Raw genomic sequence first — 72089 nt, forward strand, 5'->3', positions numbered from 1 at the left:
AAGGCTAGCAAAGAGATCCACGAAATACAGAAGTAACTCCGTGAGATGAATTAACAGAACACTAAGCAGTTTCTCAGAAAGCTTCTTGCCAGATTTCATCTGAGGATATTTCCTTTTTCACCATAGCCCTCTATGGGCTTCCAAATATCACTTTGCCAATTCCACAAGAACTGCCTTAGAGAAAGGCTTCTTGAAGGGAAAGCTGTAACTCTGTGAGATGATTTCATAGAACACAAAGAAGTTTCTCAGAAATCTTCTTTCTCTTTGTGATCGGGGGATATTCCCTTTAGCCCTATATTCTTCAAAGGGATCCGAAATATCTGTTCTCAGATTCCACAGAAATAAGGCTAGCAAAGAGATCCACGAAATACAGACGTAACTCTGTGAGTGGAAGTCACACATCACAGAACAGTTTCTCAGAAAGCTTCTTTCTGTTTGTTATCGGAGGATATTTCCTTTGGCCCTATAGTCCACAAAGGGATCCGAAATATCTGTTCTCAGATTCCACAAAAATAAGGCTAGCAAAGAGATCCACGAAATACAGACGTAACTCTGTGAGTGGAAGTCACACATGACAGAACAGTTTCTCAGAAAGCTTCTTTCCAGATTTCATCTAAGGATATTTCCATTTTCACCATAGCCCTCTATGGGTTTCCAAATATCACTTTTCCAATTCCACAAGAACTGTCTTAGCGAAAGGTTTCTTAAGGGGAATGCTGTAACTCTGTGAGATGATTTCACAGAACACGAAGAAGTTTCTCAGAAAGCTTCTTTCTCTTTGTTATCGGAGGATATTTCCTTTGTCCATAGAGTCTTCAAAGGGATCCGAAATATCTGTTCTCAGATTCCACAGAAACAAGGCTAGCAAAGAAATCCACGAAATACAGATGTAACCCTGTGAGTGGAAGTCACACATCACAGAGCAGTTTCTCAGAAAGCTTCTTTCCATATTTCATCTGAGGATATTTCCTATTTCACCATAGCCCTCTATGGGCTTCCAAATATCACTTTGCCAATTCCACAAGAACTGTCTTAACGAAAGGCTTCTTGAGGGGAAAGCTGTAACTGTGTGAGATGATTTCACAGAACACAAAGAAGTTTCTTAGAAAGCTTCTTTCTCTTTGTTATGGCAGGACAACTCCTTTGGCCCTATATTCTTCAAAGGGATCCGAAATATCTGTTCTCAGATTCCACAGAAATAAGGCTAGCAAAGAGATATACGAAATACAGAAGTAACTCCGTGATATGAATTAACAGAACACAAAGAAGTTTCTCAGAAAGCTTCTTTCTGTTTGTTATCGGAGGATATTTCCTTTGGCCCTATAGTCCTCAAAGGGATCCGAAATATCTGTTCTCAGATTCCACAGAAATAAGGCTAGCAAAGAGATCCACGAAAAACAGAAGTAACTCCGTGAGATGAATTAACAGAACCCTAAGCAGTTTCTCAGAAATCTTCTTTCCAGATTTCATCTGAGGATATTTCCTTTTTCACCATAGCCCTCTATGGGCTTCCAAATATAACTTTGCCAATTCCACAAGAAATGTCTTAGAGAAAGGCTTCTTGAGGGGAAAGCTGTAACTCTGTGAGATGATTACACAGAACACAAAGAAGTTTCTCAGAAAGCTTCTTTCTCTTTGTTATCGGAAGATATTCCCTTTGGCCCTATAGTCCTCAAAGGGATCCGAAATAGCTGTTCTCAGATTCCACAGAAATAAGGGTAGCAAAGAGATCCACGAAATACAGATGTAACTCCGTGAGATGAATTAACAGAACACTAAGCAGTTTCTCAGAAAGCTTCTTTCCGGATTTCATCTGAGGATATTTCCTTTTTCATCATAGCCCTCTATGGGCTTCCAAATATCACTTTGCCAATACAACAAGAACTGTCTTAGCGAAAGGCTTCTTGAGGGGAAAGCTGTAACTCTGTGAGATGATTTCACCGAACACAAAGAAGTTTCTCAGAAAGCTTCTTTCTCTTTGTTATCGGAGGATATTTCCTTTGGCCCTATAGTCTTCATAGGGATCCGAAATATCTGTTCTCAGATTCCACAGAAATAAGGCTAGCAAAGAGATCCACGAAATACAGATGTAAATCTGTGAGTGGAAGTCACACATCACAGAGCAGTTTCTCAGAAAGCTTCTTTCCAGATTTCATCTGAATATATTTCCTTTTTCACCATAGCCCTCTACGGGCTTCCAAATATCACTTTGCCAATTCCACAAGAACTGTCTTAGCGAAAGACTTGTTCACGGGAAAGCTGTAACTCTGTGAGATGATTTCACAGAACACAAAGAGGTTTCTCAGGAAGCTTCTGTCTCTTTGTTATCGGAGGATATTTCCTTTGGCCCTATAGTCTTCAAAGGGATCCGAAATATCTGTTCTCAGATTCCACTGAAATAAGGCTAGCAAAGAAATCCCCGAAATACAGATGAAACTCTGTGAGATGAATTAACAGAACACTAAGCAGTTTCTCAGAAAGCTTCTTTCCAGATTTCATCTGAGGGTATTTCCTTTTTCACCATAGCCCTCTATGGGCTTGCAAATATCACTTTGCCGATTCCACAAGAACTGTCTTAGCGAAAGGCTTCTTGAGGGGAAAGCTGTAACTCGGTCAGATGATTTCACAGAACACAAAGAAGTTTCTCAGAACGCTTCTTTCTCTTTGTTATCGGAGGATATTTCCTTTGGCCCTATAGTCTTCAAAGGGATCCGAAATATCTGTCTCAGATTCCACAGAAATAAGGCTAGCAAAGAGACCCACGAAATACAGATGTAACCCTGTGAGTGGAAGTCACACATCACAGAGCAGTTTCTCAGAAAGCTTCTTTCTAGATTTCATCTGAGGATATTTCTTTTTTCACCATAGCCCTCTATGGGCTTCCAAATATCACTTTGCCAATTCCACAAGAACTGTCTAAGCGAAAGGCTTCTTGAGGGGAAAGCTTTAAATCTGTGAGATGATTTCACAGAACGCAAAGAAGTTTCTCAGAAAGCTTCTTTCTCTTTGTTAACGGAGGATATATCCTTTGGCCCTATAGTCTTCAAGGGATCCGAAATATCTGTTCTCAGATTCCTCAGAAATAAGGCCAGCAAAGAGATCCACGAAATACAGAAGTAATTCCGTGAGATGAAATAACAGAACACTAAGCAGTTTCTCAGAAAGCTTCTTGCCAGATTTCATCTGAGGATATTTCCTTTTTCACCATAGCCCTCTATGGGCTTCCAAATATCACTTTGCCAATTCCACAAGAACTGTCTTAGAGAAAGGCTTCTTGAAGGGAAAGCTGTAACTCTGTGAGATGATTTCACAGAACACAAAGAAGTTTCTCAGAAATCTTCTTTCTCTTTGTTATCGGGGGATATTCCCTTTAGCCCTATATTCTTCAAAGGGATCCGAAATATCTGTTCTCAGATTCCACAGAAATAAGGCTAGCAAAGAGATCCACGAAATACAGACGTAACTCTGTGAGTGGAAGTCACACATCACAGAGCAGTTTCTCAGAAAGCTTCTTTCCATATTTCATCTGAGGATATTTCCTATTTCACCATAGCCCTCTATGGGCTTCCAAATATCACTTTGCCAATTCCACAAGAACTGTCTTAGCGAAAGGCTTCTTGAGGGGAAAGCTGTAACTCTGTCAGATGATTTCACAGAACACAAAGAAGTGTCTCAGAAATTTTCTTTCTCTTTGTTATGGCAGGATAATTCCTTGGGCCCTGTCTTCTTCAAAGGGATCCGAAATATCTGTTCTCAGATTCCACAGAAATAAGGCTAGCAAAGAGATCCACGAAATACAGAAGTAACTCCGTGAGATGAATTAACAGAACACAAAGCAGTTTCTCAGAAAGCTTCTTTCTGTTTGTTATCGGAGGATATTTCCTTTGGCCCTATAGTCCTCAAAGGGATCCGAAATATCTGTTCTCAGATTCCACAGAAATAAGGCTAGCAAAGAGATCCACGAAATACAGAAGTAACTCCGTGAGATGAATTAACAGAACACAAAGAAGTTTCTCAGAAAGCTTCTTTCTCTTTGTTATCGGAGGATATTTCCTTTGGCCCTATAGTCGTCATAGGGATCCGAAATATCTGTTCTCAGATTCCACAGAAATAAGGTAGCAAAGAGATCCACGAAATACATATGTAACTCTGTGAGTGGAAGTCACACATCACAGAGCAGTTTCTCAGAAAGCTTCTTTCCAGATTTCATCTGAGGATATTTCCTTTTTCACCATACCCCACTATGGGCTTCCAAATATCTCTTTGCCAATTCCACAAGAACTGTCTTAGCGAACGGCTTCTTGAGGGGAAAGTTGTAACTCTGTCAGATGATTTCACAGAACACAAAGAAGTTTCTCAGAAAGCTTCTTTCTCTTTGTTATCGGAGTATATTTCCTTGGGCCCAATAGTCTTCAAAGGGATCCAAAATATCTGTTCTCAGATTACACAGAAATAAGGCTAGCAAAGAGATCCACGAAATACAGATGTAACCCTGTGAGTGGAAGTCACACATCACAGAGAAGTTTCTCAGAAAGCTTCTTTCCAGATTTCATCTGAGGATATTTCCTTTTTCACCATAGCCCTCTATGGGCTTCCAAATATCACTTTGCCAATTCCACAAGAACTGTCTTAGCGAAAGCTTTCTTAAGGGGAATGCTGTAACTCTGTGAGATGATTTCAGAGAACACAAAGAAGTTTCTCAGAAAGCTTCTTTCTCTTTGTTATTGGAGGATATTTCCTTTGGCCCTAGAGTCTTCAAAGGGATCGGAAATATCTGTTCTCAGATTCCACAGAAATAAGGCTAGCAAAGAGATCCACGAAATACAGATGTAACCCTGTGAGTGGAAGTCACACATCACAGAGCAGTTTCTCAGAAACCTTCTTTCCATATTTCATCTGAGGATATTTCCTATTTCACCTTAGACCTCTATGGGCTTCCAAATATCACTTTGCCAATTCCACAAGAACTGTCTTAGCGAAAGGCTTCTTGAGGGGAAAGCTGTAACTGTGTGAGATGATTTCACAGAACACAAAGAAGTTTCTCAGAAAGCTTCTTTCTCTTTGTTATGGCTGGACAACTCCTTTGGCCCCATATTCTTCAAAGGGATCCGAAATATCTGTTCTCAGATTCCACAGAAATAAGGCTAGCAAAGAGATCCACGAAATACAGAAGTAACTCCGTGATATGAATTAACAGAACACAAAGAAGTTTGTCAGAAAGCTTCTTTCTGTTTGTTATCGGAGGATATTTCCTTTGGCCCTATATTCCTCAAAGGGATCCGAAATATCTGTTCTCAGATTCCACAGAAATAAGGCTAGCAAAGAGATCCACGAAAAACAGAAGTAACTCCGTGAGATGAATTAACAGAACCCTAAGCAGTTTCTCAGAAATCTTCTTTCCAGATTTCATCTGAGGATATTTCCTTTTTCACCATAGCCCTCTATGGGCTTCCAAATATAACTTTGCAAATTCCACAAGAAATGTCTTAGAGAAAGGCTTCTTGAGGGGAAAGCTGTAACTCTGTGAGATGATTACACAGAACACAAAGAAGTTTCTCAGAAAGCTTCTTTCTCTTTGTTATCGGAAGATAGTCCCTTTGGCCCTATAGTCTTCAAAGGGATCCGAAATATCTGTTCTCAGATTCCACAGAAATAAGGCTAGCAAAGAGACCCACGAAATACAGATGTAACCCTGTGAGTGGAAGTCACACATCACAGAGCAGTTTCTCAGAAAGCTTCTTTCTAGATTTCATCTGAGGATATTTCTTTTTTCACCATAGCCCTCTATGGGCTTCCAAATATCACTTTGCCAATTCCACAAGAACTGTCTTAGCGAAAGGCTTCTTGAGGGGAAAGCTTTAAATCTGTGAGATGATTTCACAGAACGCAAAGAAGTTTCTCAGAAAGCTTCTTTCTCTTTGTTAACGGAGGATATTTCCTTTGGCCCTATAGTCCTCAAAGGGATCCGAAATATCTGTTCTCAGATTCCTCAGAAATAAGGCCAGCAAAGAGATCCACGAAATACAGAAGTAACTCCGTGAGATGAATTAACAGAACACTAAGCAGTTTCTCAGAAAGCTTCTTGCCAGATTTCATCTGAGGATATTTCCTTTTTCACCATAGCCCTCTATGGGCTTCCAAATATCACTTTGCCAATTCCACAAGAACTGCCTTAGAGAAAGGCTTCTTGAAGGGAAAGCTGTAACTCTGTGAGATGATTTCACAGAACACAAAGAAGTTTCTCAGAAATCTTCTTTCTCTTTGTTATCGGGGGATATTCCCTTTAGCCCTATATTCTTCAAAGGGATCCGAAATATCTGTTCTCAGATTCCACAGAAATAAGGCTAGAAAAGAGATCCACGAAATACAGACGTAACTCTGTGAGTGGAAGTCACACATCACAGAACAGTTTCTCAGAAAGCTTCTTTCCAGATTTCATCTGAGGATATTGCCATTTTCACCATAGCCCTCTATGGGTTTCCAAATATCACTTTGTCAATTCCACAAGAACTGTCTTAGCGAAAGGTTTCTTAAGGGGAATGCTGTAACTCTGTGAGATGATTTCACAGAACACAAAGAAGTTTCTCAGAAAGCTTCTTTCTCTTTGTTATCGGAGGATATTTCCTTTGTCCATAGAGTCTTCAAAGGGATCCGAAATATCTGTTCTCAGATTCCACAGAAATAAGGCTAGCAAAGAAATCCACGAAATACAGATGTAACCGTGTGAGTGGAAGTCACACATCACAGAGCAGTTTCTCAGAAAGCTTCTTTCCATATTTCATCTGAGGATATTTCCTATTTCACAATAGCCCTCTATGGGCTTCCAAATATCACTTTACCAATTCCACAAGAACTGTCTTAGCGAAAGGCTTCTTGAGGGGAAAGCTGTAACTCTGTGAGATGATTTCACAGAACACAAAGAAGTTTCTCAGAAAGTTTCTTTCTCTTTGTTATGGCAGGATAATTCCTTGGGCCCTGTATTCTTCAAAGGGATCCGAAATATCTGTTCTCAGATTCCACAGAAATAAGTCTAGCAAAGAGATCCACGAAATACAGAAGTAACTCCGTGAGATGAATTAACAGAACACAAAGCAGTTTCTCAGAAAGCTTCTTTCTGTTTGTTATCGGAGGATATTTCCTTTGGCCCTATAGTCCTCAAAGGGATCCGAAATATCTGTTCTCAGATTCCACAGAAATAAGGCTAGCAAAGAGATCCACGAAATACAGAAGTAACTCCGTGAGATGAATTAACAGAACACTAAGCAGTTTCTCAGAAAGCTTCTTTCCATATTTCATCTGAGGATATTTCCTTTTACACCATAGCCCTCTATGGGCTTCCAAATATCACTTTGCCAATTCCACAAGAACTGTCTTAGAGAAAGGCTTCTTGAGGGGAAAGCTGTAACTCTGTGAGATGATTACACAGAACCCAAAGAAGTTTCTCAGAAAGCTTCTTTCTCTTTGTTATCGGAAGATATTCCCTTTGGCCCTATAGTCTTCAAAGGGATCCGAAATATCTGTTCTCAGATTCCACAGAAATAAGGCTAGCAAAGAGATCCACGAAATACAGATGTAACTCTGTGAGTGGAAGCCACACATCACAGAGCAGTTTCTCAGAAAGCTTCTTTCCAGATTTGATCTGAGGATATTTCCTTTTTCACCATAGCCCTCTAAGGGCTTCCAAATATCACTTTGCCAATTCCACAAGAACTGTCTTAGCGAAAGACTTGTTCACGGGAAAGCGGTAACTCTGTGAGATGATTTTACAAAACACAAAGAGGTTTCTCAGGAAGCTTCTGTCTCTTTGTTATCGGAGGATATTTCCTTTGGCCCTATAGTCTTCAAAGGGATCCGAAATAGCTGTTTTCAGATTCCAAAGAAATCAGGCTAACAAAGAGATCCACGAAATACAGATGTAACTCTGTGAGATGAATTAACAGAACACAAAGAAGTTTCTCAGAAAGCTTCTTTCTCTTTGTTATCGGAGGATATTTCCTTTGGCCCTATAGTCTTCAAAGGGATCCGAAATATCTGTTCTCAGATTCCACAGAAATAGGGCTACCAAAGAGATCCACGAAATACATATGTAACTCTGTGAGTGGAAGTCACACATCACAGAGCAGTTTCTCTGAAAGCTTCTTTCCAGATTTCATCTGAGGATATTTCCTTTTTCACCATACCCCACTATGGGCTTCCAAATATCTCTTTGCCAATTCCACAAGAACTGTCTTAGCGAACGGCTTCTTGAGGGGAAAGTTGTAACTCTGTGAGATGATTTCACAGAACTCAAAGAAGTTTCTCAGAAAGCTTCTTTCTCTTTGTTATCGGAGTATATTTCCTTGGGCCCTATAGTCTTCAAAGGGATCCGAAATATCTGTTCTCAGATTACACAGAAATAAGGCTAGCAAAGAGATCCACGAAATACAGATGTAACCCTGTGAGTGGAAGTCACACATCACAGAGATGTTTCTCAGAAAGCTTCTTTCCAGATTTCATCTGAGGATATTTCCTTTTTCACCATAGCCCTCTATGGGCTTCCAAATATCACTTTGGCAATTCCACAAGAACTGTCTTAGCGAAAGTCTTTTTGAGGGGAAAGCTGTAACTCTGTCAGAAGATTTCAAAGAACACAAAGAAGTTTCTCAGAAAGCTTCTTTCTCTTTGTTATGGGAGGATATTTCCTTTGGCCCTATAGTCTTCAAAGGGATCCGAAATATCTGTCTAGATTCCACAGAAATAAGGCTAGCAAAGAGATCCACGAAATACAGATGTAACCCTGTGAGTGGAAGTCACACATCACAGAGCAGTTTCTCAGAAAGCTTCTTTCCAGATTTCATCTGAGGGTATTTCCTTTTTCACCATAGCCCTCTATGGGCTTGCAAATATCACTTTGCCGATTCCATAAGAACTGTCTTAGCGAAAGGCTTCTTGAGGGGAGAGCTGTAACTCTGTCAGATGATTTCACAGAACACAAAGAAGTTTCTCAGAAAGCTTCCTTCTCTTTGTTATCGGAGGATATTTCCTTTGGCCCTATAGTCTTCAAAGGGATCCGAAATATCTGTCTCAGATTCCACAGAAATAAGGCTAGCAAAGAGACCCACGAAATACAGATGTAACCCTGTTAGTGGAAGTCACACATCACAGACCAGTTTCTCAGAAAGCTTCTTTCCAGATTTCATCTGAGGATATTTCCTTTTTCACCATAGCCCTCTAAGGGCTTCCAAATATCACTTTGCCAATTCCACAAGAACTGTCTTAGCGAAAGACTTGTTCACGGGAAAGCTGTAACTCTGTGATATGATTTCACAAAACACAAAGAGGTTTCTCAGTAAGCTCCTGTCTCTTTGTTATCGGAGGATATTTCCTTTGGCCCTATAGTCTTCAAAGGGATCCGAAATATCTGTTTTCAGATTCCACAGAAATAAGGCTAACAAAGAGATCCACGAAAAACAGATGTAACTCTGTGAGATGAATTAACAGAACACAAAGAAGTTTCTCAGAAAGCTTCTTTCTCTTTGTTATCGGAGGATATTTCCTTTGGCCCTATAGTCTTCAAAGGGATCCAAAATATATCTTTTCAGATTCCACAAATATAAGGCTAGAAAAGAGATCCACGAAATACAGATGTAAATCTGTGAGTGTAAGTCACACACCACAGAGCAGTTTCTCAGAAAGCTTCTTTGCAGATTTCATATGAGGATATGTCCTTTTTCACCTGAGCCCTCTATGGGTTTCCAAATATCACTTTGCCAATTCCACAAGAACTGTCTTAGCGAAAGGCTTCTTAAGTGGAAAGCTGTAACTCTTGGAGATGATTTCACAGAACACAAAGAAGTTTCTCAGAAAGCTTCTTTCTCTTTGTTATCGGAGGATATTTCCTTTGGCCCTATAGTCTTCAAAGGGATCCGAAATATCTGTTCTCAGATTCCACAGAAATAAGGCTAGCAAAGAGATCCACGAAATACAGATGTAACCCTGTGAGTGGAAATCACACATCACAGAGCAGTTTCTCAGAAAGCTTCTTTCCAGATTTCATCTGAGGATATTTCTTTTTTCACCATACCCCTCTACGGGCTTCCAAATATCACTTTGCCAATTCCACAAGAACTGTCTTAGTGAAAGGCTTCTTCAGGGGAAAGCTGTAACTCTGTGAGATGATTTCACAGAACGCAAAGAAGTTTCTCAGAAAGCTTCTTTCTCTTTGTTATCGGAGGATATTTCCTTTTGCCCTATAGTCTTCAAAGGGATCCGAAATATCTGTTTTCAGATTCCACAGAAATAAGGCTAGCAGAGAGATCCAAGAAATACAGATGTAACTCTGTGAGATGAATTAACAGAACACTAAGCAGTTTCTCAGAAAGCTTCTTTCCAGATTTCATCTGAGGATATTTCCTTTTCCACCATAGCCCTCTAAGGGCTTCCAAATGTCACTTTGCCAATTCCACAAGAACTGTCTTAGCGAAAGGCTTCTTGAGGGGAAAGCTGTAACTCTGTGAGTTGATTTCACAGAACACAAAGTAGTTTCTCAGAAACCTTCTTTCTCTTTGTTATCGGAGGATATTTCATTTGGCCTTATAGTCTTCAAAGGGAACCGAAATATCTGTTCTCAGATTCCACAAAATAAGGCTAGCAAAGAGATCCACGAAATACAGATGTAACTCTGTGAGTGGAAGTCACACATCACAGAGCAGTTTCTCAGAAAGCTTCTTTCCAGATTTCTTCTGAGGATATTTCCTTTTTCACCATAGCCCTCTATGGGCTTCCAAATATCACTTTGCCAATTCCACAAGAACTGTCTTAGCGAAAGGCTTCTTGAGGGGAAAGCTGTAACTCTGTGAGATGATTTCACAGAACACAAAGAAGTTTCTCAGTAAGCTTCTTTCTCTTTGTTATCGGAGGATATTTCCTCTGGCCCTATAGTCTTCAAAGGGATCCGAAATATCTGTTCTCAGATTCCACAGAAATAAGGCTAGCAAAGAGATCCACGAAATACAGATGTAACTCTGTGAGTGGATGTCACACATCACAGAGCAGTTTCTCAGAAAGCTTCTTTCCAGATTTCATCTGAGGATATTTCCATTTTCACCATAGCCCTCTATGGGCTTCCAAATATCACTTTGCGAATTCCACAAGAACTGTCTTAGCGAAAGGCTTCTTGAGGGGAAATTTGTAACTCTGTGAGATGATTTCACGGAACACAAAGAAGTTTCTCAGAAAGCTTCATTCTCTTTGTTATCGGAGGATATTTCCTTTGGCCCTGTAGTCTTCAAAGGGATCCGAAATATCTGTTCTCAGATTCCACAGAAATAAGGCTAGCAAAGAGATCCACGAAATACAGATGTAACCCTGTGAGTGGAAATCACACATCACAGAGCAGTTTCTCAGAAAGCTTCTTTCCAGATTTCATCTGAGGATATTTCTTTTTTCACCATAGCCCTCTACGGGCTTCCAAATATCACTTTGCCAATTCCACAAGAACTGTCTTAGTGAAAGGCTTCTTCAGGGGAAAGCTGTAACTCTGTGAGATGATTTCACAGAACGCAAAGAAGTTTCTCAGAAAGCTTCTTTCTCTTTGTTATCGGAGGATATTTCCTTTTGCCCTATAGTCTTCAAAGGGATCCGAAATATCTGTTTTCAGATTCCACAGAAATAAGGCTAGCAGAGAGATCCAAGAAATACAGATGTAACTCTGTGAGATGAATTAACAGAACACTAAGCAGTTTCTCAGAAAGCTTCTTTCCAGATTTCATCTGAGGATATTTCCTTTTCCACCATAGCCCTCTAAGGGCTTCCAAATGTCACTTTGCCAATTCCACAAGAACTGTCTTAGCGAAAGGCTTCTTGAGGGGAAAGCTGTAACTCTGTGAGTTGATTTCACAGAACACAAAGTAGTTTCTCAGAAACCTTCTTTCTCTTTGTTATCGGAGGATATTTCATTTGGCCTTATAGTCTTCAAAGGGAACCGAAATATCTGTTCTCAGATTCCACAAAATAAGGCTAGCAAAGAGATCCACGAAATACAGATGTAACTCTGTGAGTGGAAGTCACACATCACAGAGCAGTTTCTCAGAAAGCTTCTTTCCAGATTTCTTCTGAGGATATTTCCTTTTTCACCATAGCCCTCTATGGGCTTCCAAATATCACTTTGCCAATTCCACAAGAACTGTCTTAGCGAAAGGCTTCTTGAGGGGAAAGCTGTAACTCTGTGAGATGATTTCACAGAACACAAAGAAGTTTCTCAGTAAGCTTCTTTCTCTTTGTTATCGGAGGATATTTCCTCTGGCCCTATAGTCTTCAAAGGGATCCGAAATATCTGTTCTCAGATTCCACAGAAATAAGGCTAGCCAAGAGATCCACGAAATACAGATGTAACTCTGGGAGTGGATGTCACACATCACAGAGCAGTTTCTCAGAAAGCTTCTTTCCAGATTTCATCTGAGGATATTTCCATTTTCACCATAGCCCTCTATGGGCTTCCAAATATCACTTTGCGAATTCCACAAGAACTGTCTTAGCGAAAGGCTTCTTGAGGGGAAATTTGTAACTCTGTGAGATGATTTCACGGAACACAAAGAAGTTTCTCAGAAAGCTTCATTCTCTTTGTTATCGGAGGATATTTCCTTTGGCCCTGTAGTCTTCAAAGGGATCCGAAATATCTGTTATCAGATTCCACAGAAATAAGGCTAGCAAAGAGATCCACGAAATACAGATGTAACTCTGTGAGATGAATTAACAGAACACTAAGCAGTTTCTCAGAAAGCTTCTTTCCAGATTTCATCTGAGGATATTTCCTTTTTCACCATAGCCCTCTATGGGCTTCCAAATGTCACTTTGCCAATTCCACAAGAACTGTCTTAGCGAAAGGCTTCTTGAGGGGAAAGCTGTAACTCTGTGAAATGATTTCACAGAACACAAAGAAGTTTCTCAGAAAGATTCTTTCTCTCTGTTATCGGAGGATATTTCCTTTGGCCCTATAGTCTTCAAAGGGATCCGAAATATCTGTTCTCAGATTCCACAGAAATAAGGCTAGTAAAGAGTTCCACGAAATACATATGGAACTCTGTGAATGGAAGTCACACATCACAGAGCAGTTTCTCAGAAAGCTTCTTTCCAGATTTCATCTGAGGATATTTCCTTTTTCACCATAGCCCTCTATGGGCTTCCAAATATCACTTTGCCAATTCCACAAGAACTGTCTTATTGAAAGTCTTCTTGAGGGGAAAGATGTAACTCTGTGCGATGATTTCACAGAACACAAAGAAGTTTCTCAGAAAGCTTCTTTCTCTTTGTTATCGGGGGATATTTCCTTTGGCCCTATAGTCTTCAAAGGGATCCGAAATATCTGTTCTCAGATTCCACAGAAATAAGGCTAGCCAAGAGATGCACGAAATACAGATGTAACTCTGTGAGATGAATTAACAGAACACTAAGCAGTTTCTCAGAAACTTCTTTCCAGATTCCATCTGAGGATATTTCCTTTTTCACCATAGCCCTCTATGGGCTTCCAAATATCACTTTGCCAATTCCACAAGAACTGTCTTTGCGAAAGGCTTCTTGAGGGGAAAGCTGTAACTCTGTGAGATGATTTCACAGAACACAAAGAAGTTTCTCAGAAAGCTTCTTTCTCTTTGTTATCGGAGGATATTTCCTTTGGCCCTATAGTCTTCAAAGGGATCCGAAATATCTGTTCTCAGATTCCACAGAAATAAGGCTAGCCAAGAGATGCACGAAATACAGATGTAACTCTGTGAGATGAATTAACAGAACACTAAGCAGTTTCTCAGAAACTTCTTTCCAGATTCCATCTGAGGATATTTCCTTTTTCACCATAGCCCTCTAAGGGCTTCCAAATGTCACTTTGCCAATTCCACAAGAACTGTCTTAGCGAAAGGCTTCTTGAGGGGAAAGCTGTAACTCTGTGAGTTGATTTCACAGAACACAAAGTAGTTTCTCAGAAACCTTCTTTCTCTTTGTTATCGGAGGATATTTCATTTGGCCTTATAGTCTTCAAAGGGAACCGAAATATCTGTTCTCAGATTCCACAAAATAAGGCTAGCAAAGAGATCCACGAAATACAGATGTAACTCTGTGAGTGGAAGTCACACATCACAGAGCAGTTTCTCAGAAAGCTTCTTTCCAGATTTCTTCTGAGGATATTTCCTTTTTCACCATAGCCCTCTATGGGCTTCCAAATATCACTTTGCCAATTCCACAAGAACTGTCTTAGCGAAAGGCTTCTTGAGGGGAAAGCTGTAACTCTGTGAGATGATTTCACAGAACACAAAGAAGTTTCTCAGTAAGCTTCTTTCTCTTTGTTATCGGAGGATATTTCCTCTGGCCCTATAGTCTTCAAAGGGATCCGAAATATCTGTTCTCAGATTCCACAGAAATAAGGCTAGCAAAGAGATCCACGAAATACAGATGTAACTCTGTGAGTGGATGTCACACATCACAGAGCAGTTTCTCAGAAAGCTTCTTTCCAGATTTCATCTGAGGATATTTCCATTTTCACCATAGCCCTCTATGGGCTTCCAAATATCACTTTGCGAATTCCACAAGAACTGTCTTAGCGAAAGGCTTCTTGAGGGGAAATTTGTAACTCTGTGAGATGATTTCACGGAACACAAAGAAGTTTCTCAGAAAGCTTCATTCTCTTTGTTATCGGAGGATATTTCCTTTGGCCCTGTAGTCTTCAAAGGGATCCGAAATATCTGTTCTCAGATTCCACAGAAATAAGGCTAGCAAAGAGATCCACGAAATACAGATGTAACCCTGTGAGTGGAAATCACACATCACAGAGCAGTTTCTCAGAAAGCTTCTTTCCAGATTTCATCTGAGGATATTTCTTTTTTCACCATAGCCCTCTACGGGCTTCCAAATATCACTTTGCCAATTCCACAAGAACTGTCTTAGTGAAAGGCTTCTTCAGGGGAAAGCTGTAACTCTGTGAGATGATTTCACAGAACGCAAAGAAGTTTCTCAGAAAGCTTCTTTCTCTTTGTTATCGGAGGATATTTCCTTTTGCCCTATAGTCTTCAAAGGGATCCGAAATATCTGTTTTCAGATTCCACAGAAATAAGGCTAGCAGAGAGATCCAAGAAATACAGATGTAACTCTGTGAGATGAATTAACAGAACACTAAGCAGTTTCTCAGAAAGCTTCTTTCCAGATTTCATCTGAGGATATTTCCTTTTCCACCATAGCCCTCTAAGGGCTTCCAAATGTCACTTTGCCAATTCCACAAGAACTGTCTTAGCGAAAGGCTTCTTGAGGGGAAAGCTGTAACTCTGTGAGTTGATTTCACAGAACACAAAGTAGTTTCTCAGAAACCTTCTTTCTCTTTGTTATCGGAGGATATTTCATTTGGCCTTATAGTCTTCAAAGGGAACCGAAATATCTGTTCTCAGATTCCACAAAATAAGGCTAGCAAAGAGATCCACGAAATACAGATGTAACTCTGTGAGTGGAAGTCACACATCACAGAGCAGTTTCTCAGAAAGCTTCTTTCCAGATTTCTTCTGAGGATATTTCCTTTTTCACCATAGCCCTCTATGGGCTTCCAAATATCACTTTGCCAATTCCACAAGAACTGTCTTAGCGAAAGGCTTCTTGAGGGGAAAGCTGTAACTCTGTGAGATGATTTCACAGAACACAAAGAAGTTTCTCAGTAAGCTTCTTTCTCTTTGTTATCGGAGGATATTTCCTCTGGCCCTATAGTCTTCAAAGGGATCCGAAATATCTGTTCTCAGATTCCACAGAAATAAGGCTAGCCAAGAGATCCACGAAATACAGATGTAACTCTGGGAGTGGATGTCACACATCACAGAGCAGTTTCTCAGAAAGCTTCTTTCCAGATTTCATCTGAGGATATTTCCATTTTCACCATAGCCCTCTATGGGCTTCCAAATATCACTTTGCGAATTCCACAAGAACTGTCTTAGCGAAAGGCTTCTTGAGGGGAAATTTGTAACTCTGTGAGATGATTTCACGGAACACAAAGAAGTTTCTCAGAAAGCTTCATTCTCTTTGTTATCGGAGGATATTTCCTTTGGCCCTGTAGTCTTCAAAGGGATCCGAAATATCTGTTATCAGATTCCACAGAAATAAGGCTAGCAAAGAGATCCACGAAATACAGATGTAACTCTGTGAGATGAATTAACAGAACACTAAGCAGTTTCTCAGAAAGCTTCTTTCCAGATTTCATCTGAGGATATTTCCTTTTTCACCATAGCCCTCTATGGGCTTCCAAATGTCACTTTGCCAATTCCACAAGAACTGTCTTAGCGAAAGGCTTCTTGAGGGGAAAGCTGTAACTCTGTGAAATGATTTCACAGAACACAAAGAAGTTTCTCAGAAAGATTCTTTCTCTCTGTTATCGGAGGATATTTCCTTTGGCCCTATAGTCTTCAAAGGGATCCGAAATATCTGTTCTCAGATTCCACAGAAATAAGGCTAGTAAAGAGTTCCACGAAATACATATGGAACTCTGTGAATGGAAGTCACACATCACAGAGCAGTTTCTCAGAAAGCTTCTTTCCAGATTTCATCTGAGGATATTTCCTTTTTCACCATAGCCCTCTATGGGCTTCCAAATATCACTTTGCCAATTCCACAAGAACTGTCTTATTGAAAGTCTTCTTGAGGGGAAAGATGTAACTCTGTGCGATGATTTCACAGAACACAAAGAAGTTTCTCAGAAAGCTTCTTTCTCTTTGTTATCGGGGGATATTTCCTTTGGCCCTATAGTCTTCAAAGGGATCCGAAATATCTGTTCTCAGATTCCACAGAAATAAGGCTAGCCAAGAGATGCACGAAATACAGATGTAACTCTGTGAGATGAATTAACAGAACACTAAGCAGTTTCTCAGAAACTTCTTTCCAGATTCCATCTGAGGATATTTCCTTTTTCACCATAGCCCTCTATGGGCTTCCAAATATCACTTTGCCAATTCCACAAGAACTGTCTTTGCGAAAGGCTTCTTGAGGGGAAAGCTGTAACTCTGTGAGATGATTTCACAGAACACAAAGAAGTTTCTCAGAAAGCTTCTTTCTCTTTGTTATCGGAGGATATTTCCTTTGGCCCTATAGTCTTCAAAGGGATCCGAAATATCTGTTCTCAGATTCCACAGAAATAAGGCTAGCCAAGAGATCCACGAAATACAGATGTAACTCTGGGAGTGGAAGTCACACATCACAGAGAAGTTTCTCAGAAAGTTTCTTTCCAGATTTCATCTGAGGATATTTCCTTTTTCACCATAGCCCTCTATGGACTTCCAAATATCACTTTCCCAATTCCACAAAAACTGTCTTAGCGAAAGTTTTCTTGAGGGGAAAGCTGTAACTCTGTGAGATGATTTCACAGAACACAAAGAAGTTTCTCAGAAAGCTTCTTTCTCTCTGTTATCGGAGGATATTTCCTCTGGCCCTATCGTCTTCAAAGGGAACCGAAATATCTGTTTTCAGATTCCACAGAAATAAGGCTAGCAAAGAGATCCACGAAATACAGATGTAACTCTGTGAGATGAATTAACAGAACACTAAGCAGTTTCTCAGAAACTTCTTTTCAGATTTCATCTGAAGATATTTCCTTTTTCACCATAGCCCTCTATGGGCTTCCAAATATCACTTTGCCAATTCCACTAGAACTGTCTTAGCGAAAGGCTTCTTGAGGGGAAAGCTGTAACTCTGTGAGATGATTTCACAGAACACAAAGAAGTTTCTCAGAAAGCTTCTTCCTCTTTGTTAACAGAGGATAATTACTTTGGCCCCATAGTCTTCAAAGGGATCCCAAATATCTGTTCTCAGATTCCACAGAAATAAGGCTAGCAAAGAGATCCACGAAATACAGTTGTAGCTCTGTGAGTGGAAGTCACACATCACAGAGCAGTTTCTCAAAAAGCTTCTTTCCAGATTTCATCTGCGGATACTTCCTTTTTCACCATACCTTTCTATGGGCTTCCAAATATCACTTTGCCAATTCCACAAGAACTGTCTTAGCGAAAGGCTTCTTGAGGGGAAAGCAGTAACTCTGTGAGATTATTTCACAGAACACAAAGAAGTTTCTCAGTAAGCTTCTTTCTCTTTGTTATCGGAGGATATTTCCTTTGGCCCTATAGTCTTCAAAGGGATCCGTAATATCTGTTCTCAGATTCCACAGAAATAAGGCTAGCAAAGAGATCCACGAAATACAGATGTAACTCTGTGAGTGGAAGTCACACATCACAGAGCAGTTTCTCAGAAAGCTTCTTTCCAGATTTCATCTGAGGATATTTCCTTTTTCACCATAGCCCTCTATGGGCTTCCAAATATCACTTTGGCAATTCCACAAGAACTGTCTTAGCGAAAGGCTTCTTGAGGGGAAAGCTGTAACTCTGTGAGATGATTTCACAGAACACAAAGTAGTTTCTCAGAAAGCTTCTTTCTCTTTGTTATCGGAGGATATTTCCTCTGGCCCTATAGTCTTCAAAGGGATCCGAAATATCTGTTCTCAGATTCCACAGAAATAAGGCTAGCAGAGAGATCCACGAAATACATTTGTATCTGTGTGAGATGAATTAACAGAACACTAAGCAGTTTCTCAGAAAGCTTCTTTCCAGATTTCATCTGAGGATATTTCCTTTTTCACCATAGCCCTCTATGGGCTTCCGAATATCACTTTGCCAATTCCACAAGAACTGTCTTAGCGAAAGGCTTCTTGAGGGGAAAGCTGTAACTCTGTGAGATGATTTCACAGAACACAAAGAAGTTTCTCAGTAAGCTTCTTTCTCTTTGTTATCGGAGGATATTTCCTTTTGCCCTATAGTCTTCAAAGGGATCCGACATATCTGTTTTCAGATTCCACAGAAATAAGGCTAGCAGAGAGATCCAAGAAATACAGATGTAACTCTGTGAGATGAATTAACAGAACACAAAGAAGTTTCTCAGAAAGCTTCTTTCTCTTTGTTATCGGAGGATATTTCCTTTGGCCCTATAGTCTTCAAAGGGATCCAAAATATATCTTTTCAGATTCCACAAAAATAAGGCTAGAAAAGAGATCCACGAAATACAGATGTAAATCTGTGAGTGTAAGTCACACACCACAGAGCAGTTTCTCAGAAAGCTTCTTTGCAGATTTCATATGAGGATATGTCCTTTTTCACCTGAGCCCTCCATGGGTTTCCAAATATCACTTTGCCAATTCCACAAGAACTGTCTTAGCGAAAGGCTTCTTAAGTGGAAAGCTGTAACTCTTGGAGATGATTTCACAGAACACAAAGAAGTTTCTCAGAAAGCTTCTTTCTCTTTGTTATCGGAGGATATTTCCTTTGGCCCTATAGTCTTCAAAGGGATCCGAAATATCTGTTCTCAGATTCCACAGAAATAAGGCTAGCAAAGAGTTCCACGAAATACAGATGTAACCCTGTGAGTGGAAATCACACATCACAGAGCAGTTTCTCAGAAAGCTTCTTTCCAGATTTCATCTGAGGATATTTCTTTTTTCACCATAGCCCTCTACGGGCTTCCAAATATCACTTTGCCAATTCCACAAGAACTGTCTTAGTGAAAGGCTTCTTCAGGGGAAAGCTGTAACTCTGTGAGATGATTTCACAGAACGCAAAGAAGTTTCTCAGAAAGCTTCTTTCTCTTTGTTATCGGAGGATATTTCCTTTTGCCCTATAGTCTTCAAAGGGATCCGAAATATCTGTTTTCAGATTCCACAGAAATAAGGCTAGCAGAGAGATCCAAGAAATACAGATGTAACTCTGTGAGATGAATTAACAGAACACTAAGCAGTTTCTCAGAAAGCTTCTTTCCAGATTTCATCTGAGGATATTTCCTTTTCCACCATAGCCCTCTAAGGGCTTCCAAATGTCACTTTGCCAATTCCACAAGAACTGTCTTAGCGAAAGGCTTCTTGAGGGGAAAGCTGTAACTCTGTGAGTTGATTTCACAGAACACAAAGTAGTTTCTCAGAAACCTTCTTTCTCTTTGTTATCGGAGGATATTTCATTTGGCCTTATAGTCTTCAAAGGGAACCGAAATATCTGTTCTCAGATTCCACAAAATAAGGCTAGCAAAGAGATCCACGAAATACAGATGTAACTCTGTGAGTGGAAGTCACACATCACAGAGCAGTTTCTCAGAAAGCTTCTTTCCAGATTTCTTCTGAGGATATTTCCTTTTTCACCATAGCCCTCTATGGGCTTCCAAATATCACTTTGCGAATTCCACAAGAACTGTCTTAGCGAAAGGCTTCTTGAGGGGAAATTTGTAACTCTGTGAGATGATTTCACGGAACACAAAGAAGTTTCTCAGAAAGCTTCATTCTCTTTGTTATCGGAGGATATTTCCTTTGGCCCTGTAGTCTTCAAAGGGATCCGAAATATCTGTTATCAGATTCCACAGAAATAAGGCTAGCAAAGAGATCCACGAAATACAGATGTAACTCTGTGAGATGAATTAACAGAACACTAAGCAGTTTCTCAGAAAGCTTCTTTCCAGATTTCATCTGAGGATATTTCCTTTTTCACCATAGCCCTCTATGGGCTTCCAAATGTCACTTTGCCAATTCCACAAGACCTGTCTTAGCGAAAGGCTTCTTGAGGGGAAAGCTGTAACTCTGTGAAATGATTTCACAGAACACAAAGAAGTTTCTCAGAAAGATTCTTTCTCTCTGTTATCGGAGGATATTTCCTTTGGCCCTATAGTCTTGAAAGGGATCCGAAATATCTGTTCTCAGATTCCACAGAAATAAGGCTAGTAAAGAGTTCCACGAAATACATATGGAACTCTGTGAATGGAAGTCACACATCACAGAGCAGTTTCTCAGAAAGCTTCTTTCCAGATTTCATCTGAGGATATTTCCTTTTTCACCATAGCCCTCTATGGGCTTCCAAATATCACTTTGCCAATTCCACAAGAACTGTCTTATTGAAAGTCTTCTTGAGGGGAAAGATGTAACTCTGTGCGATGATTTCACAGAACACAAAGAAGTTTCTCAGAAAGCTTCTTTCTCTTTGTTATCGGGGGATATTTCCTTTGGCCCTATAGTCTTCAAAGGGATCCGAAATATCTGTTCTCAGATTCCACAGAAATAAGGCTAGCCAAGAGATGCACGAAATACAGATGTAACTCTGTGAGATGAATTAACAGAACACTAAGCAGTTTCTCAGAAACTTCTTTCCAGATTCCATCTGAGGATATTTCCTTTTTCACCATAGCCCTCTATGGGCTTCCAAATATCACTTTGCCAATTCCACAAGAACTGTCTTTGCGAAAGGCTTCTTGAGGGGAAAGCTGTAACTCTGTGAGATGATTTCACAGAACACAAAGAAGTTTCTCAGAAAGCTTCTTTCTCTTTGTTATCGGAGGATATTTCCTTTGGCCCTATAGTCTTCAAAGGGATCCGAAATATCTGTTCTCAGATTCCACAGAAATAAGGCTAGCCAAGAGATCCACGAAATACAGATGTAACTCTGGGAGTGGAAGTCACACATCACAGAGAAGTTTCTCAGAAAGTTTCTTTCCAGATTTCATCTGAGGATATTTCCTTTTTCACCATAGCCCTCTATGGACTTCCAAATATCACTTTCCCAATTCCACAAAAACTGTCTTAGCGAAAGTTTTCTTGAGGGGAAAGCTGTAACTCTGTGAGATGATTTCACAGAACACAAAGAAGTTTCTCAGAAAGCTTCTTTCTCTCTGTTATCGGAGGATATTTCCTCTGGCCCTATCGTCTTCAAAGGGAACCGAAATATCTGTTTTCAGATTCCACAGAAATAAGGCTAGCAAAGAGATCCACGAAATACAGATGTAACTCTGTGAGATGAATTAACAGAACACTAAGCAGTTTCTCAGAAACTTCTTTTCAGATTTCATCTGAAGATATTTCCTTTTTCACCATAGCCCTCTATGGGCTTCCAAATATCACTTTGCCAATTCCACTAGAACTGTCTTAGCGAAAGGCTTCTTGAGGGGAAAGCTGTAACTCTGTGAGATGATTTCACAGAACACAAAGAAGTTTCTCAGAAAGCTTCTTCCTCTTTGTTAACAGAGGATAATTACTTTGGCCCCATAGTCTTCAAAGGGATCCCAAATATCTGTTCTCAGATTCCACAGAAATAAGGCTAGCAAAGAGATCCACGAAATACAGTTGTAGCTCTGTGAGTGGAAGTCACACATCACAGAGCAGTTTCTCAAAAAGCTTCTTTCCAGATTTCATCTGCGGATACTTCCTTTTTCACCATACCTTTCTATGGGCTTCCAAATATCACTTTGCCAATTCCACAAGAACTGTCTTAGCGAAAGGCTTCTTGAGGGGAAAGCAGTAACTCTGTGAGATTATTTCACAGAACACAAAGAAGTTTCTCAGTAAGCTTCTTTCTCTTTGTTATCGGAGGATATTTCCTTTGGCCCTATAGTCTTCAAAGGGATCCGTAATATCTGTTCTCAGATTCCACAGAAATAAGGCTAGCAAAGAGATCCACGAAATACAGATGTAACTCTGTGAGTGGAAGTCACACATCACAGAGCAGTTTCTCAGAAAGCTTCTTTCCAGATTTCATCTGAGGATATTTCCTTTTTCACCATAGCCCTCTATGGGCTTCCAAATATCACTTTGTCAATTCCACAAGAACTGTCTTAGCGAAAGGCTTCTTGAGGGGAAAGCTGTAACTCTGTGAGATGATTTCACAGAACACAAAGTAGTTTCTCAGAAAGCTTCTTTCTCTTTGTTATCGGAGGATATTTCCTCTGGCCCTATAGTCTTCAAAGGGATCCGAAATATCTGTTCTCAGATTCCACAGAAATAAGGCTAGCAGAGAGATCCACGAAATACATTTGTATCTGTGTGAGATGAATTAACAGAACACTAAGCAGTTTCTCAGAAAGCTTCTTTCCAGATTTCATCTGAGGATATTTCCTTTTTCACCATAGCCCTCTATGGGCTTCCGAATATCACTTTGCCAATTCCACAAGAACTGTCTTAGCGAAAGGCTTCTTGAGGGGAAAGCTGTAACTCTGTGAGATGATTTCACAGAACACAAAGAAGTTTCTCAGTAAGCTTCTTTCTCTTTGTTATCGGAGGATATTTCCTTTTGCCCTATAGTCTTCAAAGGGATCCGACATATCTGTTTTCAGATTCCACAGAAATAAGGCTAGCAGAGAGATCCAAGAAATACAGATGTAACTCTGTGAGATGAATTAACAGAACACAAAGAAGTTTCTCAGAAAGCTTCTTTCTCTTTGTTATCGGAGGATATTTCCTTTGGCCCTATAGTCTTCAAAGGGATCCAAAATATATCTTTTCAGATTCCACAAAAATAAGGCTAGAAAAGAGATCCACGAAATACAGATGTAAATCTGTGAGTGTAAGTCACACACCACAGAGCAGTTTCTCAGAAAGCTTCTTTGCAGATTTCATATGAGGATATGTCCTTTTTCACCTGAGCCCTCTATGGGTTTCCAAATATCACTTTGCCAATTCCACAAGAACTGTCTTAGCGAAAGGCTTCTTAAGTGGAAAGCTGTAACTCTTGGAGATGATTTCACAGAACACAAAGAAGTTTCTCAGAAAGCTTCTTTCTCTTTGTTATCGGAGGATATTTCCTTTGGCCCTATAGTCTTCAAAGGGATCCGAAATATCTGTTCTCAGATTCCACAGAAATAAGGCTAGCAAAGAGATCCACGAAATACAGATGTAACCCTGTGAGTGGAAATCACACATCACAGAGCAGTTTCTCAGAAAGCTTCTTTCCAGATTTCATCTGAGGATATTTCTTTTTTCACCATACCCCTCTACGGGCTTCCAAATATCACTTTGCCAATTCCACAAGAACTGTCTTAGTGAAAGGCTTCTTCAGGGGAAAGCTGTAACTCTGTGAGATGATTTCACAGAACGCAAAGAAGTTTCTCAGAAAGCTTCTTTCTCTTTGTTATCGGAGGATATTTCCTTTTGCCCTATAGTCTTCAAAGGGATCCGAAATATCTGTTTTCAGATTCCACAGAAATAAGGCTAGCAGAGAGATCCAAGAAATACAGATGTAACTCTGTGAGATGAATTAACAGAACACTAAGCAGTTTCTCAGAAAGCTTCTTTCCAGATTTCATCTGAGGATATTTCCTTTTCCACCATAGCCCTCTAAGGGCTTCCAAATGTCACTTTGCCAATTCCACAAGAACTGTCTTAGCGAAAGGCTTCTTGAGGGGAAAGCTGTAACTCTGTGAGTTGATTTCACAGAACACAAAGTAGTTTCTCAGAAACCTTCTTTCTCTTTGTTATCGGAGGATATTTCATTTGGCCTTATAGTCTTCAAAGGGAACCGAAATATCTGTTCTCAGATTCCACAAAATAAGGCTAGCAAAGAGATCCACGAAATACAGATGTAACTCTGTGAGTGGAAGTCACACATCACAGAGCAGTTTCTCAGAAAGCTTCTTTCCAGATTTCTTCTGAGGATATTTCCTTTTTCACCATAGCCCTCTATGGGCTTCCAAATATCACTTTGCGAATTCCACAAGAACTGTCTTAGCGAAAGGCTTCTTGAGGGGAAATTTGTAACTCTGTGAGATGATTTCACGGAACACAAAGAAGTTTCTCAGAAAGCTTCATTCTCTTTGTTATCGGAGGATATTTCCTTTGGCCCTGTAGTCTTCAAAGGGATCCGAAATATCTGTTATCAGATTCCACAGAAATAAGGCTAGCAAAGAGATCCACGAAATACAGATGTAACTCTGTGAGATGAATTAACAGAACACTAAGCAGTTTCTCAGAAAGCTTCTTTCCAGATTTCATCTGAGGATATTTCCTTTTTCACCATAGCCCTCTATGGGCTTCCAAATGTCACTTTGCCAATTCCACAAGAACTGTCTTAGCGAAAGGCTTCTTGAGGGGAAAGCTGTAACTCTGTGAAATGATTTCACAGAACACAAAGAAGTTTCTCAGAAAGATTCTTTCTCTCTGTTATCGGAGGATATTTCCTTTGGCCCTATAGTCTTCAAAGGGATCCGAAATATCTGTTCTCAGATTCCACAGAAATAAGGCTAGTAAAGAGTTCCACGAAATACATATGGAACTCTGTGAATGGAAGTCACACATCACAGAGCAGTTTCTCAGAAAGCTTCTTTCCAGATTTCATCTGAGGATATTTCCTTTTTCACCATAGCCCTCTATGGGCTTCCAAATATCACTTTGCCAATTCCACAAGAACTGTCTTATTGAAAGTCTTCTTGAGGGGAAAGATGTAACTCTGTGCGATGATTTCACAGAACACAAAGAAGTTTCTCAGAAAGCTTCTTTCTCTTTGTTATCGGGGGATATTTCCTTTGGCCCTATAGTCTTCAAAGGGATCCGAAATATCTGTTCTCAGATTCCACAGAAATAAGGCTAGCCAAGAGATGCACGAAATACAGATGTAACTCTGTGAGATGAATTAACAGAACACTAAGCAGTTTCTCAGAAACTTCTTTCCAGATTCCATCTGAGGATATTTCCTTTTTCACCATAGCCCTCTATGGGCTTCCAAATATCACTTTGCCAATTCCACAAGAACTGTCTTTGCGAAAGGCTTCTTGAGGGGAAAGCTGTAACTCTGTGAGATGATTTCACAGAACACAAAGAAGTTTCTCAGAAAGCTTCTTTCTCTTTGTTATCGGAGGATATTTCCTTTGGCCCTATAGTCTTCAAAGGGATCCGAAATATCTGTTCTCAGATTCCACAGAAATAAGGCTAGCCAAGAGATCCACGAAATACAGATGTAACTCTGGGAGTGGAAGTCACACATCACAGAGAAGTTTCTCAGAAAGTTTCTTTCCAGATTTCATCTGAGGATATTTCCTTTTTCACCATAGCCCTCTATGGACTTCCAAATATCACTTTCCCAATTCCACAAAAACTGTCTTAGCGAAAGTTTTCTTGAGGGGAAAGCTGTAACTCTGTGAGATGATTTCACAGAACACAAAGAAGTTTCTCAGAAAGCTTCTTTCTCTCTGTTATCGGAGGATATTTCCTCTGGCCCTATCGTCTTCAAAGGGAACCGAAATATCTGTTTTCAGATTCCACAGAAATAAGGCTAGCAAAGAGATCCACGAAATACAGATGTAACTCTGTGAGATGAATTAACAGAACACTAAGCAGTTTCTCAGAAACTTCTTTTCAGATTTCATCTGAAGATATTTCCTTTTTCACCATAGCCCTCTATGGGCTTCCAAATATCACTTTGCCAATTCCACTAGAACTGTCTTAGCGAAAGGCTTCTTGAGGGGAAAGCTGTAACTCTGTGAGATGATTTCACAGAACACAAAGAAGTTTCTCAGAAAGCTTCTTCCTCTTTGTTAACAGAGGATAATTACTTTGGCCCCATAGTCTTCAAAGGGATCCCAAATATCTGTTCTCAGATTCCACAGAAATAAGGCTAGCAAAGAGATCCACGAAATACAGTTGTAGCTCTGTGAGTGGAAGTCACACATCACAGAGCAGTTTCTCAAAAAGCTTCTTTCCAGATTTCATCTGCGGATACTTCCTTTTTCACCATACCTTTCTATGGGCTTCCAAATATCACTTTGCCAATTCCACAAGAACTGTCTTAGCGAAAGGCTTCTTGAGGGGAAAGCAGTAACTCTGTGAGATTATTTCACAGAACACAAAGAAGTTTCTCAGTAAGCTTCTTTCTCTTTGTTATCGGAGGATATTTCCTTTGGCCCTATAGTCTTCAAAGGGATCCGTAATATCTGTTCTCAGATTCCACAGAAATAAGGCTAGCAAAGAGATCCACGAAATACAGATGTAACTCTGTGAGTGGAAGTCACACATCACAGAGCAGTTTCTCAGAAAGCTTCTTTCCAGATTTCATCTGAGGATATTTCCTTTTTCACCATAGCCCTCTATGGGCTTCCAAATATCACTTTGTCAATTCCACAAGAACTGTCTTAGCGAAAGGCTTCTTGAGGGGAAAGCTGTAACTCTGTGAGATGATTTCACAGAACACAAAGTAGTTTCTCAGAAAGCTTCTTTCTCTTTGTTATCGGAGGATATTTCCTCTGGCCCTATAGTCTTCAAAGGGATCCGAAATATCTGTTCTCAGATTCCACAGAAATAAGGCTAGCAGAGAGATCCACGAAATACATTTGTATCTGTGTGAGATGAATTAACAGAACACTAAGCAGTTTCTCAGAAAGCTTCTTTCCAGATTTCATCTGAGGATATTTCCTTTTTCACCATAGCCCTCTATGGGCTTCCGAATATCACTTTGCCAATTCCACAAGAACTGTCTTAGCGAAAGGCTTCTTGAGGGGAAAGCTGTAACTCTGTGAGATGATTTCACAGAACACAAAGAAGTTTCTCAGTAAGCTTCTTTCTCTTTGTTATCGGAGGATATTTCCTTTTGCCCTATAGTCTTCAAAGGGATCCGACATATCTGTTTTCAGATTCCACAGAAATAAGGCTAGCAGAGAGATCCAAGAAATACAGATGTAACTCTGTGAGATGAATTAACAGAACACTAAGCAGTTTCTCAGAAAGCTTCTTTCCAGATTTCATCTGAGGATATTTCCTTTTTCACCATAGCCCTCTAAGGGCTTCCAAATGTCACTTTGCCAATTCCACAAGAACTGTCTTAGCGAAAGGCTTCTTGAGGGGAAAGCTGTAACTCTGTGAGTTGATTTCACAGAACACAAAGTAGTTTCTCAGAAACCTTCTTTCTCTTTGTTATCGGAGGATATTTCATTTGGCCTTATAGTCTTCAAAGGGAACCGAAATATCTGTTCTCAGATTCCACAAAATAAGGCTAGCAAAGAGATCCACGAAATACAGATGTAACTCTGTGAGTGGAAGTCACACATCACAGAGCAGTTTCTCAGAAAGCTTCTCTCCAGATTTCTTCTGAGGATATTTCCTTTTTCACCATAGCCCTCTATGGGCTTCCAAATATCACTTTGCCAATTCCACAAGAACTGTCTTAGCGAAAGGCTTCTTGAGGCGAAAGCTGTAACTCTGTGAGATGATTTCACAGAACACAAAGAAGTTTCTCAGTAAGCTTCTTTCTCTTTGTTATCGGAGTTTATTTCCTCTGGCCCTATAGTCTTCAAAGGGATCCGAAATATCTGTTCTCAGATTCCACAGAAATAAGGCTAGCAAAGAGATCCACGAAATACAGATGTAACTCTGTGAGATGAATTAACAGAACACTAAGCAGTTTCTCAGAAAGCTTCTTTCCAGATTTCATCTGAGGATATTTCCTTTTTCACCATATCCCTCTATGGGCTTCCAAATGTCACTTTGCCAATTCCACAAGAACTGTCTTAGCGAAAGGCTTCTTGAGGGGAAAGCTGTAACTCTGTGAAATGATTTCACAGAACACAAAGAAGTTTCTCAGAAAGATTCTTTCTCTCTGTTATCGGAGGATATTTCCTTTGGCCCTATAGTCTTCAAAGGGATCCGAAATATCTGTTCTCAGATTCCACAGAAATAAGGCTAGTAAAGAGTTCCACGAAATACATATGGAACTCTGTGAATGGAAGTCACACATCACAGAGCAGTTTCTCAGAAAGCTTCTTTCCAGATTTCATCTGAGGATATTTCCTTTTTCACCATAGCCCTCTATGGGCTTCCAAATATCACTTTGCCAATTCCACAAGAACTGTCTTATTGAAAGGCTTCTTGAGGGGAAAGATGTAACTCTGTGCGATGATTTCACAGAACACAAAGAAGTTTCTCAGAAAGCTTCTTTCTCTTTGTTATCGGGGGATATTTCCTTTGGCCCTATAGTCTTCAAAGGGATCCGAAATATCTGTTCTCAGATTCCACAGAAATAAGGCTAGCCAAGAGATGCACGAAATACAGACGTAACTCTGTGAGATGAATTAACAGAACACTAAGCAGTTTCTCAGAAACTTCTTTCCAGATTCCATCTGAGGATATTTCCTTTTTCACCATAGCCCTCTATGGGCTTCCAAATATCACTTTGCCAATTCCACAAGAACTGTCTTTGCGAAAGGCTTCTTGAGGGGAAAGCTGTAACTCTGTGAGATGATTTCACAGAACACAAAGAAGTTTCTCAGAAAGCTTCTTTCTCTTTGTTATCGGAGGATATTTCCTTTGGCCCTATAGTCTTCAAAGGGATCCGAAATATCTGTTCTCAGATTCCACAGAAATAAGGCTAGCCAAGAGATCCACGAAATACAGATGTAACTCTGGGAGTGGAAGTCACACATCACAGAGAAGTTTCTCAGAAAGTTTCTTTCCAGATTTCATCTGAGGATATTTCCTTTTTCACCATAGCCCTCTATGGACTTCCAAATATCACTTTCCCAATTCCACAAAAACTGTCTTAGCGAAAGTTTTCTTGAGGGGAAAGCTGTAACTCTGTGAGATGATTTCACAGAACACAAAGAAGTTTCTCAGAAAGCTTCTTTCTCTGTGTTATCGGAGGATATTTCCTCTGGCCCTATCGTCTTCAAAGGGAACCGAAATATCTGTTCTCAGATTCCACAGAAATAAGGCTAGCAAAGAGATCCACGAAATACAGATGTAACTCTGTGAGATGAATTAACAGAACACTAAGCAGTTTCTCAGAAACTTCTTTTCAGATTTCATCTGAAGATATTTCCTTTTTCACCATAGCCCTCTATGGGCTTCCAAATATCACTTTGCCAATTCCACTAGAACTGTCTTAGCGAAAGGCTTCTTGAGGGGAAAGCTGTAACTCTGTGAGATGATTCCACAGAACACAAAGAAGTTTCTCAGAAAGCTTCTTCCTCTTTGTTAACAGAGGATAATTACTTTGGCCCCATAGTCTTCAAAGGGATCCCAAATATCTGTTCTCAGATTCCACAGAAATAAGGCTAGCAAAGAGATCCACGAAATACAGTTGTAGCTCTGTGAGTGGAAGTCACACATCACAGAGCAGTTTCTCAAAAAGCTTCTTTCCAGATTTCATCTGCGGATACTTCCTTTTTCACCATACCTTTCTGTGGGCTTCCAAATATCACTTTGCCAATTCCACAAGAACTGTCTTAGCGAAAGGCTTCTTGAGGGGAAAGCAGTAACTCTGTGACATGATTTCACAGAACACAAAGAAGTTTCTCAGTAAGCTTCTTTCTCTTTGTTATCGGAGGATATTTCCTTGGCCCTATAGTCTTCAAAGGGATCCGAAATATCTGTTCTCAGATTCCACAGAAATAACGCCAGCAAAGAGATCCACGAAATACAGATGTAACTCTGTGAGTGGAAGTCACACATCACAGAGAAGTTTCTCAGAAACTTCTTTCCAGATTTCATCTGAGGATATTTCCTTTTTCACCATAGCCCTCTATGGGCTTCCAAATATCACTTTGCCAATTCCACAAGAACTGTCTTAACGAAAGGCTTCTTGAGGGGAAAGCTGTAACTCTGTGAGAGGATTTCACAGAACATAAAGAAGATTCGCAGAAGGCTTCTTTCTCTTTGTTATAGGAGGATACTTCCTTTGGCCCTATAGTATTCAAAGAAATCCGAAATATCTGTTCTCAGATTCCACAGAAATAAGGCTAGCAAAGAGATCCACGAAATACAGATGTAACTCTGTGAGTGGAAGTCACACATCACAGAGCAGTTTCTCAGAAAGCTTTTTTCCAGATTTCATCTGAAGATATTTACTTTTTCACCATAGCCCTCTATGGGCTTCCAAATATCACTTTGCCAATTCCACAAGAACTGTCTTAGCGAACGGCTTCTTGAGGGGAAAGCTGTAACTCTGTGAGATGATTTCACGGAACACAAAGAAGTTTCTCAGAAAGCTTCTTTCTCTTTGTTATCGGAGGATATTTCCTTTGGCCCTATAGTCTTCAAAGGGATCCGAAATATCTGTTCTCAGATTCCACAGAAATAAGGCTAGCAAAGAGATCCACGAAATACAGATGTAAACCTGTGAGATGAATTAAGAGAACACTAAGCAGTTTCTCAGAAAGCTTCTTTCCAGATTTCATCTGAGGATATTTACTTTTTCACCATAGCCCTCTATGGGCTTCCAAATGTCACTTTGCCAATTCCACAAGAACTGTCTTAGCGAATGGCTTCTTGAGGGGAAAGCTGTAACTCTGTGAGATGATTTCACGGAACACAAAGAAGTTTCTCAGAAAGCTTCTTTCTCTTTGTTATCGGAGGATATTTCCTTTGGCCCTGTAGTCTTCAAAGGGATCCGAAATATCTGTTCTCAGATTCCACAGAAATAAGGCTAGCAAAGAGATCCACGAAATACAGATGTAACTCTGTGAGATGAATTAACAGAACACTAAGCAGTTTCTCAGAAAGCTTCTTTCCAGATTTCATCTGAGGATATTTCCTTTTTCACCATAGCCCTCTATGGGCTTCCAAATATCACTTTGCCAATTCCACAAGAACTGTCTTAGCGAAAGGCTTCTTGAGGGGAAAGCTGTAACTCTGTGAGATGATATCACAGAACACAAAGAAGTTTCTCAGTAAGCTTCTTTCTCTTTGTTATCGGAGGATATTTCCTTTGGCCCTATAGTCTTCAAAGGGATCCGAAATATCTGTTCTCAGATTCCACAGAAATAAGGCTAGCAAAGAGATCCACGAAATACAGATGTAACTCTGTGAGATGAATTAACACAACACTAAGCAGTTTCTCAGAAAGCTTCTTTCCTGATTTCATCTGAGGATATTTCCTTTTTCACCATAGCCCTCTAGGGGCTTCCACATGTCACTTTGCCAATTCCAAAAGAACTGTCTTAGCGAAAGGCTTCTTGAGGGGAAAGCTGTAACTCTGTGAGGTGATTTCACAGAACACAAAGTAGTTTCTCAGAAAGCTTCTTTCTCTTTGTTATCGGAGGATATTTCCTTTGGCCCTATAGTCTTCAAAGGGATCCGAAATATCTGTTCTCAGATTCCACAGAAATAAGGCTAGAAAAGAGATCCACGAAATACAGATGTAACTCTGTGAGATGAATTAAGAGAACACTAAGCAGTTTCTCAGAAAGCTTCTTTCCAGATTTCATCTGAGGATATTTCCTTTTTCACCATAGAACTCTATGGGCTTGCAAATGTCACTTTGCCAATTCCACAAGAACTGTCTTACAGAAAGGCTTCTTGAGGGGAAAGCTGTAACTCTGTGAGATGATTTCACAGAACACAAAGAAGTTTCTCAGAAAGCTTCTTGTCTCTGTTATCGGAGGATTTTTCCTTTGTCCCTATAGTCTTCAAAGGGATCCGAAATATCTGTTCTCAGATTCCACAGAAATAAGGCTAGCAAAGAGATCCACGATATACAGATGTAACTCTGTGAGTGGAAGTCACACATCACAGAGCAGTTTCTCAGAAAGCTTCTTTCCAGATTTCATCTGAGGATATTTCCTTTTTCACCATAGCCCTCTATGGGCTTCCAAATATCACTTTGCCAATTCCACAAGAACTGTCTTAGCGAAAGGCTTCTTGAGGGGAAAGGTGTAACTCTGTGAGATGATTTCACAGAACACAAAGAGGTTTCTCAGAAAGCTTCTTTCTCTTTGTAATCGGAGGATATTTCCACTGGCCCTATAGTCTTCAAAGGGATCCGAAATATCTGTTCCCAGATTCCACAGAAATAAGGCTAGCAAAGAGTTCCACGAAATACAGATGTAACTCTGTGAGTGTAAGTCACACATCACAGAGCAGTTTCTCGGAAAGCTTCTTTCCAGATTTCATCTGAGGATATTTCCTTTTTCACCATAGCCCTCTATGGGCTTCCGAATATCACTTTGCCAATTCCACAAGAACTGTATTAGCGAAAGGCGTCTTGAGGGGAAAGCTGTAACTCTGTGAGATGATTTCACAGAACAAAAAGAAGTTTCTCAGTAAGCTTCTTTCTCTTTGTTATCGGAGGGTATTTCCTTTGGCCCTATAGTCTTCAAAGGGATCCGAAATATCTGTTCTCAGATTCCACAGAAATAAGGCAAGCAGAGAGATCCGCGAAATACAGATGTAACTCTGTGAGATGAATTAACAGAACACTAAGCAGTTTCTCAGAAAGCTTCTTTCCAGATTTCATCTGAGGATATTTCCTTTTTCACCATAGCCCTCTAAGGGCTTCCAAATGTCACTTTGCCAATTCCACAAGAACTGTCTTAGCGAAAGGCTTCTTGAGGGGAAAGCTGTAACTCTGTGAGGTGATTTCACAGAACACAAAGTAGTTTCTCAGAAAGCTTCTTTCTCTTTGTTATCGGAGGATATTTCCTTTGGCCCTATAGTCTTCAAAGGGATCCGAAATATGTGTTCTCAGATTCCACAGAAATAAGGCTAGTAGAGAGATCCACGAAATACAGATGTAACTCTGTGAGTGGAAGTCCCACATCACAGAGCAGTTTCTCAGAAAGCTTCTTTCCAGATTTCATCTGAGGATATTTCCTTTTTCACCATAGCCCTCTATGGGCTTCCAAATATCACTTTGGCAATTCCACAAGAACTGTCTTAGCGAAAGGCTTCTTGAGGGAAAAGCTGTAACTCTGTGAGATGATTTCACGGAACACAAAGAAGTTTCTCAGAAAGCTTCTTTCTCTTTGTTATCGGAGGATATTTCCTTTGGCCCTGTAGTCTTCAAAGGGATCCGAAATATCTGTTCTCAGATTCCACAGAAATAAGACTAGCAAAGAGATTCACGAAATACAGATATAAATCTGTGAGATGAATTAACAGAACACTAAGCAGTCTCTCAAAAAGCTTCTTTCCAGATTTCGTCTGAGGATATATCCTTCTTCACCATAGCCCTCTATGGGCTTCCAACTATCACTTTGACAATTCCACAAGAACTGTCTAAGCGAAAGGCTTCTTGCGGGGAAAGCTGTAACTCTGTGAGCTGATTTCACAGAACACAAAGAATTTTCTCAGTAAGCTTCTTTCTCTTTGTTATCGGAGGATATTTCCTTTTGCCCTATAGTCTTCAAAGGTATCCGAAATATCTGTTTTCAGATTCCACAGAAATACGGCTAGCAGAGAGATCCAAGAAATACAGATGTAACTCTGTGAGATGAATTAACAGAACACTAAGCAGTTTCTCAGAAAGCTTCTTTCCAGATTTCATCTGAGGATATTTCCTTTTTCACCATAGCCCTCTAAGGGCTTCCAAATGTCACTTTGCCAATTCCACAAGAACTGTCTTAGCGAAAGGCTTCTTGAGGGGAAAGCTGTAACTCTGTGAGTTGATTTCACAGAACACAAAGTAGTTTCTCAGAAACCTTCTTTCTCTTTGTTATCGGAGGATATTTCATTTGGCCTTATAGTCTTCAAACGGAACCGAAATATCTGTTCTCAGATTCCACAAAATAAGGCTAGCAAAGAGATCCACGAAATACAGATGTAACTCTGTGAGTGGAAGTCACACATCACAGAGCAGTTTCTCAGAAAGCTTCTTTCCAGATTTCTTCTGAGGATATTTCCTTTTTCACCATAGCCCTCTATGGGCTTCCAAATATCACTTTGCCAATTCCACAAGAACTGTCTTAGCGAAAGGCTTCTTGAGGGGAAAGCTGTAACTCTGTGAGATGATTTCACAGAACACAAAGAAGTTTCTCAGTAAGCTTCTTTCTCTTTGTTATCGGAAGATATTTCCTCTGGCCCTATAGTCTTCAAAGGGATCCGAAATATCTGTTCTCAGATTCCACAGAAATAAGGCTAGCAAAGAGATCCACGAAATACAGATGTAACTCTGTGAGTGGATGTCACACATCACAGAGCAGTTTCTCAGAAAGCTTCTTTCCAGATTTCATCTGAGGATATTTCCATTTTCACCATAGCCCTCTATGGGCTTCCAAATATCACTTTGCGAATTCCACAAGAACTGTCTTAGCGAAAGGCTTCTTGAGGGGAAATTTGTAACTCTGTGAGATGATTTCACGGAACACAAAGAAGTTTCTCAGAAAGCTTCATTCTCTTTGTTATCGGAGGATATTTCCTTTGGCCCTGTAGTCTTCAAAGGGATCCGAAATATCTGTTATCAGATTCCACAGAAATAAGGCTAGCAAAGAGATCCACGAAATACAGATGTAACTCTGTGAGATGAATTAACAGAACACTAAGCAGTTTCTCAGAAAGCTTCTTTCCAGATTTCATCTGAGGATATTTCCTTTTTCACCATAGCCCTCTATGGGCTTCCAAATGTCACTTTGCCAATTCCACAAGAACTGTCTTAGCGAAAGGCTTCTTGAGGGGAAAGCTGTAACTCTGTGAAATGATTTCACAGAACACAAAGAAGTTTCTCAGAAAGATTCTTTCTCTCTGTTATCGGAGGATATTTCCTTTGGCCCTATAGTCTTCAAAGGGATCCGAAATATCTGTTCTCAGATTCCACAGAAATAAGGCTAGTAAAGAGTTCCACGAAATACATATGGAACTCTGTGAATGGAAGTCACACATCACAGAGCAGTTTCTCAGAAAGCTTCTTTCCAGATTTCATCTGAGGATATTTCCTTTTTCACCATAGCCCTCTATGGGCTTCCAAATATCACTTTGCCAATTCCACAAGAACTGTCTTATTGAAAGGCTTCTTGAGGGGAAAGATGTAACTCTGTGCGATGATTTCACAGAACACAAAGAAGTTTCTCAGAAAGCTTCTTTCTCTTTGTTATCGGGGGATATTTCCTTTGGCCCTATAGTCTTCAAAGGGATCCGAAATATCTGTTCTCAGATTCCACAGAAATAAGGCTAGCCAAGAGATGCACGAAATACAGATGTAACTCTGTGAGATGAATTAACAGAACACTAAGCAGTTTCTCAGAAACTTCTTTCCAGATTCCATCTGAGGATATTTACTTTTTCACCATAGCCCTCTATGGGCTTCCAAATATCACTTGGCCAATTCCACAAGAACTGTCTTTGCGAAAGGCTTCTTGAGGGGAAAGCTGTAACTCTGTGAGATGATTTCACAGAACACAAAGAAGTTTCTCAGAAAGCTTCTTTCTCTTTGTTATCGGAGGATATTTCCTTTGGCCCTATAGTCTTCAAAGGGATCCGAAATATCTGTTCTCAGATTCCACAGAAATTAGGCTAGCCAAGAGATCCACGAAATACAGATGTAACTCTGGGAGTGGAAGTCACACATCACAGAGAAGTTTCTCAGAAAGTTTCTTTCCAGATTTCATCTGAGGATATTTCCTTTTTCACCATAGCCCTCTATGGACTTCCAAATATCACTTTCCCAATTCCACAAAAACTGTCTTAGCGAAAGTTTTCTTGAGGGGAAAGCTGTAACTCTGTGAGATGATTTCACAGAACACAAAGAAGTTTCTCAGAAAGCTTCTTTCTCTCTGTTATCGGAGGATATTTCCTCTGGCCCTATCGTCTTCAAAGGGAACCGAAATATCTGTTTTCAGATTCCACAGAAATAAGGCTAGCAAAGAGATCCACGAAATACAGATGTAACTCTGTGAGATGAATTAACAGAACACTAAGCAGTTTCTCAGAAACTTCTTTTCAGATTTCATCTGAAGATATTTCCTTTTTCACCATAGCCCTCTATGGGCTTCCAAATATCACTTTGCCAATTCCACTAGAACTGTCTTAGCGAAAGGCTTCTTGAGGGGAAAGCTGTAACTCTGTGAGATGATTTCACAGAACACAAAGAAGTTTCTCAGAAAGCTTCTTCCTCTTTGTTAACAGAGGATAATTACTTTGGCCCCATAGTCTTCAAAGGGATCCCAAATATCTGTTCTCAGATTCCACAGAAATAAGGCTAGCAAAGAGATCCACGAAATACAGTTGTAGCTCTGTGAGTGGAAGTCACACATCACAGAGCAGTTTCTCAAAAAGCTTCTTTCCAGATTTCATCTGCGGATATTTCCTTTTTCACCATACCTTTCTATGGGCTTCCAAATATCACTTTGCCAATTCCACAAGAACTGTCTTAGCGAAAGGCTTCTTGAGGGGAAAGCAGTAACTCTGTGAGATGATTTCACAGAACACAAAGAAGTTTCTCAGTAAGCTTCTTTCTCTTTGTTATCGGAGGATATTTCCTTGGCCCTATAGTCTTCAAAGGGATCCGAAATATCTGTTCTCAGATTCCACAGAAATAACGCCAGCAAAGAGATCCACGAAATACAGATGTAACTCTGTGAGTGGAAGTCACACATCACAGAGAAGTTTCTCAGAAACTTCTTTCCAGATTTCATCTGAGGATATTTCCTTTTTCACCATAGCCCTCTATGGGCTTCCAAATATCACTTTGCCAATTCCACAAGAACTGTCTTAACGAAAGGCTTCTTGAGGGGAAAGCTGTAACTCTGTGAGAGGATTTCACAGAACATAAAGAAGATTCGCAGAAGGCTTCTTTCTCTTTGTTATAGGAGGATACTTCCTTTGGCCCTATAGTCTTCAAAGAAATCCGAAATATCTGTTCTCAGATTCCACAATAATAAGGCTAGCAAAGAGATCCACGAAATACAGATGTAACTCTGTGAGTGGAAGTCACACATCACAGAGCAGTTTCTCAGAAAGCTTTTTTCCAGATTTCATCTGAAGATATTTACTTTTTCACCATAGCCCTCTATGGGCTTCCAAATATCACTTTGCCAATTCCACAAGAACTGTCTTAGCGAATGGCTTCTTGAGGGGAAAGCTGTAACTCTGTGAGATGATTTCACGGAACACAAAGAAGTTTCTCAGAAAGCTTCTTTCTCTTTGTTATCGGAGGATATTTCCTTTGGCCCTATAGTCTTCAAAGGGATCCGAAATATCTGTTCTCAGATTCCACAGAAATAAGGCTAGCAAAGAGATCCACGAAATACAGATGTAACTCTGTGAGTGTAAGTCACACAACACAGAGCAGATTCTCAGAACGCTTCTTTCAAGATTTCTTCTGAGGATATTTCCTTTCTCACCATAGCCCTCTAAGGGCTTCCAAATATCACTTTGCCAATTCCACAAGAACTGTCTTAGCGAAAGGCTTCTTGAGGGGAAAGCTGTAACTCTGTGAGGTGATTTCACAGAACACAAAGTAGTTTCTCAGAAAGCTTCTTTCTCTTTGTTATCGGAGGATATTTCCTTTGGCCCTATAGTCTTCAAAGGGATCCGAAATATCTGTTCTCAGATTCCACAGAAATAAGGCTAGCAAAGAGATCCACGAAATACAGATGTAACTCTGTGAGATGAATTAAGAGAACACTAAGCAGTTTCTCAGAAAGCTTCTTTCCAGATTTCATCTGAGGATATTTACTTTTTCACCATAGCCCTCTATGGGCTTCCAAATGTCACTTTGCCAATTCCACAAGAACTGTCTTAGCGAATGGCTTCTTGAGGGGAAAGCTGTAACTCTGTGAGATGATTTCACGGAACACAAAGAAGTTTCTCAGAAAGCTTCTTTCTCTTTGTTATCGGAGGATATTTCCTTTGGCCCTGTAGTCTTCAAAGGGATCCGAAATATCTGTTCTCAGATTCCACAGAAATAAGGCTAGCAAAGAGATCCACGAAATACAGATGTAACTCTGTGAGATGAATTAACAGAACACTAAGCAGTTTCTCAGAAAGCTTCTTTCCAGATTTCATCTGAGGATATTTCCTTTTTCACCATAGCCCTCTATGGGCTTCCAAATATCACTTTGCCAATTCCACAAGAACTGTCTTAGCGAAAGGCTTCTTGAGGGGAAAGCTGTAACTCTGTGAGATGATTTCACAGAACACAAAGAAGTTTCTCAGTAAGCTTCTTTCTCTTTGTTATCGGAGGATATTTCCTTTGGCCCTATAGTCTTCAAAGGGATCCGAAATATCTGTTCTCAGATTCCACAGAAATAAGGCTAGCAAAGAGATCCACGAAATACAGATGTAACTCTGTGAGATGAATTAACACAACACTAAGCAGTTTCTCAGAAAGCTTCTTTCCTGATTTCATCTGAGGATATTTCCTTTTTCACCATAGCCCTCTAGGGGCTTCCACATGTCACTTTGCCAATTCCACAAGAACTGTCTTAGCGAAAGGCTTCTTGAGGGGAAAGCTGTAACTCTGTGAGGTGATTTCACAGAACACAAAGTAGTTTCTCAGAAAGCTTCTTTCTCTTTGTTATCGGAGGATATTTCCTTTGGCCCTATAGTCTTCAAAGGGATCCGAAATATCTGTTCTCAGATTCCACAGAAATAAGGCTACCAAAGAGATCCACGAAATACAGATGTAACTCTGTGAGATGAATTAAGAGAACACTAAGCAGTTTCTCAAAAAGCTTCTTTCCAGATTTCATCTGAGGATATTTCCTTTTTCACCATAGAACTCTATGGGCTTGCAAATGTCACTTTGCCAATTCCACAAGAACTGTCTTACCGAAAGGCTTCTTGAGGGGAAAGCTGTAACTCTGTGAGATGATTTCACAGAACACAAAGAAGTTTCTCAGAAAGCTTCTTGTCTCTGTTATCGGAGGATTTTTCCTTTGTCCCTATAGTCTTCAAAGGGATCCGAAATATCTGTTCTCAGATTCCACAGAAATAAGGCTAGCAAAGAGATCCACGATATACAGATGTAACTCTGTGAGTGGAAGTCACACATCACAGAGCAGTTTCTCAGAAAGCTTCTTTCCAGATTTCATCTGAGGATATTTCCTTTTTCACCATAGCCCTCTATGGGCTTCCAAATATCACTTTGCCAATTCCACAAGAACTGTCTTAGCGAAAGGCTTCTTGAGGGGAAAGGTGTAACTCTGTGAGATGATTTCACAGAACACAAAGAGGTTTCTCAGAAAGCTTCTTTCTCTTTGTAATCGGAGGATATTTCCACTGGCCCTATAGTCTTCAAAGGGATCCGAAATATCTGTTCCCAGATTCCACAGAAATAAGGCTAGCAAAGAGTTCCACGAAATACAGATGTAACTCTGTGAGTGTAAGTCACACATCACAGAGCAGTTTCTCGGAAAGCTTCTTTCCAGATTTCATCTGAGGATATTTCCTTTTTCACCATAGCCCTCTATGGGCTTCCGAATATCACTTTGCCAATTCCACAAGAACTGTATTAGCGAAAGGCGTCTTGTGGGGAAAGCTGTAACTCTGTGAGATGATTTCACAGAACAAAAAGAAGTTTCTCAGTAAGCTTCTTTCTCTTTGTTATCGGAGGGTATTTCCTTTGGCCCTATAGTCTTCAAAGGGATCCGAAATATCTGTTCTCAGATTCCACAGAAATAAGGCAAGCAGAGAGATCCGCGAAATACAGATGTAACTCTGTGAGATGAATTAACAGAACACTAAGCAGTTTCTCAGAAAGCTTCTTTCCAGATTTCATCTGAGGATATTTCCTTTTTCACCATAGCCCTCTAAGGGCTTCAAAATGTCACTTTGCCAATTCCACAAGAACTGTCTTAGCGAAAGGCTTCTTGAGGGGAAAGCTGTAACTCTGTGAGGTGATTTCACAGAACACAAAGTATTTTCTCAGAAAGCTTCTTTCTCTTTGTTATCGGAGGATATTTCCTTTGGCCCTATAGTCTTCAAAGGGATCCGAAATATGTGTTCTCAGATTCCACAGAAATAAGGCTAGAAAAGATTTCCACTAAATACAGATGTAACTTTGTGAGTGGAAGTCCCACATCACAGAGCAGTTTCTCAGAAATCTTCTTCACAGATTTCATCTGAGGATATTTCCTTTTTCACCATAGCCCTCTATGGGCTTCCAAATATCACTTTGGCAATTCCACAAGAACTGTCTTAGCGAAAGGCTTCTTGAGGGAAAAGCTGTAACTCTGTGAGATGATTTCACGGAACACAAAGAAGTTTCTCAGAAAGCTTCTTTCTCTTTGTTATCGGAGGATATTTCCTTTGGCCCTGTAGTCTTCAAAGGGATCCGAAATATCTGTTCTCAGATTCCACAGAAATAAGGCTAGCAAAGAGATTCACGAAATACAGATGTAACTCTGTGAGATGAATTAACAGAACATTAAGCAGTTTCTCAGAAAGCTTCTATCCAGATTTAATCTGAGGATATTTCCTTTTTCACCATAGCCCTCTATGGGCTTCCAAATGTCACTTTGCCAATTCCACAAGAACTGTCTTAGCAAAAGGCTGCTTGAGGGGATAGCTGTAACTCTGTGAGATGATTTCACAGAACACAAAGAAGTTTCTCAGAAAGCTTCTTGTCTCTGTTATCGGAGGATATTTCCTTTGGCCCTGTAGTTTTCGTAGGGAACCGAAATATCTGTTCTCAGATTCCACAGAAATAAGGCTAGCAAAGAGATCCACGAAATACAGATGTAACTCTGTGAGATGAATTAACAGAACACGAAGCAGTTTCTCAGAAAACTTCTTTCCAGATTTCATCTGAGGATATTTCTTTTTTCACCAACGCCCTTTAAGGGCTTCCAAATATCACTTTGCCAATTCCACAAGAACTGTCTTAGCGAAAGGCTTCTTGAGGGGAAAGCTGTAACTCTGTGAGAAGACTTCACAGAACACAAAGAAGTTTATCAGAAAGCTTCTTGTCTCTGTTATCGGAGGAGATTTCTTTTGGCCCTATAGTCTTCAAAGGGAACAGAAATATCTCTTCTCAGATTCCACAGAAATAAGGCTAGCAAAGAGATCCACGAAATACAGATGTAATTCTGTGAGATGAATTAACAGAACACTAAGCAGTTTCTCAGAAAGCATCTTTCCAGATTTAATCTGAGGATATTTCCTTTTTCACCGTAGCCATCTAAGGGCTTCAAAATGTCACTTTGCCAATTCCACAAGAACTGTCTTAGCGAAAGGCTTCTTGAGGGGAAAGCTGTATCTCTGTGAGAAGACTTCACAGAACACAAAGAAGTTTATCAGAAAGCTTCTTGTCTCTGTTATCGGAGGAGATTTCTTTTGGCCCTATAGTCTTCAAAGGGAACCGAAATATCTGTTCTCAGATTCCACAGAAATAAGGCTAGCAAAGAGATCCAAGAAATACAGATGTAACACTGAGAGATGAATTAACAGAACACTAAGCAGTTTCTCAGAAGGTTCTTTCCAGATTTCATCTGAGGACATTTCCTTTTTCACCATAGCCCTCTATGGGCTTCCAAATATCACTTTGCCAATTCCACAAGAACTGTCTTAGCGAAAGGCTTCTTGAGGGGAAAGCTGTAACTCTGTGAGATCATTTCACAGAACACAAAGAAGTTTCTCAGAAAGCTTCTTTCTCTTTGTTATCGGGGGATATTTCCTTTGGCCCTATAGTCTTCAAAGGGATCCGAAATATCTGTTCTCAGATTCCACAGAAATAAGGCTAGCAAAGAGATCCACGAAATACAGATGTAACTCTGTGAGTGGAAGTCACACATCACAGAGCAGTTTCTCAGAAAGCTTTTTTCCAGATTTCATCTGAAGATATTTACTTTTTCACCATAGCCCTCTATGGGCTTCCAAATATCACTTTGCCAATTCCACAAGAACTGTCTTAGCGAATGGCTTCTGGAGGGGAAAGCTGTAACTCTGTGAGATGATTTCACGGAACACAAAGAAGTTTCTCAGAAAGCTTCTTTCTCTTTGTTATCGGAGGATATTTCCTTTGGCCCTATAGTCTTCAAAGGGATCCGAAATATCTGTTCTCAGATTCCACAGAAATAAGGCTAGCAAAGAGATCCACGAAATACAGATGTAACTCTGTGAGTGGAAGTCACACATCACAGAGCAGATTCTCAGAACGCTTCTTTCAAGATTTCTTCTGAGGATATTTCCTTTCTCACCATAGCCCTCTAAGGGCTTCCAAATATCACTTTGCCAATTCCACAAGAACTGTCTTAGCGAAAGGCTTCTTGAGGGGAAAGCTGTAACTCTGTGAGGTGATTTCACAGAACACAAAGTAGTTTCTCAGAAAGCTTCTTTCTCTTTGTTATCGGAGGATATTTCCTTTGGCCCTATAGTCTTCAAAGGGATCCGAAATATCTGTTCTCAGATTCCACAGAAATAAGGCTAGCAAAGAGATCCACGAAATACAGATGTAACTCTGTGAGATGAATTAAGAGAACACTAAGCAGTTTCTCAGAAAGCTTCTTTCCAGATTTCATCTGAGGATATTTACTTTTTCACCATAGCCCTCTATGGGCTTCCAAATGTCACTTTGCCAATTCCACAAGAACTGTCTTAGCGAATGGCTTCTTGAGGGGAAAGCTGTAACTCTGTGAGATGATTTCATGGAACACAAAGAAGTTTCTCAGAAAGCTTCTTTCTCTTTGTTATCGGAGGATATTTCCTTTGGCCCTGTAGTCTTCAAAGGGATCCGAAATATCTGTTCTCAGATTCCACAGAAATAAGGCTAGCAAAGAGATCCACGAAATACGTATGTAACTCTGTGAGATGAATTAACAGAACACTAAGCAGTTTCTCAGAAAGCTTCTTTCCAGATTTCATCTGAGGATATTTCCTTTTTCACCATAGCCCTCTATGGGCTTCCAAATATCACTTTGCCAATTCCACAAGAACTGTCTTAGCGAAAGGCTTCTTGAGGGGAAAGCTGTAACTCTGTGAGATGATTTCACAGAACACAAAGAAGTTTCTCAGTAAGCTTCTTTCTCTTTGTTATCGGAGGATATTTCCTTTGGCCCTATAGTCTTCAAAGGGATCCGAAATATCTGTTCTCAGATTCCACAGAAATAAGGCTAGCAAAGAGATCCACGAAATACAGATGTAACTCTGTGAGATGAATTAACACAACACTAAGCAGTTTCTCAGAAAGCTTCTTTCCTGATTTCATCTGAGGATATTTCCTTTTTCACCATAGCCCTCTAGGGGCTTCCACATGTCACTTTGCCAATTCCACAAGAACTGTCTTAGCGAAAGGCTTCTTGAGGGGAAAGCTGTAACTCTGTGAGGTGATTTCACAGAACACAAAGTAGTTTCTCAGAAAGCTTCTTTCTCTTTGTTATCGGAGGATATTTCCTTTGGCCCTATAGTCTTCAAAGGGATCCGAAATATCTGTTCTCAGATTCCACAGAAATAAGGCTACCAAAGAGATCCACGAAATACAGATGTAACTCTGTGAGATGAATTAAGAGAACACTAAGCAGTTTCTCAGAAAGCTTCTTTCCAGATTTCATCTGAGGATATTTCCTTTTTCACCATAGAACTCTATGGGCTTGCAAATGTCACTTTGCCAATTCCACAAGAACTGTCTTACCGAAAGGCTTCTTGAGGGGAAAGCTGTAACTCTGTGAGATGATTTCACAGAACACAAAGAAGTTTCTCAAAAAGCTTCTTGTCTCTGTTATCGGAGGATTTTTCCTTTGTCCCTATAGTCTTCAAAGGGATCCGAAATATCTGTTCTCAGATTCCACAGAAATAAGGCTAGCAAAGAGATCCACGATATACAGATGTAACTCTGTGAGTGGAAGTCACACATCACAGAGCAGTTTCTCAGAAAGCTTCTTTCCAGATTTCATCTGAGGATATTTCCTTTTTCACCATAGCCCTCTATGGGCTTCCAAATATCACTTTGCCAATTCCACAAGAACTGTCTTAGCGAAAGGCTTCTTGAGGGGAAAGGTGTAACTCTGTGAGATGATTTCACAGAACACAAAGAGGTTTCTCAGAAAGCTTCTTTCTCTTTGTAATCGGAGGATATTTCCACTGGCCCTATAGTCTTCAATGGGATCCGAAATATCTGTTCCCATATTCCACAGAAATAAGGCTAGCAAAGAGTTCCACGAAAAACAGATGTAACTCTGTGAGTGTAAGTCACACATCACAGAGCAGTTTCTCGGAAAGCTTCTTTCCAGATTTCATCTGAGGATATTTCCTTTTTCACCATAGCCCTCTATGGGCTTCCGAATATCACTTTGCCAATTCCACAAGAACTGTATTAGCGAAAGGCGTCTTGTGGGGAAAGCTGTAACTCTGTGAGATGATTTCACAGAACAAAAAGAAGTTTCTCAGTAAGCTTCTTTCTCTTTGTTATCGGAGGGTATTTCCTTTGGCCCTATAGTCTTCAAAGGGATCCGAAATATCTGTTCTCAGATTCCACAGAAATAAGGCAAGCAGAGAGATCCGCGAAATACAGATGTAACTCTGTGAGATGAATTAACAGAACACTAAGCAGTTTCTCAGAAAGCTTCTTTCCAGATTTCATCTGAGGATATTTCCTTTTTCACCATAGCCCTCTAAGGGCTTCAAAATGTCACTTTGCCAATTCCACAAGAACTGTCTTAGCGAAAGGCTTCTTGAGGCGAAAGCTGTAACTCTGTGAGGTGATTTCACAGAACACAAAGTAGTTTCTCAGAAAGCTTCTTTCTCTTTGTTATCGGAGGATATTTCCTTTGGCCCTATAGTCTTCAAAGGGATCCGAAATATGTGTTCTCAGATTCCACAGAAATAAGGCTAGAAAAGATTTCCACTAAATACAGATGTAACTTTGTGAGTGGAAGTCCCACATCACAGAGCAGTTTCTCAGAAATCTTCTTCACAGATTTCATCTGAGGATATTTCCTTTTTCACCATAGCCCTCTATGGGCTTCCAAATATCACTTTGGCAATTCCACAAGAACTGTCTTAGCGAAAGGCTTCTTGAGGGAAAAGCTGTAACTCTGTGAGATGATTTCACGGAACACAAAGAAGTTTCTCAGAAAGCTTCTTTCTCTTTGTTATCGGAGGATATTTCCTTTGGCCCTGTAGTCTTCAAAGGGATCCGAAATATCTGTTCTCTAATTCCACAGAAATAAGGCTAGCAAGAGATTCACGAAATACAGATATAAATCTGTGAGATGAATTAACAGAACACTAAGCAGTCTCTCAAAAAGCTTCTTTCCAGATTTCGTCTGAGGATATATCCTTCTTCACCATAGCCCTCTATGGGCTTCCAACTATCACTTTGACAATTCCACAAGAACTGTCTAAGCGAAAGGCTTCTTGCGGGGAAAGCTGTAACTCTGTGAGCTGATTTCACAGAACACAAAGAAGTTTCTCAGTAAGCTTCTTTCTCTTTGTTATCGGAGGATATTTCCTCTGGCCCTATAGTCTTCAAAGGGATCCGAAATATCTGTTCTCAGATTCCACAGAAATAAGGCTAGCAAAGAGATTCACGAAATACAGATGTAACTCTGTGAGATGAATTAACAGAACATTAAGCAGTTTCTCAGAAAGCTTCTATCCAGATTTAATCTGAGGATATTTCCTTTTTCACCATAGCCCTCTATGGGCTTCCAAATGTCACTTTGCCAATTCCAAAAGAACTGTCTTAGCAAAAGGCTGCTTGAGGGGATAGCTGTAACTCTGTGAGATGATTTCACAGAACACAAAGAAGTTTCTCAGAAAGCTTCTTGTCTCTGTTATCGGAGGATATTTTCTTTGGCCCTGTAGTTTTCGTAGGGAACCGAAATATCTGTTCTCAGATTCCACAGAAATAAGGCTAGCAAAGAGATCCACGAAATACAGATGTAACTCTGTGAGATGAATTAACAGAACACTAAGCAGTTTCTCAGAAGGTTCTTTCCAGATTTCATCTGAGGACATTTCCTTTTTCACCATAGCCCTCTATGGGCTTCCAAATATCACTTTGCCAATTCCACAAGAACTGTCTTAGCGAAAGGCTTCTTGAGGGGAAAGCTTAACTCTGTGAGATGATTTCACAGAACACAAAGAAGTTTCTCAGTAAGCTTCTTTCTCTTTGTTATCGGAGGATATTTCCTTTGGCCCTATAGTCTTCAAAGGGATCCGAAATATCTGTTCTCAGATTCCACAGAAATAAGGCTAGCAAAGAGATCCACGAAATACAGATGTAACTCTGTGAGATGAATTAACAGAACACTAAGAAGTTTCTCAGAAAGCTTCTTTCCAGATTTCATCTGAGGATATTTCCTTTTTCACCGTAGCCCTCTATGGGCTTCCAAATAACACTTTGCCATTTCCACAAGAACTGTCTTAGCGAAAGGCTTCTTGAGGGGAAACCTGTAACTCTGTGATATGATTTCACAGAACACAAAGAAGTTTCTCAGAAAGCTTCTTTCTCTTTGTTATTGGAGGATATTTCCTTTGGCCCTATAGTCTTCAAAGGGATCCGTAATACATGTTCTCAGATTCCACAGAAATAAGGCTAGCAAAGAGATCCACGAAATACAGATGTAACTCTGTGAGATGAATTAACAGAACACTAAGCAGTTTCTCAGAATGCTTCTTTCCAGATTTCATCTGAGGATATTTCCTTTTTCACCATAGCCCTCTAAGGGCTTCCAAATGTCACTTTGCCAATTCCACAAGAACTGTCTTAGCGAAAGGCTTCTTGAGGGGAAAGCTGTAACTCTGTGAGGTGATTTCACAGAACACAAAGTAGTTTCTCAGAAAGCTTCTTTCTCTTTGTTATCGGAGGATATTTCCTTTGGCCCTATAGTCTTCAAAGGGATCCGAAATATCTGTTCTCAGATTCCACAGAAATAAGGCTAGCAACGAGATCCACGAAATACAGATGTAACTCTGTGAGATGAATTAACAGAACACTAAGCAGTTTCTCAGAAAGTTTCTTTCCAGATTTCATCTGCGGATATTTCCTTTTTCACCAAAGCCCTCTATGGGCTTCCAAATGTCACTTTGCCAATTCCACAAGAACTGTCTTAGCGAAAGGCTTCTTGAGGGGAAAGCTGTAACTCTGTCAGACAACTTCACAGAACACAAAGAAGTTTATCAGAAAGCTTCTTGTCTCTGTATCGGAGGATATTTCCTTTGGCCCTATAGTCTTCAAAGGGAACCGAAATATCTGTTCTCAGATTCCACAGAAATAAGTCTAGCAAAGAGATCCACGAAATACAGATGTAACTCTGTGAGTGGAAGTCACACATCACAGGGCAGTTTCTCAGAAAGCTTCTTTCCAGATTTCATCTGAGGATATTTCCTTTTTCACCATAGCCCTCTATGGGCTTCCCAATATCACTTTGCCAGTTCCACAAGAACTGTCTTAGCGAAAGGCTTCTTGAGGGGAAAGCTGTAACTCTGTGAGATGATTTCACAGAACACAAAGAAGTTTCTCAGTAAGCTTCTTTCTCTTTGTTATCGGAGGATATTTCCTTTGGCCCTATAGTCTTCAAAGAATCGGAAATATCTGTTCTCAGATTCCACAGAAATAAGGCTAGCAAAGAGATCCACGAAATACAGATGTAACTCTGTGAGATGAATTAACAGAACACTAAGCAGTTTCTCAGAAAGCTTCTTTCCAGATTTCATCTGAGGATATTTCCTTTTTCACCATAGCCCTCTATGGGCTTCCAAATATCACTTTGCCATTTCCACAAGAACTGTCTTAGCGAAAGGCTTCTTGAGGGGAAAGCTGTAACTCTGTGAGATGATTTCACAGAACACAAAGAAGTTTCTCAGAAAGCTTCTTTCTCTTGGTTATTGGAGGATATTTCCTTTGGCCCTATAGTCTTCAAAGGGATCCGAAATACATGTTCTCAGATTCCACAGAAATAAGGCTAGCAAAGAGATCCACGAAATACAGATGTAACTCTGTGAGATGAATTAACAGAACACTAAGCAGTTTCTCAGAAAGCTTCTTTCCAGATTTCATCTGAGGATATTTCCTTTTTCACCATAGCCCTCTATGGGCTTCCAAATATCACTTTGCCATTTCCACAAGAACTGTCTTAGCGAAAGGCTTCTTGAGGGGAAAGCTGTAACTCTGTGAGATGATTTCACAGAACACAAAGAAGTTTCTCAGAAAGCTTCTTTCTCTTGGTTATTGGAGGATATTTCCTTTGGCCCTATAGTCTTCAAAGGGATCCGAAATACATGTTCTCAGATTCCACAGAAATAAGGCTAGCAAAGAGATCCACGAAATACAGATGTAACTCTGTGAGATGAATTAACAGAACACTAAGCAGTTTCTCAGAAAGCTTCTTTCCATATTTCATCTGAGGATATTTCCTTTTTCACCATAGCCCTCTATGGGCTTCCAATTGTCACTTTGCCAATTCCACAAGAACTGTCTTAACGAAAGGCTTCTTGAGGGGAAAGCTGTAACTCTGTGAGATGATTTCACAGAACACAAAGAAGCTCCTCAGAAAGCTTCTTGTCTCTGTTATCGGAAGATATTTCCTTTGGCCCTATAGTCTTCAAACTCAACCGAAATATCTGTTCTCAGATTCCACAGAAATAAGGCTAGCAAAGAGATCCACGAAATACAGATGTAACTCTGTGAGATGAATTAAAAGAACACTAAGCAGTTTCTTAGAAAAATTCTTTCCTGATTTCATCTGAGGATATTTCCTTTTTCACCATAGCCCTCTATGGGCTTCCAAATATCACTTTGCGAATTTCACAAGAACTGTCTTAGAGAAAGGCTTCTTGAGGGGAAAGCTGTAACTCTGTGAGATAATTTCACAGAACACAAAGAAGTTTTTCAGAAAGCTACTTTCTCTTTGTTATCGGGGGATATTTCCTTTGGCCCTATAGTCTTCAAAGGGATCCGAAATATCTGTTCTCAGTTTCCACAGAAATAAGGCTAGCAAAGAGATCCACGAAATACAGATGTAACTCTGGGAGTGGAAGTCACACATCACAGAGCAGTTTCTCAGAAAGCTTCTTTCCAGATTTCAGCTGAGGATATTCCTTTTTTCACCGTAGCCCCCTATGGGCTTCCAAATATCACTTTGCCAATTCCACAAGAACTGTCTTAGCGAAAGGTTTCTTGAGGGGAAAGCTGTAACTCTGTGAGTTGATTTCACAGAACACAAAGAAGATTCTCAGAAAGCTTCTTCCTCTTTGTTATCGGAGTATATTCCCTCTGGCCCTATAGTCTTCAAAGGGATCCGAAATATCTGTTCTCAGATTCCACAGAAATAAGGCTAGCAAAGAGATCCACGAAATACAGATGTAACTCTGTGAGATGAATTAACAGAACACTAAGCAGTTTCTCAGAAAGCTTGTTTTCAGATTTCATCTGAGGGTATTTCTTTCTTCACCATAGCCCCTTATGGGCTTCCAAATATCACTTTGCCAATTCCACAAGAACTGTCTTAGCGAAAGGCTTCTAGAGGGAAAGTTGTAACTCTGTGAGATGGTTTCACAGGACACAAAGAAGTTTCTCAGAAAGCTTCTTTCTCTTTGTTATCGGGGGATATTTCCTTTGGCCCTATAGTCTTCAAAGGGATCCGAAATATCCGTTCTCAGTTTCCACAGAAATAAGGCTAGCAAAGAGATCCACGAAATACAGATGTAACACTCTGAGTGGAAGTCACACATCACAGAGCAGTTTCTCAGAAAGCTTCTTTCCAGATTTCATCTGAGAATATTTCCTTTTTCAACATAGTCCTCTATGGGCTTCCAAATATCACTTTGCCAATTCCACAAGAAGTGTCTTAGCGAAAGGCTTCTTGAGGGGAAAGCTGTAACACTGTGAGATGATTTCATAGAACACAAAGTAGTTTCTCAGAAAGCTTCTTTCTCTTTGTTATCGGAGGATATTTCCTCTGGCCCTACAGCCTTCAAAGGGATCCGAAATATCTGTTCACAGATTCCACAGAAAAAAGGCTAGCAAAGAGTTCCACGAAATACAGATGTAACTCTGTGAGTGGAAATCACACATCACAGAGCAGTTTCTCAGAAAGCTTCTTTCCAGATTTCATCTGAGGATATTTACTTTTTCACCATAGCCGTCTATGGGCTTCCAAATATCACGTTGCCAATTCCACAAGAACTGTCTTAGCGAAAGGCTTCTTGAGGGGAAAGCTGTAACTCTGTGAGATTATTTCACAGAACACAAAGAAGTTTCTCAGTAAACTTCTTTCTCTTTGTTATCGGAGGATATTTCCCTTGGCCCTATAGTCTTCAAAGGGATCGGAAATATCTGTTCTCAGATTCCACAGAAATAAGGCTAGTAGAGAGATCCACGAAATACAGATGTAACTCTGTGAGATGAATTAACAGAACACTAAGCAGTTTCTCAGAAAGCTTCTTTCCAGATTTCATCTGAGGATATTTCCTTTTTCACCATAGCCCTCTATGGGCTTCCAAATATCACTTTGCCAATTCCACAAGAACTGTCTTACCGAAAGGCTTCTTGAGGGGAAAGCTGTAACTCTGTGAGATGATTTCACAGATCACAAAGAAGTTTCTCAGAAAGTTTCTTGTCTCTGTTATCGGAGGATATTTCCTTTGGCCCTATAGTCTTCAAAGGGAACCGAAATATATCTTCTCAGATTCCTCCGAAATAAGGCTAGCAAAGAGATCCACGAAATACAGATGTAACTCTGTGAGATGAATTAACAGAACACTAAGCAGTTTCTCAAAAAGCTTCTTTCCTGATTTCATCTGAGGATATTTCCTTTTTCACCATAGCCCTCTAAGGGCTTCAAATGTCACTTTGTCTATTCCACAAGAACTGTCTTAGCGAAAGGCTTATGGAGGGGAAAGCTGTAACTCTGTGAGGTGATTTCACAGAACACAAAGTAGTTTCTCAGAAAGCTTCTTTCTCTTTGTTATCGGAGGATATTTCCTTTGGCCCTATAGTCTTCAAAGGGATCCGAAATCTCTGTTCTCAGATTCCACAGAAATAATGCTAGCAATGAGATCCTCGAAACACAGATGTAACTCTGTGAGATGAATTAACAGGACACTGAGCAGTTTCTCAGAAAGCTTCTTTCCAGATTTCATCTGAGGATATTTCCTTTTTCACCATAGCCCTCTACGGGCTTCCAAATATCACTTTGACAATTCCACAAGAACTGTCTTAGCGAAAGCCTTCTTGAGGGGAAAGCTGTAACTCTGTTAGATGATTTCACAGAACACAAAGAAGTTTCTCAGAAAGCTTCTTTCTCTTTGTATCGGAGGATATTTCCTTTGTCCCTATAGTCTTCAAAGGGATCCGAAATATCTGTTCTCAGATTCCACAGAAATAAGTCTAGCAAAGAGATCCTCGAAATTCAGAGGTAACTCTGTTAGATGAATTAACGGAACACTACGCAGTTTCTCAGAAAGCTTCTTTCCAGATTTCATCTGATGATATTGCGAAAGGCTTCTTGAGGGGATAGCTGTAACTCTGTGAGATGATTTCACAGAACACAAAGAAGTTTCTCAGAAAGCTTCTTTCTCTTTGTTATCGGAGGTTATTTCCTTTGGCCCTATAGTCTTCAAAGGGATCCGAAATATCTGTTCTCAGATTCCACAGAAATAAGGATAGCAAAGAGATCCACGAAATACAGATGTAACTCTGTGAGATGAATTAACAGAACACTAAGCAGTTTCTCAGAAAGCTTCTTTCCAGATTTCATCTGAGGATATTTCCTTTTTCAACATAGCCTTCTATGGGCTTCCAAATATCACTTTGACAATTCCACAAGAACTGTCTTACCGAAAGGCTTCTTCAGGGGAATGCTGTAATTCTGTGAGATGATTTCACAGAACACAAAGAAGTTTCTCAGAAAGCTACTTTCTCTTTGTTATCGGGTGATATTTCCTTTGGCCCTATAGTCTTCAAAGGGATCCGAAATATCTGTTCTCAGATTCCACAGAAATAAGGCTAGCAAAGAGATCCACGAAATACAGATGTAACTCTGGGAGTGGAAGTCACACATCACAGAGAAGTTTCTCAGAAAGCTTCTTTCCAGATTTCATCTGAGGATATTTCCTTTTTCACCATAGCCCTCTATGGGCTTCCAAATATCACTTTGCCAATTCCACAAGAACTGTCTTAGCGAAAGGCTTCTTGAGGGGAAAGCTGTAACTCTGTGAGATGATTTCACAGAACACAAAGAAGTTTCTCAGAAATCTTCTTCCTCTTTGTTATCGGAGAATATTTCCTCTGGCCCTATAGTCTTCAAAGGGATCCATAATATCTGTTCTCAGATTCCACAGAAATAAGGCTAGCAAAGAGATCCACGAAATACAGATGTAACTCTGTGAGTGGAAGTCACACATCACAGAGTAGTTTCTCAGAATGCTTCTTTCCAGATTTCATCTGAGGATATTTCCTTTTTCACCATAGCCCTCTCAGGCCTTCCAAATGTCACTTTGCCAATTCCACAGGAACTGTCTTAGCGAAAGGCTTCTTGAGGGGAAAGCTGTAACTCTATGAGGTGATTTCACAGAACACAAAGTAGTTTCTCAGAAAGCTTCTTTCTCTTTGTTATCGGAGGATATTTTCTTTGGCCCTATAGTCTTCAAAGGGATCCGAAATATCTGTTCTCTGATTCCACAGAAATAAGGGTAGCAAAGAGATCCACGAAACACAGATGTAACTCTGTGAGATGAATTAACAGAACACTAAGCAGTTTCTCAGAAAGCTTCTTTCCAGATTTCATCTGAGGATATTTCCTTTTTCACCATAGCCCTCTATGGGCTTCCAAATGTCACTTTGCCAATTCCACAAGAACTGTCTTAGCGAAAGGCTTCTTGATGGGAAAGCTGTAATTCTGTGAGGTGATTTCACAGAACACAAAGTAGTTTCTCGGAAAGTCTTTCTCTTTGTTATCGGAGGATATTTCCTTTGGCCCTATAGTCTTCAAAGGGATCCGAAATATCTGTTCTCAGATTCCACAGAAATAAGGCTAGCAAAGAGATCCACGAAATACAGATGTAACTCTGTGAGTGGAAGTGACACATCACAGAGCAGTTTCTCAGAAAGCTTCTTTCCAGATTTCTTCTGAGGATATTTCCTTTTTCACCATAGCCCTCTATGGGCTTCCAAATATCACTTTGCCAATTCCACAAGAACTGTCTTAGAGAAAGGCTTCTTGAGGGGAAAGCTGTAACTCTGTGAGATGATTTCACAGAACACAAAGAAGTTTCTCAGAAAGCTTCTTTCTCTTTGTTATCGGAGGATATTTCCTCTGGCCCTATAGCCTTCAACGGGATCCGAAATATCTGTCCTCAGATTCCACAGAAATAAGGCTAGCAAAGAGTTCCACGAAATACAGATGTAACTCTGTGAGTGGAAGTCACACATCACAGAGCAGTTTCTCAGAAAGCTTCTTTCCAGATTTCTTCTGAGGATATTTCCTTTTTCACCATAGCCCTCTATGGGCTTCCAAATATCACTTTGCCAATTCCACAAGAACTGTCTTAGCGAAAGGCTTCTTGAGGGGAAAGCTGTAACTCTGTGAGATGATTTCACAGAACACTAAGAAGTTTCTCAGAAAGCTTCTTTCTCTTTGTTATCGGAGGATATTTCCTCTGGCCCTATAGCTTTCAAAGGGATCCGAAATATCTGTTCTCAGATTCCACAGAAATAAGGCTAGCAAAGAGTTCCACGAAATACAGATGTAACTCTGTGAGTGGAAGTCACACATCACAGAGCAGTTTCTCAGAAAGCTTCTTTCCAGATTTCATCTGAGGATATTTCCTTTTTCACCATAGCCCTCTATGGGCTTCCAAATATCACTTTGCGAATTTCACAAGAACTGTTTTAGCGAAAGGCTTCTTCAGGGGAAAGCTGTAACTCAGTGAGATGATTTCACAGAACACAAGGAAGTTTCTCAGAAAGCTTCTTTCTCTTTGTTATCGGAGGTTATTTCCTTTGGCCCTATAGTCTTCAAAGGGATCCGAAATATCTGTTCTCAGATTCCACAGAAATAAGGCTAGCAAAGAGATCCACGAAATACAGATGTAACTCTGTGAGATGAATTAACAGAACACTAAGCAGTTTCTCAGAAAGCTTCTTTCCAGATTTCATCTGAGGATATTTCCTTTTTCACCATAGCCCTCTATGGGCTTCCAAATATCACTTTGACAATTCCACAAGAACTGTCATACCGAAAGGCTTCTTGAGGGGAAAGCTGTAACTCTGTGAGATGATTTCACAGAACATAAAGAAGTTTCTCAGTAATCTTCTTCCTCTTTGTTATCGGAGAATATTTCCTCTGGCCCTATAGTCTTCAAAGGGATCCAAAATATCTGTTCTCAGATTCCACAGAAATAAGGCTAGCAAAGAGATCCACGAAATACAGATGTAACTCTGTGAGTGGAAGTCACACATCACAGAGCAGTTTCTCAGAAAGCTACTTTCCAGATTTCATCTGAGGATATTTCCTTTTTCACCATAGCCCTCTCAGGGCTTCCAAATGTCACTTTGCCAATTCCACAAGAACTGTCTTAGCGAAAGGCTTCTTGAGGGGAAAGCTGTAACTCTGTGAGGTGATTTCACAGAACACAAAGTAGTTTCTCAGAAAGCTTCTTTCTCTTTGTTATCGGAGGATATTTTCTTTGGCCCTATAGTCTTCCAAGGGATCCGAAATATCTGTTCTCAGATTCCACAGAAATAAGGCTAGCAAAGAGATCCACCAAACACAGATGTAACTCTTTGAGATGAATTAACAGAACACTAAGCAGTTTCTCAGAAAGCTTCTTTCCAGATTTCATCTGAGGATATTTCCTTTTTCACCATAGCCCTCTATGGGCTTCCAAATGTCACTTTGCCAATTCCACAAGAACAGTCTTAGCGAAAGGCTTCTTGAGGGGAAAGCTGTAACTCTGTGAGATGATTTCACAGAACACAAAGAAGTTTCTCAGAAAGCTTCTTTCTCTTTGTTATCGGAGGATATTTCCTTTGGCCCTATAGTCTTCAAAGGGATCCGAAATATCTGTTCCCAGATTCCACAGAAATAAGGCTAGCAAAGAGTTCCACGAAATACAGATATAACTCTGTGAGTGGAAGTCCCACATCACAGAGCAGCTTCTCAGATAGCTTCTTTCCAGATTTCATCGGAGGATATTTCCTTTTTCACCATATCCCACTATGGCCTTCCAAATATCACTTTTCCAATTCCACAAGAACTGTCTTAGCGAAAGGCTTCTTGAGGGGAAAGCTGTAACTCTGTGAGATGATTTCACGTAACACAAAGAAGTTTCTCAGAAAGCTTCTTTCTCTTTGTTATCGGAGGATATTTCCTTTGGCCCTATAGTCTTCAAAGGGATCAGAAATATCTGTTCTCAGATTCCACAGAAATAAGGCTAGCAAAGAGATCCACGAAATACAGATGTAACTCTGTGAGTGGAAGTGACACATCACAGAGCAGTTTCTCAGAAAGCTTCTTTCCAGATTTCTTCTGAGGATATTTCCTTTTTCACCGTAGCCCACTATGGGCTTCCAAATATCACTTTGACAATTCCACAAGAACTGTCTTAGTGAAAGGCTTCTTGAGGTGAAAGCTGTAACTCTGAGATGATTTCACAGAACACAAAGAAGTTTCTCAGAAAGCTTCTTTCTCTTTGTAATCGGAGGATATTTCCTTTGTCCCTATAGTCTTCAAAGGGATCCGAAATATCTGTTCTCAGATTCCACAGAAATAAGGCTAGCAAAGAGATCCTCGAAATTCAGAGGTAACTCTGTTAGATGAATTAACAGAACACTAAGCAGTTTCTCAGAAAGTTTCTTTCCAGATTTCATCTGATGATATTGCGAAAGGATTCTTGAGGGGATAGCTGTAACTCTGTGAGATGATTTCACAGAACACAAAGAAGTTTCTCAGAAAGCTTCTTTCTCTTTGTTATCGGAGGTTATTTCCTTTGGCCCTATAGTCTTCAAAGGGATCCGAAATATCTGTTCTCAGATTCCACAGAAATAAGGCTAGCAAAGAGATCTACGAAATACAGATGTAACTCTGTGAGATGAATTAACAGAACACTAAGCAGTCTCTCAGAAAGCTTCTTTCCAGATTTCTTCTGAGGATATTTCCTTTTTCACCATAGCCCTCTATGGGCTTCCAAATATCACTTTGACAATTCCACAAGAACTGTCTTACCGAAAGGCTTCTTGAGGGGAAAGCTGTAACTCTGTGAGATGATTTCACAGAACACAAAGAAGTTTCTCAGAAAGTTTCTTGTCTCAGTTATCGGAGGATATTTCCTTTGGCCCTATAGTCTTCAAAGGGAACCGAAATATCTCTTCTCAGATTCCTCCGAAATAAGGCTAGCAAAGAGATCCACGAAATACAGATGTAACTCTGTGAGATGAATTAACAGAACACTAAGCAGTTTCTCAAAAAGCTTCTTTCCTGATTTCATCTGAGGATATTTCCTTTTTCACCATAGCCCTCTATGGGCTTCCAAATATCACTTTGCGAATTTCACATGAACTGTCTTAGCGAAAGGCTTCTTGAGGGGAAAGCTGTAACTCAGTGAGATGATTTCACAGAACACAAAGAAGTTTCTCAGAAAGCTACTTTCTCTTTGTTATCGGGTGATATTTCCTTTGGCCCTATAGTCTTCAAAGGGATCCGAAATATCTGTTCTCAGATTCCACAGAAATAAGGCTAGCAAAGAGATCCACGAAATACAGATGTAACTCTGGGAGTGGAAGTCACACATCACAGAGCAGTTTCTCAGAATGCTTCTTTCCAGATTTCATCTGAGGATATTTCCTTTTTCACCATAGCCCTCTATGGGCTTCCAAATATCACTTTGCCAATTCCACAAGAACTGTCTTAGCGAAAGGCTTCTTGAGGGGAAAGCTGTAACTCTGTGAGATGATTTCACAGAACACAAAGAAGTTTCTCAGTTATCTTCTTCCTCTTTGTTATCGGAGAATATTTCCTCTGGCCCTATAGCCTTCAAAGGGATCCAAAATATCTGTTCTCAGATTCCACAGAAATAAGGCTAGCAAAGAGATCCACGAAATACAGATGTAACTCTGTGAGTGGAAGTCACACATCACAGAGCAGTTTCTCAGAAAGCTTGTTTCCAGATTTCATCTGAGGATATTTCCTTTTTCACCATAGCCCTCTCAGGGCTTCCAAATGTCACTTTGCCAATTCCACAAGAACTGTCTTAGCGAAAGGCTTCTTGAGGGGAAAGCTGTAACTCTGTGAGGTGATTTCACAGAACACAAAGTACTTTCTCAGAAAGCTTCTTTCTCTTTGTTATCGGAGGATATTTTCTTTGGCCCTATAGTCTTCAAAGGGATCCGAAATATCTGTTCTCTGATTCCACAGAAATAAGGCTAGCAAAGAGATCCAGGAAACAAAGATGTAACTCTATGAGATGAATTAACAGAACACTAAGCAGTTTCTAAGAAAGCTTCTTTCCAGATTTCATCTGAGGATATTTCCTTTTTCACCATGGCCCTCTATGGGCTTCCAAATGTCACTTTGCCATTTCCACAAGAACTGTCTTAGCGAAAGGCTTCTTGAGGGAAAAGCTGTAGCTCTGTGAGATGATTTCACAGAACACAAAGAAGTTTCTCAGAAAGCTTCTTTCTCTTTGTTATCGGAGGTTATTTCCTTTGGCCCTATAGTCTTCAAAGGGATCCGAAATATCTGTTCTCAGATTCCACAGAAATAAGGCTAGCAGAGAGATCCACGAAATACAGATGTAACTCTGTGAGATGAATTAACAGAACACTAAGCAGTTTCTCAGAAAGCTTCTTTCCTGATTTCATCTGAGGATATTTCCTTTTTCACCATAGCCCTCTAAGGGCTTCCAAATATCACTTTGCCAATTCCACAAGAACTGTCTTAGCGAAAGGATTCTTGAGGGGAAAGCTGTAACTCTGTGAGGTGATTTCACAGAACACAAAGTAGTTTCTCAGAAAGCTTCTTTCTATTTGTTATCAGAGGATACTTCCTTTGGCCCTATGGTCTTCAAAGGGATCCGAAATATCTGTTCTCAGATTCCACAGAAATAAGGCTAGCAAAGAGATCCACGAAATACAGATGTAACTCTGTGAGAAGAATTAACAGAACACTAAGCAGTTTCTCAGAAAGCTTCTTTCCAGATTTCATCTGAGGATATTTCCTTTTTCACCATAGCCCTCTATGGGCTTCCAAATATCACTTTGCCAATTCCACAAGAACTGTCTTAACGAAAGGCTTCTTGAGGGGAAAGCTGTAACTCTGTGAGATGATTTCACAGAACACAAAGAAGTTTCTCAGAAAGCTTCTTCCTCTTTGTTATCGGAGGATATTTACTCTGGCCCTATAGTCTTCAAAAGGATCCGAAATATCTGTTCTCAGATTCCACAGAAATAAGGCTAGCAAAGAGATCCACGAAATACAGATGTAACTCTGTGAGATGAATTAACAGAACACTTAGCAGTTTCTCAGAAATCTTCTTTCCAGATTTCATCTGAGGATATTTCCTTTTTCACCATAGCCCTCTAAGGGCTTCCAAACGTCACTTTGCCAATTCCACAAGAACTGTCTTAGCGAAAGGCTTCTTGAGGGGAAAGCTGTAACTCTGTGAGATGATTTCACAGAACACAAAGAAGTTTCTCAGAAAGCTTCTTTCTCTTTGTTATCGGAGGATATTTCCTTTGGCCCTATAGTCTTCAAAGGGATCCGAAATATCTGTTCTCAGATTCCACAGAAATAAGGCTAGCAAAGAGATCCACGAAATACAGATGTAACTCTATGAGATGAATTAACAGAACACTAAGCAGTTTTTCAGAAAGCTTCTTTCCAGATTTCATCTGAGGATATTTCCTTTTTCACCATAGCCCTCTATGGGCTTCCAAATATCACTTTGACAATTCCACAAGAACTGTCTTACCGAAAGGCTTCTTGAGGGGAAAGCTGTAACTCTGTGAAATGATTTCAAAGAACACAAAGAAGTTTCTCAGAAAGTTTCTTGTCTCAGTTATCGGAGGATATTTCCTTTGGCCCTATAGTCTTCAAAGGGAACCGAAATATCTCTTCTCAGATTCCTCCGAAATAAGGCTAGCAAAGAGATCCACGAAATACAGATGTAACTCTGAGAGATGAATTAACAGAACACTAAGCAGTTTCTCAAAAAGCTTCTTTCCTGATTTCATCTGAGGATATTTCCTTTTTCACCATAGCCCTCTATGGGCTTCCAAATATCACTTTGCGAATTTCACATGAACTGTCTTAGCGAAAGGCTTCTTGAGGGGATAGCTGTAACTCAGTGAGATGATTTCACAGTACACAAAGAAGTTTCTCAGAAAGCTACTTTCTCTTTGTTATCGGGTGATATTTCCTTTGGCCCTATAGTCTTCAAAGGGATCCGAAATATCTGTTCTCAGATTCCACAGAAATAAGGCTAGCAAAGAGATCCACGAAATACAGATGTAACTCTTGGAGTGGAAGTCACACATCACAGAGCAGTTTCTCAGAATGCTTCTTTCCAGATTTCATCTGAGGATATTTCCTTTTTCACCATAGCCCTCTATGGGCTTCCAAATATCACTTTGCCAGTTCCACAAGAACTGTCTTAGCGAAAGGCTTCTTGAGGGGAAAGCTGTAACTCTGTGAGATGATTTCACAGAACACAAAGAAGTTTCTCAGATATCTTCTTCCTCTTTGTTATCGGAGAGTATTTCCTCTGGCCCTATAGCCTTCAAAGGGATCCAAAATATCTGTTCTCAGATTCCACAGAAATAAGGCTAGCAAAGAGATCCACGAAATACAGATGTAACTCTGTGAGTGGAAGTCACACATCACAGAGCAGTTTCTCAGAAGGCTTGTTTCCAGATTTCATCTGAGGATATTTCCTTTTTCACCATAGCCCTCTCAGGGCTTCCAAATGTCACTTTGCCAATTCCACAAGAACTGTCTTAGCGAAAGGCTTCTTGAGGGGAAAGCTGTAACTCTGTGAGGTGATTTCACAGAACACAAAGTACTTTCTCAGAAAGCTTCTTTCTCTTTGTTATCGGAGGATATTTTCTTTGGCCCTATAGTCTTCAAAGGGATCCGAAATATCTGTTCTCTGATTCCACAGAAATAAGGCTAGCAAAGAGATCCAGGAAACACAGATGTAACTCTATGAGATGAATTAACAGAACACTAAGCAGTTTCTAAGAAAGCTTCTTTCCAGATTTCATCTGAGGATATTTCCTTTTTCACCATGGCCCTCTATGGGCTTCCAAATGTCACTTTGCCAATTCCACAAGAACTGTCTTTGAGAAAGGCTTCTTGAGGGGAAAGCTGTAACTCTGTGAGGTGATTTCACAGAACACAAAGTAGTTTCTCAGAAAGTCTTTCTCTTTGTTATCGGAGGATATTTCCTTTGGCACTATAGTCTTCAAAGGGATCCGAAATATCTGTTCTCAGATTCCACAGAAATAAGGCTAGCAAAGAGATGCAAGAAATACAGATGTAACTCTGTGAGATGACTTAACAGAACACTAAGCAGTTTCTCAGAAATCTTCTTTCCAGATTTCATCTGAGGATATTTCCTTTTTCACCATAGCCCTCTATGGGCTCCAAATATCACTTTGCCAATTCCACAAGAACTGTCTTAGCAAAAGGCTTCTTGAGGGGAAAGCTGTAACTCTGTGAGATGATTTCACAGAACACAAAGAAGTTTCTCAGAAAGCTTCTTTCTCTTTGTTATCGGAGGATATTTCCTTTGGCCCTATAGTCTTCAAAGGGATCCGAAATATCTGTTCTCAGATTCCACAGAAATAACGCTAGCAAAGAGTTCCACGAAATACAGATGTAACTCTGTGAGTGGAAGTCACACATCACAGAGCAGTTTCTCAGAAAGCTTCTTTCCAGATTTCATCTGAGGATATTTCCTTTTTCACCATAGCCCTCTATGGGCTTCCAAATATCACTTTGCCATTTCCACAAGAACTGTCTTAGCGAAAGGCTTCTTGAGGGAAAAGCTGTAGCTCTGTGAGATGATTTCACAGAACACAAAGAAGTTTCTCAGAAAGCTTCTTTCTCTTTGTTATCGGAGGTTATTTCCTTTGGCCCTATAGTCTTCAAAGGGATCCGAAATATCTGTTCTCAGATTCCACAGAAATAAGGCTAGCAGAGAGATCCACGAAATACGGATGTAACTCTGTGAGATGAATTAACAGAACACTAAGCAGTTTCTCAGAAAGCTTCTTTCCTGATTTCTTCTGTGGATATTTCCTTTTTCACCATAGCCCTCTAAGGGCTTCCAAATATCACTTTGCCAATTCCACAAGAACTGTCTTAGCGAAAGGCTTCTTGAGGGGAAAGCTGTAACTCTGTGAGGTGATTTCACAGAACACAAAGTAGTTTCTCAGAAAGCTTCTTTCTATTTGTTATCAGAGGATACTTCCTTTGGGCCTATAGTCTTCAAAGGGATCCGAAATATCTGTTCTCAGATTCCACAGAAATAAGGCTAGCAAAGAGATCCACGAAATACAGATGTAACTCTGTGAGAAGAATTAACAGAACACTAAGCAGTTTCTCAGAAAGCTTCTTTCCAGATTTCATCTGAGGATATTTCCTTTTTCACCATAGCCCTCTATGGGCTTCCAAATATCACTTTGCCAATTCCACAAGAACTGTCTTAACGAAAGGCTTCTTGAGGGGAAAGCTGTAACTCTGTGAGATGATTTCACAGAACACAAAGAAGTTTCTCAGAAAGCTTCTTCCTCTTTGTTATCGGAGGATATTTACTCTGGCCCTATAGTCTTCAAAAGGATCCGAAATATCTGTTCTCAGATTCCACAGAAATAAGGCTAGCAAAGAGATCCACGAAATACAGATGTAACTCTGTGAGATGAATTAACAGAACACTTAGCAGTTTCTCAGAAATCTTCTTTCCAGATTTCATCTGAGGATATTTCCTTTTTCACCATAGCCCTCTAAGGGCTTCCAAACGTCACTTTGCCAATTCCACAAGAACTGTCTTAGCGAAAGGCTTCTTGAGGGGAAAGCTGTAACTCTGTGAGATGATTTCACAGAACACAAAGAAGTTTCTCAGAAAGCTTCTTTCTCTTTGTTATCGGAGGATATTTCCTTTGGCCCTATCGTCTTCAAAGGGATCCGAAATATCTGTTCTCAGATTCCACAGAAATAATGCTAGCAAAGAGATCCACGAAATACAGATGTAACTCTATGAGATGAATTAACAGAACACTAAGCAGTTTCTCAGAAAGCTTCTTTCCAGATTTCATCTGAGGATATTTCCTTTTTCACCATAGCCCTCTATGGGCTTCCAAATATCACTTTGACAATTCCACAAGAACTGTCTTACCGAAAGGCTTCTTGAGGGGAAAGCTGTAACTCTGTGAAATGATTTCAAAGAACACAAAGAAGTTTCTCAGAAAGTTTCTTGTCTCAGTTATCGGAGGATATTTCCTTTGGCCCTATAGTCTTCAAAGGGAACCGAAATATCTCTTCTCAGATTCCTCCGAAATAAGGCTAGCAAAGAGATCCACGAAATACAGATGTAACTCTGTGAGATGAATTAACAGAACACTAAGCAGTTTCTCAAAAAGCTTCTTTCCTGATTTCATCTGAGGATATTTCCTTTTTCACCATAGCCCTCTATGGGCTTCCAAATATCACTTTGCGAATTTCACATGAACTGTCTTAGCGAAAGGCTTCTTGAGGGGAAAGCTGTAACTCAGTGAGATGATTTCACAGTACACAAAGAAGTTTCTCAGAAAGCTACTTTCTCTTTGTTATCGGGTGATATTTCCTTTGGCCCTATAGTCTTCAAAGGGATCCGAAATATCTGTTCTCAGATTCCACAGAAATAAGGCTAGCAAAGAGATCCACGAAATACAGATGTAACTCTTGGAGTGGAAGTCACACATCACAGAGCAGTTTCTCAGAATGCTTCTTTCCAGATTTCATCTGAGGATATTTCCTTTTTCACCATAGCCCTCTATGGGCTTCCAAATATCACTTTGCCAATTCCACAAGAACTGTCTTAGCGAAAGGCTTCTTGAGGGGAAAGCTGTAACTCTGTGAGATGATTTCACAGAACACAAAGAAGTTTCTCAGATATCTTCTTCCTCTTTGTTATCGGAGAGTATTTCCTCTGGCCCTATAGCCTTCAAAGGGATCCAAAATATCTGTTCTCAGATTCCACAGAAATAAGGCTAGCAAAGAGATCCACGAAATACAGATGTAACTCTGTGAGTGGAAGTCACACATCACAGAGCAGTTTCTCAGAAGGCTTGTTTCCAGATTTCATCTGAGGATATTTCCTTTTTCACCATAGCCCTCTCAGGGCTTCCAAATGTCACTTTGCCAATTTCACAAGAACTGTCTTAGCGAAAGGCTTCTTGAGGGGAAAGCTGTAACTCTGTGAGGTGATTTCACAGAACACAAAGTACTTTCTCAGAAAGCTTCTTTCTCTTTGTTATCGGAGGATATTTTCTTTGGCCCTATAGTCTTCAAAGGGATCCGAAATATCTGTTCTCTGATTCCACAGAAATAAGGCTAGCAAAGAGATCCAGGAAACACAGATGTAACTCTATGAGATGAATTAACAGAACACTAAGCAGTTTCTAAGAAAGCTTCTTTCCAGATTTCATCTGAGGATATTTCCTTTTTCACCATAGCCCTCTATCGGCTTCCAAATGTCACTTTGCCAATTCCACAAGAACTGTCTTTGGGAAAGGCTTCTTGAGGGGAAAGCTGTAACTCTGTGAGGTGATTTCACAGAACACAAAGTAGTTTCTCAGAAAGTCTTTCTCTTTGTTATTGGAGGATATTTCCTTTGGCACTATAGTCTTCCAAGGGATCCGAAATATCTGTTCTCAGATTCCACAGAAATAAGGCCAGCAAAGAGATGCAAGAAATACAGATGTAACTCTGTGAGATGACTTAACAGAACACTAAGCAGTTTCTCAGAAATCTTCTTTCCAGATTTCATCTGAGGATATTTCCTTTTTCACCATAGCCCTCTATGGGCTTCCAAATATCACTTTGCCAATTCCACAAGAACTGTCTTAGCGAAAGGCTTCTTGAGGGGAAAGCTGTAACTCTGTGAGATGATTTCACAGAACACAAAGAAGTTTCTCAGAAAGCTTCTTTCTCTTTGTTATCGGAGGATATTTCCTTTGGCCCTATAGTCTTCAACGGGATCCGAAATATCTGTTCTCAGATTCCACAGAAATAAGGCTAGCAAAGAGTTCCACGAAATACAGATGTAACTCTGTGAGTGGAAGTCACACATCACAGAGCAGTTTCTCAGAAATCTTCTTTCCAGATTTCATCTGAGGATATTTCCTTTTTCACCATAGCCCTCTATGGGCTTCCAAATATCACTTTGCCATTTCCACAAGAACTGTCTTAGCGAAAGGCTTCTTGAGGGAAAAGCTGTAGCTCTGTGAGATGATTTCACAGAACACAAAGAAGTTTCTCAGAAAGTTTCTTTCTCTTTGTTAGGGGAGGATATTTCCTTTGGCCCTATAGTCTTCAAAGGGATCCGAAATATCTGTTCTCAGATTCCACAGAAATAAGGCTAGCAAAGAGATCCACGAAATACAGATGTAACTCTGTGACATGAATTAACAGAACACTAAGCAGTGTCTCAGAAAGCTTCTTTCCAGATTTCATCTGAGGATATTTCCTTTTTCACCATAGCCCTCTATGGGCTTCCAAATTTCACTTTGCCAATTCCACAAGAACTGTCTTAGCGAAAGGCTTCTTGAGGGGAAAGCTGTAGCTCTGTGAGATGATTTCACAGAACACAAAGAAGTTTCTCAGTAAGCTTCTTTCTCTTTGTTATCGGAGGATATTTCCTTTGGCCCTATAGTCTTCAAAGGGATCCGAAATATCTGTTCTCAGATTCCACAGAAATAAGGCTAGCAGAGAGATCCACGAAATACAGATGTAACTCTGTGAGATGAATTAACAGAACACTAAGCAGTTTCTCAGAAAGCTTCTTTCCTGATTTCATCTGAGGATATTTCCTTTTTCACCATAGCCCTCTAAGGGCTTCCAAATATCACTTTGCCAATTCCACAAGAACTGTCTTAGCGAAAGGCTTCTTGAGGGGAAAGCTGTAACTCTGTGAGGTGATTTCACAGAACACAAAGTAGTTTCTCAGAAAGCTTCTTTCCATTTGTTATCGGAGGATATTTCCTTTGGGCCTATAGTCTTCAAAGGGATCCGAAATATCTGTTCTCAGATTCCACAGAAATAAGGCTAGCAAAGAGATCCACGAAATACAGATGTAACTCTGTGAGAAGAATTAACAGAACACTAAGCAGTTTCTCAGAAAGCTTCTTTCCAGATTTCATCTGAGGATATTTCCTTTTTCACCATAGCCCTCTATGGGCTTCCAAATATCACTTTGCCAATTCCACAAGAACTGTCTTAACGAAAGGCTTCTTGAGGGGAAAGCTGTAACTCTGTGAGATGATTTCACAGAACACAAAGAAGTTTCTCAGAAAGCTTCTTCCTCTTTGTTATCGGAGGATATTTACTCTGGCCCTATAGTCTTCAAAAGGATCCGAAATATCTGTTCTCAGATTCCACAGAAATAAGGCTAGCAAAGAGATCCACGAAATACAGATGTAACTCTGTGAGATGAATTAACAGAACACTTAGCAGTTTCTCAGAAAGCTTCTTTCCAGATTTCATCTGAGGATATTTCCTTTTTCACCATAGCCCTCTAAGGGCTTCCAAACGTCACTTTGCCAATTCCACAAGAACTGTCTTAGCGAAAGGCTTCTTGAGGGGAAAGCTGTAACTCTGTGAGATGATTTCACAGAACACAAAGAAGTTTCTCAGAAAGCTTCTTTCTCTTTGTTATCGGAGGATATTTCCTCTGGCCCTATAGCCTTCAACGGGATCCGAAATATCTGTTCTCAGATTCCACAGAAATAAGGCTAGCAAAGAGTTCCACGAAATACAGATGTAACTCTGTGAGTGGAAGTCACACATCACAGAGCAGTTTCTCAGAAAGCTTCTTTCCAGATTTCATCTGAGGATATTTCCTTTTTCACCATAGCCCTCTATGGGCTTCCAAATATCACTTTGCCATTTCCACAAGAACTGTCTTAGCGAAAGGCTTCTTGAGGGGAAAGCTGTAGCTCTGTGAGATGATTTCACAGAACACAAAGAAGTTTCTCAGAAAGCTTCTTTCTCTTTGTTAGGGGAAGATATTTCCTTTGGCCCTATAGTCATCAAAGGGATCCGAAATATCTGTTCTCAGATTCCACAGAAATAAGGCTAGCAAAGAGATCCACGAAATACAGATGTAACTCTGTGACATGAATTAACAGAACACTAAGCAGTGTCTCAGAAAGCTTCTTTCCAGATTTCATCTGAGGATATTTCCTTTTTCACCATAACCCTCTATGGGCTTCCAAATATCACTTTGCCAATTCCACAAGAACTGTCTTAGCGAAAGGCTTCTTGAGGGGAAAGCTGTAACTCTGTGAGATGATTTCACAGAACACAAAGAAGTTTCTCAGAAAGCTTCTTTCTCTTTGTTATCGGAGGTTATTTCCTTTGGCCCTATAGTCTTCAAAGGGATCCGAAATATCTGTTCTCAGATTCCACAGAAATAAGGCTAGCAAAGAGATCCACGAAATACAGATGTAACTCTGTGAGATGAATTAACAGAACACTAAGCAGTTTCTCAGAAAGCTTCTTTCCACATTTCATCTGAGGATATTTCCTTTTCAACATAGCCTTCTATGGGCTTCCAAATATCACTTTGATAATTCCACAAGAACTGTCTTACCGAAAGGCTTCTTCAGGGGAATGCTGTAATTCTGTGAGATGATTTCACAGAACACAAAGAAGTTTCTCAGAAAGCTACTTTCTCTTTGTTATCGGGTGATATTTCCTTTGGCCCTATAGTCTTCAAAGGGATCCGAAATATCTGTTCTCAGATTCCACAGAAATAAGGCTAGCAAAGAGATCCACGAAATACAGATGTAACTCTGGGAGTGGAAGTCACACATCACAGAGAAGTTTCTCAGAAAGCTTCTTTCCAGATTTCATCTGAGGATATTTCCTTTTTCACCATAGCCCTCTATGGGCTTCCAAATATCACTTTGACAATTCCACAAGAACTGTCTTAGCGAAAGGCTTCTTGAGGGGAAAGCTGTAACTCTGTGAGATGATTTCACAGAACACAAAGAAGTTTCTCAGAAATCTTCTTCCTCTTTGTTATCGGAGAATATTTCCTCTGGCCCTATAGTCTTCAAAGGGATCCATAATATCTGTTCTCAGATTCCACAGAAATAAGGCTAGCAAAGAGATCCACGAAATACAGATGTAACTCTGTGAGTGGAAGTCACACATCACAGAGTAGTTTCTCAGAAAGCTTCTTTCCAGATTTCATCTGAGGATATTTCCTTTTTCACCATAGCCCTCTCAGGCCTTCCAAATGTCACTTTGCCAATTCCACAGGAACTGTCTTAGCGAAAGGCTTCTTGAGGGGAAAGCTGTAACTCTATGAGGTGATTTCACAGAACACAAAGTAGTTTCTCAGAAAGCTTCTTTCTCTTTGTTATCGGAGGATATTTTCTTTGGCCCTATAGTCTTCAAAGGGATCCGAAATATCTGTTCTCTGATTCCACAGAAATAAGGCTAGCAAAGAGTTCCACGAATTACAGATGTAACTCTGTGAGTGGAAGTCACACATCACAGAGCAGTTTCTCAGAAAGCTTCTTTCCAGATTTCATCTGAGGATATTTCCTTTTTCACCATAGCCCTCTATGGGCTTCCAAATATCACTTTGCCAATTCCACAAGAACTGTCTTAGCGAAAGGCTTCTTGAGGGGAAAGCTGTAATTCTGTGAGATGATTTCACAGAACACAAAGAAGTTTCTCAGAAAGCTTCTTTCTCTTTGTTATCAGAGGATATTTCCTTTGTCCCTATAGTCTTCAAAGGAAACCGAAATATCTCTTCTCAGATTCCTCCGAAATAAGGCTAGCAAAGAGATCCACGAAATACAGATGTAACTCTGTGTGATGAATTAACAGAACACTAAGCAGTTTCTCAAAAAGCTTCTTTCCTGATTTCATCTGAGGATATTTCCTTTTTCACCATAGCCCTCTAAGGGCTTCAAATGTCACTTTGTCTATTCCACAAGAACTGTCTTAGCGAAAGGCTTCTTGAGGGGAAAGCTGTAACTCTGTGAGGTGATTTCACAGAACACAAAGTAGTTTCTCAGAAAGCTTCTTTCTCTTTGTTATCGGAGGATATATCCTTTGGCCCTATAGTATTCAAAGGGATCCGAAATATCTGTTCTCAGATTCCACAGAAATAAGGCTAGCAATGAGATCCTCGAAACACAGATGTAACTCTGTGAGATGAATTAACAGAACACTGAGCAGTTTCTCAGAAAGCTTCTTTCCAGATTTCATCTGAGGATATTTCCTTTTTCACCATAGCCCTCTACGGGCTTCCAAATATCACTTTGACAATTCCACAAGAACTGTCTTAGCGAAAGCCTTCTTGAGGGGAAAGCTGTAACTCTGTTAGATGATTTCACAGAACACAAAGAAGTTTCTCAGAAAGCTTCTTTTTCTTTGTATCGGAGGATATTTCCTTTGTCCCTATAGTCTTCAAAGGGATCCGAAATATCTGTTCTCAGATTCCACAGAAATAAGGCTAGCAAAGAGATCCTCGAAATTCAGAGGTAACTCTGTTAGATGAATTAACAGAACACTAAGCAGTTTCTCAGAAAGCTTCCTTCCAGATTTCATCTGAGGATATTTCCTTTTTCAACATAGCCTTCTATGGGCTTCCAAATATCACTTTGACAATTCCACAAGAACTGTCTTACCGAAAGGCTTCTTCAGGGGAATGCTGTAACTCAGTGAGATGATTTCACAGTACACAAAGAAGTTTCTCAGAAAGCTACTTTCTCTTTGTTATCGGGTGATATTTCCTTTGGCCCTATAGTCTTCAAAGGGATCCGAAATATCTGTTCTCAGATTCCACAGAAATAAGGCTAGCAAAGAGATCCACGAAATACAGATGTAACTCTTGGAGTGGAAGTCACACATCACAGAGCAGTTTCTCAGAATGCTTCTTTCCAGATTTCATCTGAGGATATTTCCTTTTTCACCATAGCCCTCTATGGGCTTCCAAATATCACTTTGCCAATTCCACAAGAACTGTCTTAGCGAAAGGCTTCTTGAGGGGAAAGCTGTAACTCTGTGAGATGATTTCAGAGAACACAAAGAAGTTTCTCAGATATCTTCTTCCTCTTTGTTATCGGAGAGTATTTCCTCTGGCCCTATAGACTTCAAAGGGATCCAAAATATCTGTTCTCAGATTCCACAGAAATAAGGCTAGCAAAGAGATCCACGAAATACAGATGTAACTCTGTGAGTGGAAGTCACACATCACAGAGCAGTTTCTCAGAAGGCTTGTTTCCAGATTTCATCTGAGGATATTTCCTTTTTCACCATAGCCCTCTCAGGGCTTCCAAATGTCACTTTGCCAAATTCACAAGAACTGTCTTAGCGAAAGGCTTCTTGAGGGGAAAGCTGTAACTCTGTGAGGTGATTTCACAGAACACAAAGTACTTTCTCAGAAAGCTTCTTTCTCTTTGTTATCGGAGGATATTTTCTTTGGCCCTATAGTCTTCAAAGGGATCCGAAATATCTGTTCTCTGATTCCACAGAAATAAGGCTAGCAAAGAGATCCAGGAAACACAGATGTAACTCTATGAGATGAATTAACAGAACACTAAGCAGTTTCTAAGAAAGCTTCTTTCCAGATTTCATCTGAGGATATTTCCTTTTTCAGCATAGCCCTCTATGGGCTTCCAAATGTCACTTTGCCAATTCCACAAGAACTGTCTTTGAGAAAGGCTTCTTGAGGGGAAAGCTGTAACTCTGTGAGGTGATTTCACAGAACACAAAGTAGTTTCTCAGAAAGTCTTTCTCTTTGTTATTGGAGGATATTTCCTTTGGCACTATAGTCTTCCAAGGGATCCGAAATATCTGTTCTCAGATTCCACAGAAATAAGGCTAGCAAAGTGATGCAAGAAATACAGATGTAACTCTGTGAGATGACTTAACAGAACACTAAGCAGTTTCTCAGAAATCTTCTTTCCAGATTTCATCTGAGGATATTTCCTTTTTCACCATAGCCCTCTATGGGCTTCCAAATATCACTTTGCCAATTCCACAAGAACTGTCTTAGCGAAAGGCTTCTTGAGGGGAAAGCTGTAACTCTGTGAGATGATTTCACAGAACACAAAGAAGTTTCTCAGAAAGCTTCTTTCTCTTTGTTATCGGAGGATATTTCCTTTGGCCCTATAGTCTTCAAAGGGATCCGAAATATCTGTTCTCAGATTCCACAGAAATAAGGCTAGCAAAGAGTTCCACGAAATACAGATGCAACTCTGTGAGTGGAAGTCACACATCACAGAGCAGTTTCTCAGAAAGCTTCTTTCCAGATTTCATCTGAGGATATTTCCTTTTTCACCATAGCCCTCTATGGGCTTCCAAATATCACTTTGCCATTTCCACAAGAACTGTCTTAGCGAAAGGCTTCTTGAGGGAAAAGCTGTAGCTCTGTGAGATGATTTCACAGAACACAAAGAAGTTTCTCAGAAAGCTTCTTTCTCTTTGTTAGGGGAGGATATTTCCTTTGGCCCTATAGTCTTCAAAGGGATCCGAAATATCTGTTCTCAGATTCCACAGAAATAAGGCTAGCAAAGAGATCCACGAAATACAGATGTAACTCTGTGAGATGAATTAACAGAACACTAAGCAGTGTCTCAGAAAGCTTCTTTCCAGATTTCATCTGAGGATATTTCCTTTTTCACCATAGCCCTCTATGGGCTTCCAAATTTCACTTTGCCAATTCCACAAGAACTGTCTTAGCGAAAGGCTTCTTGAGGGGAAAGCTGTAGCTCTGTGAGATGATTTCACAGAACACAAAGAAGTTTCTCAGTAAGCTTCTTTCTCTTTGTTATCGGAGGATATTTCCTTTGGCCCTATAGTCTTCAAAGGGATCCGAAATATCTGTTCTCAGATTCCACAGAAATAAGGCTAGCAGAGAGATCCACGAAATACAGATGTAACTCTGTGAGATGAATTAACAGAACACTAAGCAGTTTCTCAGAAAGCTTCTTTCCTGATTTCATCTGAGGATATTTCCTTTTTCACCATAGCCCTCTAAGGGCTTCCAAATATCACTTTGCCAATTCCACAAGAACTGTCTTAGCGAAAGGCTTCTTGAGGGGAAAGCTGTAACTCTGTGAGGTGATTTCACAGAACACAAAGTAGTTTCTCAGAAAGCTTCTTTCCATTTGTTATCGGAGGATATTTCCTTTGGGCCTATAGTCTTCAAATGTATCCGAAATATCTGTTCTCAGATTCCACAGAAATAAGGCTAGCAAGGAGATCCACGAAATACAGATGTAACTCTGTGAGAAGAATTAACAGAACACTAAGCAGTTTCTCAGAAAGCTTCTTTCCAGATTTCCTCTGAGGATATTTCCTTTTTCACCATAGCCCTCTATGGGCTTCCAAATATCACTTTGCCAATTCCACAAGAACTGTCTTAACGAAAGGCTTCTTGAGGGGAAAGCTGTAACTCTGTGAGATGATTTCACAGAACACAAAGAAGTTTCTCAGAAAGCTTCTTCCTCTTT

This window comes from Macaca nemestrina, chromosome X, assembly GCF_043159975.1.
Source record: "Macaca nemestrina isolate mMacNem1 chromosome X, mMacNem.hap1, whole genome shotgun sequence".
In the NCBI taxonomy this organism is placed as follows: domain Eukaryota; kingdom Metazoa; phylum Chordata; class Mammalia; order Primates; family Cercopithecidae; genus Macaca; species Macaca nemestrina.